Source organism: Rhinichthys klamathensis, unplaced genomic scaffold (assembly GCF_029890125.1).
Source record: "Rhinichthys klamathensis goyatoka isolate OS25496 unplaced genomic scaffold, OSU_Roscu_1.1 h1tg000281l_1, whole genome shotgun sequence".
Classification (NCBI taxonomy): Eukaryota; Metazoa; Chordata; class Actinopteri; order Cypriniformes; family Leuciscidae; genus Rhinichthys; species Rhinichthys klamathensis.
In genome coordinates this window covers 6,483,700-6,555,788 of record NW_026606800.1, presented here as the reverse complement: position 1 = coordinate 6,555,788, position 72,089 = coordinate 6,483,700, and the positions used below count along the sequence as shown (strand labels likewise).

General features: G+C 37.9%; 2 protein-coding genes and 1 long non-coding RNA gene across 5 annotated transcripts; 1 reads left to right on the top strand and 2 right to left on the bottom strand.

Annotated features, from left to right (window-relative positions):
* Positions 1–10,196: 10,196 nt before the first annotated feature.
* Positions 10,197–11,589, bottom strand: LOC130103120 (uncharacterized). The gene is made up of 3 exons (XR_008809325.1): positions 11,376–11,589; positions 11,226–11,294; positions 10,197–10,425 (listed from the first exon to the last, which is right to left on the bottom strand). It is a non-coding gene; the product is annotated as an uncharacterized LOC130103120 (long non-coding RNA).
* An 18,544-nt stretch (positions 11,590–30,133) lies between these two features.
* On the bottom strand, positions 30,134–33,612 carry LOC130103116 (spermatogenesis-associated serine-rich protein 1). 2 transcript variants are annotated; one of them, XM_056269315.1, is made up of 6 exons: positions 33,471–33,612; positions 32,997–33,121; positions 32,647–32,814; positions 32,334–32,436; positions 31,048–31,110; positions 30,135–30,524 (listed from the first exon to the last, which is right to left on the bottom strand). In XM_056269315.1, the coding sequence occupies exons 1-6, from the start codon at positions 33,587–33,589 to the stop codon at positions 30,386–30,388; spliced, it is 717 nt and encodes a 238-aa protein (XP_056125290.1). In that variant the 5' UTR covers positions 33,590–33,612; the 3' UTR covers positions 30,135–30,385. The 2 variants fall into 2 exon arrangements, with proteins under 2 accessions (XP_056125291.1, XP_056125290.1); XM_056269316.1 differs by lacking the exon at positions 31,048–31,110 and having other exon boundaries at positions 30,134–30,524.
* A 1,883-nt stretch (positions 33,613–35,495) lies between these two features.
* On the top strand, positions 35,496–66,423 carry cnih3 (cornichon family AMPA receptor auxiliary protein 3). 2 transcript variants are annotated; one of them, XM_056269318.1, is made up of 6 exons: positions 35,496–35,763; positions 42,214–42,282; positions 47,631–47,678; positions 60,561–60,673; positions 61,896–62,039; positions 65,455–66,423. In XM_056269318.1, exons 1-6 carry the CDS (start codon positions 35,686–35,688, stop codon positions 65,480–65,482), a joined length of 480 nt encoding a protein of 159 aa, XP_056125293.1. In that variant the 5' UTR covers positions 35,496–35,685; the 3' UTR covers positions 65,483–66,423. The 2 variants fall into 2 exon arrangements, with proteins under 2 accessions (XP_056125293.1, XP_056125292.1); XM_056269317.1 differs by having other exon boundaries at positions 61,893–62,039.
* Positions 66,424–72,089: the final 5,666 nt, after the last annotated feature.

The following is a 72,089-nucleotide window of genomic DNA, read 5'->3' as shown; positions in this document are numbered from 1 at the left end:
ATACAGCCCAACTGAAATTCAAAATTATAAACAAAATGAAATAATTAATAAACTAGACAATTTGGAAAGATCAATTAAAGAAAATCAAAACCCTTTAGATTTCCCCATAACAATGAAAGAATTGGAAGAAAAATTAGGAGTCCTTGAGGCCAAGAAAGCCTGTGGTGTCGACAGCATCCTGAACGAGATGCTGAAACACACAGACCGAAGCTTCAGACTGGCCATGCTGAAACTGTTCAATGATGTTCTGTGTGTAGGGTTCTTCCCTGAGATCTGGAACAAGGGCCTCATCAGCCCCATCCACAAGAACGGAGACAAATTAGACCCCAACAACTACCGAGGCATCTGTGTGAACAGTAACCTGGGGAAGGTCCTCTGCAGCGTCTTAAACTCCAGACTTCTAGACTTCCTTATGAAGCACAATGCCTTGAGTAAATGCCAAATTGGCTTTCTTCCAAAATGTCGCACATCCGACCACATTTTTACATTACAAACACTAATTGACAAATATGTACATCAAAACAAAGAACAAATTTTTGCTTGCTTCATTGATTTCAAGAAAGCATTTGATTCAATCTGGCATGAAGGACTATACCTAAAACTCATCGACAGTGGAATAGGGGGGAAATTCTATGATTTGATCAAATCGATGTACACAGCCAGCCAATGCGCTGTTAAAATTGGAAACCAAAGAACCGAGTTTTTCCCCCAGGGGCGTGGAGTGAGACAGGGCTGCAGTTTAAGCCCCACCCTCTTCAATATTTACATCAACCAATTAGCCGATACGCTAGAACATGCTCCCTTTCAAGGTCTCACTCTACACGACACCGAGATCAAGTGTCTTCTCTACGCAGACGACCTGGTCCTCCTGTCGCCCACTAAAGAGGGGCTTCAGGACAGCCTGGATCTGCTGGAGGATTACTGTCAGTCCTGGGCCCTGACCGTCAACCTCCAGAAAACTAGAGTCATGATGTTCCAGAAACGCTCCAGATCTCAGGGACCAACACACACATTCACACTATCACACAGAACCATTGAGAGCACAAAAACATACACTTACCTCGGCCTGAAAATAACTCCAACTGGCAACTTTACTTTGGCTGTGAATGAACTCAAAGAGAAAGCTCAAAGGGCTTTCTATGCCATAAAAAGATCCATCAAAATTGACATCCCAATCCAAATTTGGCTCAAACTTTTCAAATCAATAATTGAACCAATTGTTTTATATGGCAGTGAAGTTTGGGGTCCTTCTATCAAATTTGATTTTTTAAATTGGGAAAAACATCCAATTGAAACTCTACATTTAGATTTCTGTAAACGAATCCTCAAAGTCCAAAGGAAAACACCAAACAACGGATGCAGGGCAGAATTAGGCCAATACCCTCTCCTTCTAAACATCCAAAAAAGAGCCATCAAATTCTGGAAACACCTAAAAACAAGCGACCCCAACACATACCATTACAAAGCCCTACAACACCAAGAGCTGAGCGTAGCGAGGAGTCCCCTGTGCCAGCGGGTGCTGAGACTGACTGGGCTCTCTCCTGCAGAGATCAGCTCGCCTCAGCACACACACACACTCACACACATTCGGCCCGCACAAATTATCACCACAGAACAAGACAAGTACATCACCCATTGGACAAACACCATTAAAAACCAACACAAACTGGAATGTTATTCGGCACTAAATCGAGAGTACACTGTTGCGAACTACCTGAGCACAGTGAGTGATGTGAGACTCAGGAGAACCCTGACGATGTACAGACTCAGCGAGCACAGCCTGGCCATAGAGACGGGCCGGCGCAGACAGACCTGGCTCTCCCGTGAGGACAGACTCTGCCCGCACTGCACCCTGGGAGTGACGGAGACCGAGCTGCACTTCCTCACAGAATGCAAAAAATATGAACATATCAGAGACCACTATTACCCCAAAATTAATCAAATATTTCCTCAATTTAACACCTGTAACCCAACCCAAAAACTCCGTTTCATTCTTGGCGAAGAAGCCAAATGCTCAAATATAGCTGCAAAATTTGTAGCATCCTGCCATATCCTGAGGGACGACCAGAGACCAGCAAACATCCAATAAACACACACTCACAGCCTAAGACCTACACAGTACACACACACACTCACAGCCTAAGACCTACACACATGTATATGTTCAATTCCAAGTTCAGTGTTCGTTTGTTTTTTGCTTGTTTTTGTTTTGTACAGAGATGTTTTCTAAATCCTTTATATTTTATTTATTAATCTTTGTTTATTTTATTATTATGGTTTTATGTTATCAGTATTATTATTTTGTGTACTAAATGTTCTAAATCATTTTCTATGTTGTTTTGATGCTTTGGCAATACAAAATGTATTTTTTTGTCATGCCAATAAAGCTTTCTGAATTGAATTGAATTGAATTGAGAGAGAGAGAGAGAGAGAGAGAGAGAGAGAGAGAGAGAGAGAGAGAGAGAGAGAGAGAGAGAGAGAGAGAGAGAGAGAGAGAGAGAGAGAGAGAGAGAGAGAGAGAGAGAGAGAGAGAGAGAGAGAGAGAGAGAGAGAGAGAGAGAGAGAGAGAGAGAGAGAGAGAGAGAGAGAGAGACAACTCCATTCACTGTGATTCACTCCAATGGAAGGTTGTTGTTTTTTTACAGCAACGGCGGCTTGTGGAGCCTCTCAATAGTTCCCGGAAGTAGCAGCAGCGCATTAGAGATACAGAAGTTTGTGATGCACTTTTAAAAGGTAAGACGTTTAAACAATAAGATTGTATATTATCAGTACATCTGAATCAAATTAAATTGTGTATTAAAGCATGCGAGTTGATTATTGCTCTCTTAAATGAGTAGTTTTATGGGATGTTATCAGATAGATTAGACTAAGATAGGTTAGGCTATTGGGTAAAGTTAGTCACACATAACAAACCACGAACAGCCTATTAATTGTAAAACCCGTTCTATAAATGCAGTTCTAGCCATCGTTGTGTAATTAGAGGGAAAAGCTTCAAACGGGGGTTAAATATAACTTTGGGGCGTGTGATAGAAGTGGTAAAATGAGAATATTCGTTTTTCATTCCTAAGGCTTAGTATTATGTGCAATAACGAAAAAAAATAATGCATATTTTAGTAAGCTAAACCATATGGGTGGAGTTTTTTTTAGCCATTGTGGTTCTGTTGACTATTAGCTTACAGTCTATATTATGTTTCAGCTCAGCTGATTTATGGATTGATGGGAGAGGGAAGTTTATAAGTGAGATAAAAATAAAAAAAAAAGCTTAAAAGCAGCAAGCCATTTAAAATAAAAAATCATACTAGGCTAAATGGGGAATCGTACTAAATACCAAAACTGTATTATATGCTATAATATAATATTTTTTCCCGTTTTTGTCTCCTTTCTCTCTCTTTCAACACAAGAAGCACAAAGGGGATTCAGTGGATCCTGAAGACTCCCTGCACTGATGCTGTGCACTCCCCTTCAGTCTCAGCTCCTTGAATTTTGCAAGCCTTTCCTTGCTCCTTATTTTGAATAACCCTTTAATAAACATTAAACTTCCCAGTGTTGGTCTTTGTGAAAAAGTGCAGATACACCAAAGTATGATTAGCGCACAATTTAGCATAAAATCTTTAGTTCTATTTAGATTGCTCCTGCTGACATGAGCATATTTCCTCATCTCCGTCAGTGGGTAAACTTAACTATACACTCATACAGCATTCATACATTCCTCATGCAGCACTGCAAACCATAGTGGACACTACAACAACAACAGAAGAAAGGACAGACAAATGCTTGACATGCAGTTTAGACATTTATAAATCTGTTGTGCTAAATCAGTGCAAAATTCTAGGTCATTGACAAAGCTTCAAAAAAGTTTTTTTTTTAATCTTTTCAAAACTGATGTAATGCATATTTTTGAGTCTTGAACAATGTATTAAAATACGTTTCAGTTGTTAACATTTCAAAGTGTTTACATTAATTTTTTGACTGTTTTTATGTGAGGTGATACAACCAAATAGTTGAATACTGTAGTTGTACCTACCACCTGACATGGAAAGTGTACCAACCTACCCATACTTAAGGGGGCAAATAATTCTGACCAGCACAGTATAAGCCCTTGACAACTGAAATTGAAAACTGAATAAATGTTTTAGTGGATAAAGCTGTGTGTGTTTGCTAAATTGGTTAATGTCACTTAACAGAAATTTACGAAACAGTTCTTACTCATCTAATTTAAAATGTTATAATTCTGTGATGAGTGTTTTATCAATTATATTTGTCTATATCAGGCAAAACATTGTTTTTAGGTTAACACTTTAAAATAAGGTTTCATTTGATGAGGTTTGATAAACAAGGTTCGGGAGGAGCAGGTGCAGTTAATTAACCCAATCAGCACCAGTGGGGAGCAATCAGTAATCAATCTAGGACAGGATAATATCAGCAGAACCCACACTGGTTCCTTGACAGTTTATCAGCATCCCACCTCCACCCCATCTCCTCTCTTTCAGTATCATCTCTAGTTCCATCTACTCTTACCATGGGGGAGTACTCTGGGTTCGGGCAGAATTCCGAGCTCGGAGCCCTCCACCCGGACAGCACGCCAAGTACGCACAATCTTTATCATAATAATTATATGTAGATGCGAACTCGTGAATTAACATTAGTTAATGTATTACCTAACATGACCTAGCTATGAGCAATACATTTGTTACAGTATTTATTTAACTTTGTTAGTATTAGTTAATAAAATACAGCTGTTCATTGTTTGTTCATGTTAGCTCACAGTACATTGATTTTGATTTTAATAATGCATTAGTAAATGTTGAAATTAACGTTAACAAAGATTAATGAATGCTGTCGAAGTAGGCTACAGTTCATTATTAGTTCATGTTAACTAATGGAACCTTATTGTTAAGTGTTACTGTTTTGTTTGCATACACTTTTAGGGAAGGTACAACATTTTTTAAATAATTGTTCAAAATAGTAGAAATTGCTGATAAAGTATTTTGTCATGTGTAAACGATACAATGGGTGATAGACACTAAAAACAAGTCATTCCCCAACTTATGACTAGTGCGACTAACAGTTAAGAGACATCTGTATTTTGTATCCTTAAAATAATAATTGTAATTTGTTTTTGATCATTTATTTTGATGATTGATAAACTATAAGACCTAGGCCAGGGGTAGGCAAGTTTGGTCCAAGAGAGCCGCTGTCCTGCAGAATTTACATTTACATTTATTCATTTAGCTGACGCTTTTATCCAAAGCGACTTACAATTGCTATATATGTCAGAGGTCGCACGCCTCTGGAGCAACTAGGGGTTAAGTGTCTTGCTCAGGGACACATTGGTGTCTCACAGTGGATTCAAACCCAGGTCTCTCACACCAAAGGCATGTGTCTTATCCACTGCGCCATCACCACCCCCCAAGCTAATCAATGTCTTCAGGATTACCAAGACTATAGGCAGGAGAGGTTTTTTTCAGTGTTGGAGTCAAACTCTTCAGGACAGCGGCTCTCTAGGACCGAACTTGCCTACCCCTGACCTAGGCTCAATCCGAAATCGCCCCCTATACACTTAAATAGGGCATTATTCGAGGGGACAGCCATTTGTAGTGGTGTCCGAAACCATAGTGGATGTTATTGAGTGCTCTCATTCTATTTAATATATCATGGTTATCGTCAATACCGGTGCTATATCGACACACCCCTAAAAGACAAGGTTGTAGCTTGAGACTAAAAATTGGTTATTGGGACATTTATTACATTTATGCAATCTGAAAATGATTTAATCTAAAGCGATCATGAATTGAAGATATACATTTGATCATTTCATGCATTCCCTAGGAATCGAACCCATGATCTTGGCATTGCTAACACCATGCTCTACTCTTTCTGCTTGAGGAACACAACAGGACACATCACTAGGAACATCCAGATCTAATCTGATTTTAGACGTAGAAGGACCTCCTCTTAAAGTGTATTACATTTAAAAGTGCTGCAGAAAGGGCTTTCACAGTCTAGAAGAGATAAACTGATGTTTGGGAAGCAAAGTAGGTCCTCAGGGCATTTTCATTAGGCCTCCTCTCAGCTCAAGCTAGCCCAGGCATGGGTGGGTACCTCTTCCATGTCCTCACACATCCAGTTGGGCTTATGGACACAGTTAATGTGACGCCTTCAGGGAGTTCTGGAAGTGCGGTGAGTAAAAGATGAAGGTGGAAGCAGGAACGGCCTGATGCAACCAGTCACTGTATACGATGACGACAGTGTTGCTCTCGGGGTAGTGCCAGCATTGCAGAGTGGTGATTCAAAATGTGCTAATAGCTTGACGGAGGCCCGGAGAGAAGTTGAATCTTGTTACACCCACACTCACACTGTGCTCATTATCACCCATAACACTGGAGGAGCAGCGACAAAATGAGGGAGGTTACACATGCACTGTAATGATTTGTAAACGTTCATTTTATAAACATGGGTAAGATGTCATGCAATCTGTGAGTGTTATTTGTTCTTTATGCACTCAAATGTAATACACATTGAATGCAATGTACTGTAAAAGCTTTGGAATAAAACCATATAAATATGCTCTGCTGCATGTTTCATTTTACTATTCCACCACTAATCCATGCAAAAAGCACTTACATATTACATGAGAGGTTGAGTTAGCTAAAATATTTCCATAATTGACCAAACTCACAAGATAATTCAAAATGCTTTATTTAAATTTCTTGCATTTCCTATTTTTTTAAACAAACCTGTAAAGGATGTTGAAGTCATGATAAAACAGAAGTAACGACAGATCTTTCTTCCATATTGACTAAATGTCTGTATAAATCAGGCATACGTAAGTCCATTGTTTCTCCAGAATATCGAATTATTTTAATTACAGATTATGAGGTACATTAAAAAAAAAAAAATTAAGATATATTCACTTACTATAAAAATTTGTTTGGAATATAATCCATAACATACATTTAGAAAATAGATTACATTTAATTTCATATTGACTTTAACGGGTATTAGTCGAAAAGGTAAAGAAAAGGTTAAGGTTTTTGTGTGAGAAAAAAGAAGAAAAAGCAGAAACAAGATTCTAAGTGAAATAATACAATGAAATAGTTTGATAAATAATTGCATATTCATTAAATTAAGGCTGAAATACTGTCACATGGACTATTTTAACGATGTCTTTAGTTCCTTTCAGGGCCTTGATGGAGTCTATATGGAGGGAAAAATAGATGAAGAGTTCAGATGCAAAAGCCTCTAAATGCCATCTGAAATTTTCTTCTAAAATTATCATTTTTATCAAGCTCGTATATTTAAGTTCAATAATTTCACTTAAATGGCAAGAAAAATGACCCATTAATTGTCATTTAAGTGAAATTACTGAATTTAAATATACGAGCTTGATAAAAATGATCATTTTAGAAGAAAATTTCAGATGGCATTTAGAGGCTTTTGCATCTGAACTCTTCAGATCTTTATTTGTGTTCCGAAAATGAACGAAGGTCTTACGCCCAGCAAACATTGGTCCGACGGCAACGTCGTGTCCCTGGCCAAAAATAGTTGCGGCCAGGACGTCATAAATCGGTAAAAAATGTAACACAGAACATTTCCTAAAAATGCATTCAGATACATTTGTACATGTCTACAGTTGCATGTATAATTGTTATTTTAACTTTTAGCTCGTGTAGTTATGTTTAGTGTATCGGGTGAGAGGACGTCACCTGGCGACGTCTTTTACACGTGCATTTATAGTCCATCATGACCCTCTATGAAATCCTTGTTAAATATGCAAAAGCTGCGCTTAATCCTCGCATCGTTAATACTGCAATAATTAATGTAGTTGCCCATGAAGTTTTTAAGAGGTTGTGAAGAAGACGTCCACTGGCGTCCTTTACACGTCTAGTCAGGCTGTGAATACTATACGTCCACTGGCGTCTTTTGCACGTCTAGTCTAGCAAGACAGAAAAAAAAATTATCAGGATTTATAATTCTTTATAAAATACACGATTTATATACAAATTAATATATATTTACTTTATCTTGTTTTTATAAATTATAATCACAGAAAATGCACAGTAGCCTATAGTCAAGTGATTGCAAAGCCACTGCCTTTTAATCATTATTTTAACCTGTTGTAGGCCTACCTGATGTATTCGTTGTTATAGGGCGGCAGTGGCTCAGTGGTTCATGTGGGTTGTCTACAAACCGGAAGGTTGGTGGTTCAATCCTCGGTTCCACCTGACCAAGTGTCGAGGTGTCCATGAGCAAGACACCTAACCCCAGCTGCTCCCGACGAGCTGGATGGCGCCTTGCATGGCTGCCGTCGCCCGTCGGTGTATGAATGAGTGTGTGAATGGGTGAATGTGAGGCAAATGTAAAGCGCTTTGGTGGCCATTGGGTCTGTGAAAGCGCTATATAAAATGCAGTCCATTTACCATTTGCAGTCCATTTATTTTTTTATGGAATGTATATACATGTAAAACAGAAATATACCCGGTCACCATTTATGTCTGAGTTGGATGTAATTACCCAAACCCTTATGGAATTATTTTTGTGCCGATAATAATGAACGTAACTTTTCAAGAAACTAATGAAAATATAAATTGAAATTGAATAAAATATCTTTGAAACTGAAAAAGAATGAATCGCAAGCAATTTTTTTTACTTTGTTTTTAATACACTGCATGTTTTGCTAACTATTCCTCATATTTCTTTTACTGATCTAAACTTACAAATGCGCTTCAAGAGTTTTCATTTACGCTTCTTAAGTTTTCATTTACGCTTCTGAAGTTTTCGTTTACGCTCCCTGAGTTTTCGTTCGCTGTTCTGACACAATTCTCTCGAGGGGGCGGGGCTAGAGCAGTGTGTTCTCATTGGCTACTGAGTTTTTGATTGACAGCTTCTTGACCTGGAAGTGAAGACGTCAGTGTTGTGTTTACTTGTGTGGATGTGAGAGTCTGTAAGCGCAGCTTTCTATTTAATTTTAGTGATATTAAGTTATGCTTGTTTTTGAATTTTATCTGTATTTACCTGCTGCTGCTACTACTTTGTCAACAGAAACTTTTAGGAGCGCAAGAGATCTCTTCAGTCTATTCAGGTGTAATTGTACATCAAAGTTACTTAAAATATTGTGTTCAATGTTTTAGGAGAATATTTGTTTATTCCTGATGTTTCTTTTGCATGTTAGGCTCTGATTAGGTTGTGCTATTACAATTTAAAGAGAATAGCCTACTAGTATACGTGTGTGATATATTCAGCCTTCAAGAAAGTTTCACTTCAACCAGGTAATCAAGGTTGGCAACCATGGCCATCAAATTTCTCATTGTTACCATATGCATTTACACCATCAAAATGTATGATCACTTAAATAAGAGGAATTTAAACTATGACAATTACAATCGTGGCTTGCTGTCAGATGATACAGACCTCTAAGGGCATTTCATTACATATTTCACACAAAGAATATTTTTGTTGCCATTTTTTTAATCATGCTGATAATTTTATTTATTTCATTTAGTTAATATTATCTTCTATCATTTAAAATTGTAAATATATTTGAACAATCATCAACAGGTTCAATTATGACTTATAAAATCAGTTAAATTAATTTAAATAAAAAATCAAATAAATTTACATTCGTTATTGTCACTACAGCATATACACAAGTATCAAAGTGAAAGTCTTGGATGCGATTATGTTGTGACAGGAAAGACCAGAAGCCACAAAACATTAACTGCATACTATACATGTAATGCACAGTATTCTCATAATATACATACAAAATGCATCATTACAAAGATTTTTATCTGTGAGTCCATATAAGACAAGTGGATTGTAACCCATGTATGACAGTTGGTCAGAAGTGATTTTTAATAGTTAAAACAGTTTACATTATTAGTATTTTTCTTATCCTATTGTTTCACTCCAGAAGGCATTGATTCATCCACTGAGGTCGCATGGACATCACGGTCACTGTGTGTGGTTTTTAAAGCATCTTTAGGACTCGCAGAGATGGATTACTTTCCTTAAAATCTTAATTCGTATTTATCTGTAGAAAGAAAGTAAAATGCATCTGGGACAGCATGAGGGTGAGTAAAATAAATGAGAATTTTATTTTTGGGTGAACTATCCCATTCATATGCTGTTGGTATGCTAATCCATGATCAGCATAGACTAATAAGAATAAACTGCAACCTCTTGTGTACTTGTAAACTGTGTTTGTTTTAATCTAGAGCTCCAAAGAAATTAAAATATTTGCTATTTTATAATATTAAAATAAAATACATCAGGTGTCTGAAGATCAGGATCCCAGTCATTCAAAGCTGATATGTCTGAACAAAGTAACATTATTGTCTGATGGAGACAGTTGATCTCTGGTATTATCACTCCATCCTCTGTGTCAGCATCAGAATTTTGTTTATGGAAAAGTTGCTCAACTCCCTGGAAAGTGAGAAAGGAAATGTATTATAATCTAACAATACAAACTGCTTTGAACATCCACATGCAGTAACAAGTTGCAGAATTAAAATAATTATTTCAAACAAATTATATAAATGTTTTAAGGGATTTTACAGTACTAAATATTTACCCCCTGAGTCATGTACCATTTATCATCTGTAATACTGTTGTGTAACCAGTAGATGGCTGTATAGCCCTATAAACATTTATCCATGGCTGTGTATTCCCTAGTTGCTGGATGTTTTCAGTCATAATTACTTGCATGTATTAGGTTTTGCATTTGGACATATATTTATTATTAAAGACTATAATAAAATTAAAATTAAAAATTAAAAATTTTACATTTTTCTCCGAACTGTTTTTTTTTTTTTTTTTTTGCATTATTATTGCTCAAATATGGACACAGAAAAAGCATTTTGTTGCATTTTGCAGAATAAATATTGCGCCCAGGGTAATACTTCAAAATAATTGAGTGTTTACATATTATGAATAGAGACGTGGAATGTGGTCAAGTCCTGTCTCTACTCTTTTAAAAACTCTGCATCGCAAATTAATCAGCAATTGGCTTTACATTGCTAAAGTTGAATCGGGCAGTGATTGACAGCGCTCTGGTCCAATGGCATCGGTCATTGTCTGATACAGTACTTTTTGTACTGTAGGCTACAGTACAGATACTGTACAGTACTCTAGCCCAATGTTGTTTGGGGTGGCAGGGGGGAAATATGAATGTAACCTTATGTAACGTTAGATAAACAAGTCATGTAATGATTGGGTTAACTTACCAATTAAATCAAGACGACACTGCTGTATAATGTTATGGGCTCTCACTGAGCTCTAATATGCCTCTCCACCTGAAAAAGCAAGTACTGTATTATAAATAGTATTAGTTTAGTATTAATTAATAAAAAAAATTTTTTTTAAATCTGACTTACCACGAGTAGGCTATCCAGTATTCTGATATCGACGATGACAAATTATATCATTTGTCTGTACTATTCCTTCTATAAGAAATCATCTCAACAATATAGTGTAGCAGTAAATAAATACAGATATAAACTTAATATCACCTAAATGAAATAGAAAGCTGCGCTTACAGACGCTCACATCCACACATGTAAACACAACACTGACGTCTTCACTTCCAGGTCAAGAAAGCTGTCAATCAAAAACTCAATAACCAATGAGAACACACTGCTACTAGCCCCGCCCCCACGAGAGAATTGTGTCAGAACAGCGAACGAAAACTCAGGGAGCGTAAACGAAAACTTCAGAAGCGTAAACGAAAACTTCAGAAGCAAACGAAAACTTAAGAAGCGTAAATGAAAACTCTTGAAGCGCATTTGTAAGTTTAGATCAGTAAAAGAAATATGAGGAATAGTTAGCAAAACATGCAGTGTATTAAAAACAAAGTAAAAAAAAATTGCCTGCGATTCATTCTTTTTCAGTTTCAAAGATATTTTATTCAGTTTCAATTTATATTTTCATTGATTTCTTGAAAAGTTACGTTCATTTTTATTGGCACAAAAATAATTCCATAAACCCTCTGCCCAAACCATAAACTGTGCTGCCAAGATGTAGTAACAAAAGATCTCGCGATATTACAAAATCATGCGATGGGATTATCTCGCGAGATGTTAACGCGTTCTCCCCATAGATTCTGGAACTTTGAACAAACACGAGGAGAGGAGGGAGTTGTGTCGATATTATTAAAAATCTACTGTTGGGTAAGTACATTTTGTATTAGATTAACGTGCTTGAGTTTTACTTGTGTGACATGAATGAACCGAAAGAAATTATGCCCACATTGTCAACTGAAATTTACTGAGTTTGGCTAAAATTAGCCAGTAGGCTAAAAGTAACTTTGAACGTATACAACAACGGTAACGTTATACCAAGTATATTGTTTAATGATACAGTCATTACTGTAACTTATTAATGTAGCCTTTTGAGAGTTTCTTTCAGAAAGTAAATTATCTGAAATGGAATGAAATGTTTAGCTGGATTTTAACATGTATGTTTTCAGTAACTGCTTTAAAAATAAAAGCAGAACATATTTTATACAATAAAATAAAATGTAATGCATGTTGATTACCTTTTTCTAATGTGTCATTCATGATTCATTCATCTTGTTCCATGTTTTTTTTTAATTTAGCTGTACACCATAAAAATATTTTGAAAATAAGTGCATATCATTTACCTCAAATTTTAATTTAATAATAATTTTATTTATTTAAATATATATATATTCTCTTCCCTTAGATGCTGTGAAGAGGTGGAGCCCAAATGCTACAGACTCTGAAATTGATGCAGCAATGGCAGAACACCTGAAACACGCTCCAGGAACAGCTGGTGGATACAAAAACTGAGCCAAACAATGTGTTTTTAAACGGATAGTTTCCCCAAAAATAAAAAAATTGTCATCATTTACTCAACCTCATGTTTCAAACCTGTATACCTTTCTTCATTGAATTTTCATTTTTGGGTGAACTATCCCTTTATATAATAATTCAGTATTTTGTAATTGGTATTTTAGTTTGGTTAACAAATGTTAAACATTGAAAAAATATTAAGATACATTTTGGCTGTTCAAGATCAATAAAATGTGCTAAATCAGAACATGATTCTTTTTTTTCTTATGTCCACAAATAATGTGTTCTTGTTTGTGATGTACATGTAAGCTGCGCATCCCAAATAAGGGGAGTGGCAACGCTATTAGCGTCCACAGTGTTTTACTCATGATGTGCCGGGGAAGAGAAACACCTGTGGTGCATTAGCAATCAGGAATCAAAGTTATAAAGGTATGATGTATTTGTTGTTGTGCAGGGGGGTTTTTCTGTGGCTGCTGCTGAGTTCCTCGCCGAGGCTACCGTGCCGGGACGTGGGTTGGAGATAGACGCGTGCGAATAGCGACTGGGAGGGATATTGTGCTGGGGTTTTCCCCTCTTAAGTTTGGCGGCCGCCGTTGATTTCCTTGAATGCGGGAACCCACGTCCGGTAGCGGGTAAGGAAGCCAGCAGTACACTCTCATTTGATTGTGGTTGATGTCTGTGTTGGTATTGTGTTTTTTCGCCGGGGAGGCCCTAATTTATGTGTGCAACTATTGGTCCCCCGGCGCCATTTGTGTGTAAAGTGAGCGTGTGTGTGAGTAAGGGGGTAGGAGAGCAGGTTGTTATCTTCCACATGCCTTTTATACTGTATATTGACGACGGCTATGTATTTAGCGTGAGTGGTATTGATGGGATGTCCTGATACTTGGTGTGTATTTATTGGTGTGGTATTTACGTGATTTATATGACTTTGAGGGTTGCAGTGCAATGAAATTATGCATGCTTGGTTATCACATGAATTGATTTAATGCATGTATTTAACAACCTTTGAGACCCGTGCTGAATATATTGTCCTGTTTGTTGATGCTTTATTCTTCGCTAAGTTTATTGATTAAATGTTAGCATTCATTACAAATACATGATTAGAATTGCTCCTGTCTTTGCATTAACCTGTTATCCCCCCCTTGGGTTTTAACCCCACGATTGTCTAAAAATAAAATTGTTATATTTATATCTAATGCATTGTGCACGTGAGTTTTCCTTGGTTATTGAGCCACAGAAAATTATTGGTCCAGTAGAGAACCTGTAAATCACCCTTATTACGAGTTGGGGTGGTTACAACTTGGCGTAGTTTTGGCAGTCTGGACTGTGGGCAATAACCAGGAAAATGTCAACTGCACAACCATCAGTGCAGTTACCTTCTACATCAAGTGAGGGGCAGCAGAGAGTAGATGGTTCACCGGATATGGCTCAGAATCAAGCAACAAATGCAAATATGTTTATGTTTCCAATGATGATGGGGACACCTTGGTGTCAAAAATTTAATGGAGATCAAATTGCACAGGGGAATAATTTTCAGGATTGGTATAATATGCAGACATCAACGTTCAATATATACCCTTTTTCTGAGGTGCAAAAGGTCTCTGCTGTAATAAGTAATCTTGATGGGGAAGCAAAGAGGGAAGTGTTGGCCTTGCCAACAGCACAGCGTACGACAGCTGATCAGATATTGTCATTTTTGAAAAGCATTTATGGAGATATTGTCCCCCTTGCAACCCTTCGTGCCCAATTTTTTACTCGCAAACAGAGGACAGATGAGAATGTTAGGCAGTTTGCCTTGGCACTTCAAGAATTGAGTAATCGGTTGGAGAATAGGGGCGATGGCACCATTATGGGTAATGTTTTACGTGACCAATTTATTTTGGGACTCTGTGATGCAGGATTGCGTAGGGAACTACGGGGTATGGTCAGGGCAGCTCCTGATAGTTCTTTTGTAGAAGTTAAACAAGAAGCAATCCTGCGAGCAGAGGAATTTGGGGAGGTAAGGCAAGCAGTAGCTGCAACAGTGCAGTTAAAACCAGCCCCTGATACAACAAAATTGGTGGAGGAGATTAAACAGGAGGTCTTTTTGCAGTTAAAAGGAGAAATAAAGGAAATGGTTGCTGGAATGATTAAGGAAGTCCGTGAAGGAGTACAGCACTTATTGCCAAGTAGTGATGATGCAAGATCTAGGTATGAGTTAAGGAGGGGTCGGAGAAGCTCAGATCAATTTGACCATCAGGGAAGACCTATCTGCCGACGTTGTAAACAAGTTGGGCATATCGAAAGACGTTGTAGGGTTGTAGAGGGAGCACAGGGGCCTTTAAACTTTTAGAACCCACTGTACAGGCCCAATCAGTGGGTACATTTGGTAGTGGCCAATCAGAAAAGGATCATTTAATAGGACAATGTCCATCTGTGGAAGTGGTGATACAGGGGGTTAAAACGCCTTGCTTGATTGATACGGGTTCACAAGTGACTACATTGACCGAAAGTTATTTCAAAAAATATTTTGAGACCAGAGGACCAACAATGTATCCACCAATTCAAAAGTTCAATTTGGTAGCTGCTAATGGGTTAACGATTCCGTACATTGGATATATTGAGGTAGATTTGAATATATGTGGGAAAGTTATACCAAAAAGAGGAGTGTTGATTGTTAAAGACTCAAATGGATCATTGTACCCAGGACTAATTGGCATGAATGTGATTAAGGAGTGTAGAGATTTCCTGATGACACAGACTGGGGTTAGTTGTGTAGGGGCAGAAGGCGAAATGCAGGTTAAGGTGTGGCATCAGATGTTTTCGGTGTGTGAAGATCTGTTCAAGTTTGCTGATGAGTCAGGACAGATAAGTTCAATTTACTGGCCGCAGGGAAGACGGAAGACAATACCAGCTCAGTCAGAGGTAGTGATAGAGGCATGTGCACGTTTACGACCTGATAGGAAGGATTATGTGGGTTTAGTAGAACCTTGTCAAGATGTATTGCCGGGGCAGTTATTGGTAGCTAGATCACTGAGCACGGTTTCAAAGGGTAGAGTTATGGTCAGAATTCTAAATCTTTCTACAGCCCCAGTGACTCTTTTTCAGCGCTGTCGAATAGGGCAGATTTTTGACGTTGAGTTGTGTCCAAGTCGGCAAGGAGATGTAGAGTTAAGACAGTTGGATGATGAGACAGTGGAGGTGGGGGTGAGGCAGAATAGAGTGCAGGATGTAGAACAAGAACAGGTGTTTCGGCCGGTGACTGTCCCATTAGACCCATTACAATTTAGCACTGAACAACAAGAGATGATTGCCAAATTGTTATCCAAGCATCAGAAGGTCTTCTCAGAACATGAGGAGGATTATGGGTACACTGATAGGGTGTTGCATGTGATACCAACAGGCGATTCAGCTCCAATTAGAGAACGGTATAATAGGATTCCACCAAAATTATATCAAGAAGTGAGGGGACTTTTGAGTAATATGCTTGAAAATGGTATTATTAGGGAGAGCTATAGCCCCTGGGCAGCGCCTGTAGTGCTTGTCAGAAAGAAGGACGGCACCCTTCGTTTCTGTGTAGACTACAGGAGGTTGAATGGTGTTACCCATAAAGATTCGTACCCCCTCCCCAGAATTGAAGAATCATTGGCTTCATTGAAGCAATCTAGAGTTTTTTCAACATTGGATCTAGCACATGGGTACTGGCAGGTGGGGGTGCATCCAGCTGATAAGGAGAAGACTGCCTTTGTGACCCCTATGGGGTTATATGAATTTAATCGGATGCCGATGGGGCTATGCAATGCTCCGGGAACATTTCAGAGACTGGTTGAAAGTTGCCTGGGTGACCAAAATTTCGAAACATTGTTGCTCTACTTGGATGATATAATTGTTTTCTCCCCTTCTTTTGAGGCCCACATTGCCCATCTGGACTTGGTTTTCAGCCGCCTGGGGAACTTTGGCCTGAAAGTTAAACCTACAAAGTGCTTTCTCTTCCAGCATGAAGTGCATTATTTAGGCCATGTGATTGCAGAAGGAGGGGTGTCACCAGACCCAGAGAAGTTGCGAGCAGTGGAGGCCTGGGCAACTCCTCAGAATATCACCCAGCTGCGCGCTTTCCTGGGCTTGGCAGGGTATTATAGACGTTTTATAAAGAACTTTGCCCACATCGCAGCACCCCTGAATTCTATGATGTGGGGGACATCAAAACGACGCATCCGACAGGCTAAAGGTAAACAAGACTGCTGGGCATGGGGAGAGGAACAGGACATGGCATTTAAGAAATTAAAGGAGTCTCTCCTACAAGCACCCATACTGGCTTATGCAGACTTTCAAGTGCCATTTTTGTTGTATACTGATGCCAGTCAGACAGGCTTGGGGGCAGTACTGGCACAGATACAAGATGGAAGGGAGAGAGTGATTTCCTATGCAAGCAGAAGCCTCCGTCCAACAGAAAGAAATGATAAAAACTACAGTTCATTCAAATTAGAACTGTTGGCGTTGAAATGGGCTATAGTAGAAAAGTTTCGGGAATATCTTGCTGTGTCTCCCTTTACTGTGTTCACAGATAACAATCCACTGGCTCATTTGAATACGGCAAATCTGGGTGCAGTGGAGCAACGATGGGCGGCCCAGCTCGCAGGATTCCAGTTTGAGGTGCGGTATAGACCGGGGCGGACAAATGGTAACGCTGATGCCCTCTCCAGGTGGCCTGTGAATGAGACTTCTGTCAGGACTACAGAAGATGGGATAGCCCCAGGTGGTGAGGGTGGATATGTAGCATCTGAAGTGGTCCGTGCCTGTGTCCAGGCTTTTGTTCCAGTGGTTGATGTCGTACTGGAGGAGGGTCAGAAGATGGAGGCAGGGGCACAAACAAATCAAGACAGAGTTGGCCCCAGTTTGCTGGCTGAGTGGGTAAGGGCACAGCGGAATTGTCCCGTGGTGTCACGACTGTGGGTCTATATGGACAGAGGAAGAGGGCCAGTTCCAAGAGAGCGAGCAGCTGAAGACCGGCCCACTCAAGTGCTGCTGCGACAGTGGGCCCGCCTCTGTGTGGATCAGGGGCTGCTGTGCAGGGAGGTATGTGATCCAAAGACATTCGATAAATGCAAACAAGTGGTTGTACCTCAGTGTCTGCAGAATCAAGTCCTGGGATGGGTGCATGACCACGCAGGACACCTGGGAATGGAAAAGACCCTGGGCTTGGCCCGTCGACGTTTCTTCTGGCCAGGGCTGGCGCGAGGAGTGGAGAAGTGGTGTCTCCAATGTGCTCGTTGCAATCTGCATAAGACCCCAGCCAATAAAGTGAGTGCCCCCCTGGTATCTATACAATCAGAATACCCTCTGCAGATTGTTTCTGTCGACTTTCTGTCACTGGAGACTTCACGCAGTGGAATGTGCAATATTTTAGTAATGATGGATCACTTCACTCGTTATGCAGTTGCAGTGCCAACTTTGGACCAAACAGCAGTGACTACCGCAAGGGTGTTGTGGGGACACTTTATACAGCCTTTTGGGGGGTTTGATCAGCTGCACTCTGACCAGGGGCCCAATTTTGAATCAAAAGTCATCAAAGAATTGTGTTCATTGTACAACATCAGTAAGTCTCACACTACGCCCTATCACCCAGCAGGAAATGGACAATGTGAGCGCTTTAATCGGACATTGCTGAGCATGCTGGGTACATTAAGGGACGATCAGAAGGAGAACTGGGATCAGTATGTGGCAGAGTTGGTACAGGCCTACAATAATTCACCCCATTCCTCTACAGGGTATACCCCCTATTTTCTAATGTTTGGCCGTCATGCGAAATTACCCATTGATGTGATGCTGGGTCGGGGAGATGAGTTCTCAGGCACAGCTGGTAGCTGGGTGCACCACCACCATGAAAGACTAGTGACTGCCTATAATCAAGCCAGAAAACAGGTTCAGAAGGCTCAAGTTCATCAAAAGAAGGGGTTTGACCGTAGGGTCAAGGGGGAACCCTTGTTGGTGGGTCAGAGAGTCATGGTACTGAATAAGAGGGCCAGGGGACAGGGTAAATTGGATGATAAATGGGAACGGGATACATATATAGTTACGTCACAACCTAATCACGATATACCCGTCTATGTGGTTAAGAAGGAAAGGGGTGATGGTGGCGAGAGAGTGTTGCATCGCAATATGTTAAGCCCATGTAAGTTTGAAATTTCCTTGCCCTCAGAGGAGGAAGTAGAGGTCATGCATCCTAATTCTAATGTCAATCCTATGAACAGTAATTGGTGTATGTATCCTTGGGTGGGGGGCTGTCTTACAGGTCTGCCAGTACCCAAACAGAAGGATGGAGAGACTGCCCTTAATATGGACATTGATGAAGCGACATTACAGACTGCACAGGGGGAAAATCCCCCTTGTTCACCTGCTTCACAGGTCGAATGTTCAAGACGGTCAACCCGGGCCACGAAGGGCCTGTTGCCTCAACGTTATAGAATGTGAAGTATTCGAGTGGGAATGTGCGGACACATTTAGAGTAGGGGGGGTGGATGTAAGCTGCGCATCCCAAATAAGGGGAGTGGCAACGCTATTAGCGTCCACAGTGTTTTACTCATGATGTGCCGGGGAAGAGAAACACCTGTGGTGCATTAGCAATCAGGAATCAAAGTTATAAAGGTATGATGTATTTGTTGTTGTGCAGGGGGGTTTTTCTGTGGCTGCTGCTGAGTTCCTCGCCGAGGCTACCGTGCCGGGACGTGGGTTGGAGATAGACGCGTGCGAATAGCGACTGGGAGGGATATTGTGCTGGGGTTTTCCCCTCTTAAGTTTGGCGGCCGCCGTTGATTTCCTTGAATGCGGGAACCCACGTCCGGTAGCGGGTAAGGAAGCCAGCAGTACACTCTCATTTGATTGTGGTTGATGTCTGTGTTGGTATTGTGTTTTTTCGCCGGGGAGGCCCTAATTTATGTGTGCAACTATTGGTCCCCCGGCGCCATTTGTGTGTAAAGTGAGCGTGTGTGTGAGTAAGGGGGTAGGAGAGCAGGTTGTTATCTTCCACATGCCTTTTATACTGTATATTGACGACGGCTATGTATTTAGCGTGAGTGGTATTGATGGGATGTCCTGATACTTGGTGTGTATTTATTGGTGTGGTATTTACGTGATTTATATGACTTTGAGGGTTGCAGTGCAATGAAATTATGCATGCTTGGTTATCACATGAATTGATTTAATGCATGTATTTAACAACCTTTGAGACCCGTGCTGAATATATTGTCCTGTTTGTTGATGCTTTATTCTTCGCTAAGTTTATTGATTAAATGTTAGCATTCATTACAAATACATGATTAGAATTGCTCCTGTCTTTGCATTAACCTGTTATCCCCCCCTTGGGTTTTAACCCCACGATTGTCTAAAAATAAAATTGTTATATTTATATCTAATGCATTGTGCACGTGAGTTTTCCTTGGTTATTGAGCCACAGAAAATTATTGGTCCAGTAGAGAACCTGTAAATCACCCTTATTACGAGTTGGGGTGGTTACATACACGTGATTAAAACGTTTTATTGACGGTCAGGTCTGACTAGACCAATTTTGGACCTTTTTAGAACCTTTGTCAAGATGTGTAAACTTCAAGACTTGATTGCCTTTCACTATGTTACACAATATGTGTGTGATTATTTTAAATGCAGGCGTATATACACTTAAATTATGCAGCAACACATTTAAACACACAAATGACGACGCATTTGGACGCGCAGAAGAGACGTGGAATTCACGGCCAGAAGAGACGTGGAATTCACGGCCAGATGACGTCAAAGACGTCGGTTCAACTTTCATTTTGGAACTATTTTTCAACCATGACGGGACGTGTCGGACGGACGTCTTTTCAACGGTCATTACACGTCCAATTGTTTGCTGGGTACGGTTTTGGAATGACATGAGGATAATTAATGACAAAAAATTCTTTTTTGGGTGAACTAACCCTTTAACCTTCATTAAATGTGGTAGGAATCCATACCAGACCACCTCCAAATATGTTTTCAGTGATCCAAACATTATCACAATGCACCTTTAGCGAATGTACATGTGAATTTTACTGTGGCCAAGTCCAATCCGACTGTGATCTGCTCTGCTCACCAAAAAAACTCTTTCCAGCTACCTGCTTCTCAGCAATTACTGTGCATACTGCTTCTGTATAGTATTGATTATCAGTGCATTTCCATCAAGACGAACTTGCAGCCTGTATAAGGACACTATTAATAGTCTAGAGCAGCTGTATTCAAAAGGCTGACTCCTGACTTCACTAACCACTAAAGGTAAATTAAACAGCACAGGTCATGAGTGAATGCAGGGGGAAACGGAGCAAACTAACAAAAGACACGAACAGTGGAGCATAAGGAGGAATAAGCTCTGCGAGCATTGTGGGCTGAAGATAAAGTGCTGATCCAGCAGACAGTGTCCTACACAGATTGGCTCATGCGATGGACAAATTAGAGCAGTGCCCAGACACATGGGGAGCTCCAGCGGGGTTTGACTTTGCAAGGCCTGTGGCGCATTTAAATTAAACACTCACTTAAAGAAATTGGAATAGAGATTCTGATCTTCTGAAAGGCCTCTTCTCATATATGTGGTAGCCTATACTTTCTTACGTGGAACACAAAAGTATGTTTAGCAGAATGTCCGAAATGCTGTGTGATCATACTATGAATGGGGAACAGGAACAGCTGTGGTCACTATTCACTTTTATTGTAGAGCAGCTCAGACAATCTGCAAGTTAACCTCCAAGAAAGAAAGTAAAAAGGGTTTAGAACAATGTGAAGTAAAGTAAATGATTTAAGAAGTCTTTTGGGGAAAATATTTCTTTGGAATTGTATTTATTATTTATTTATTTTAGCTCATTATCAAAATAAAATTCAAGAAGTGGCTGCCTAATGCTTTATACTTTAGGGCCCATATTTATATTTATCAGATTTATGTTTTATTAAAAGTTTTACTTGAATGCATCAAATCAAAAATGCATAAAACAATTAAAGGATCATGCATAAAACAATATGTTCTAATCATAAAGAGAAAAAAATGACTGATTTTAAAGACGTTTCAATATTTTTTGTGGAAAATAAGGCAATTAAGGCAATGATTTTGTATCCCGCATTCAGAAAACTGCATTTTGCCAGTGAGATAATATTCTGAGAGTCAAATGCAAACAGAAAATGAACAGTGTCATCTAGTGGTTGCTTCAATAAGGACAGCTTTCACTGTGCACTGTAAAAACTAAAGGTGCCTCAAATATCCTGTCGGAAACTCAAGGAACTTAAAAATGTAATTTAAGTGCCTCAAAGCTCTTTCTCCTATAGTAAGGTTCCTGGAGGATCACTGACAATCTTTGCGGTTCTTGCTGGAACTTATGGGATCCTTTAAGCACTTTGTATTCAGTTCAGAGGTTCTGGAGTCACCTTTTCACTATGAGACCTCGAAGTGCTTTGGGGGAAACTAGAGGAACTTGAATGCTATAAAAGGGTTATTGTAAGATCTTTTAACATTTAAGTGGTTCCTGGAAGATCTCTTATGTTAAAGCCAGCATCTGGAGGAACCCAATGGTTCTGTGAGGCCAGAATAAGATTATTATCCTATTATTGTTATAGGCTACTTAAGTTTAAAATAATAATAATAATATATTTCATAATTTATACTTCTGATTCAGTATACTTACATTTATTTAGTATAGACCTATTTTATTGATTAATTTAAAACTTAACTACCATAAATAGTAAGTAGCCTAATAATAATAATAATGATATGAAGAAGAAGAAGCAGGAGGAGACGAAGAATAAGAAGAAGCAGGAGGAGACGAAGAATAAGAAGAAGCAGGAGGAGAAGAAGAATAAGAAGAAGAGGAGAAGCAGCAGGAGGAGAACAGTTTTATTCTGTCTCGAAACTGCCTCTGCTGTCATCAGTGACCCTCGCGCTGCTCGCGCGCAACACAGCTCAGCTGATCGTCATCGGATTTGAAAGTAACGGCTCCTTTCACCAAAGCTTCAGCTGTTTGTTCGGCTCTCCGTTACAAGGTTTGTAAACTCGCCAAAGATATATAAATACAGAGTCTACTCACTATATATTCAAACACATACAAACTAATTTTTTTTTTTTATTATTTATCGTTTTTACAGTGTTTACCACTCGTTTATTGCACAGTATGTGGTATGAAGGTTTTTAGTCGCGAATCTCGCGATGCTAACTAATCTAATGAACTAGCTAACGTTAAAGATCAAATGGAAATCATTGACTTATTGTCTTAGATTGTTTTAGTCATTCCATTCAATGTATTATGTACAAATGTGTCTTCAAATTGCTGATATAACTAGCTAACGTTAATTGATAGCTGATTCCTGCTGTCATTGGCTTTTGTTATGAAGTGGATAGGCCTATAGTTAACGTTAGTTTGGTCTGTTTTTGTTTATTCACTACAGGTAATTTACCCTGATTCTTTCAAATACCATTTTAAAGCCCTTTACTGACCAATAAATATTATGTTGTGAATGGATATAATAAGCTTTGTTCTTTTGTTTCCCCAGAACAACCACTGCATTTCTAAAAAATCATCTGAACATTTCAGAGGCAACATTGAATTACAGTAAGGTACCTGCACCACATGGAACTACTTTATTACTATGAACTCTTCTGTGTGAATTTGTTTTGTTTGACAGTGTACTTGTGTATTTTAATCAGTTATTCTCTGAAAATATTCCTTGATGCTCTCAAATCTCCTTCATGTTACTCAGAAAACTTTTCTGGGACATTTTTGGAGCTTAACAGAACATTTAACCATTTTTACATAAATTGTTGCATTGAATTGAACTAGACAAGTGTACATAAGAATGTTTTCATTAATGATTTACACAATTTTGTTCTGCTTCACTCATGCAGTGAAATTGAATGATGACTGGGATCATTATGCCCGAGATCTGCGTTTGGGTTCCACAGACAGAAAGTCAAACAGGTTAGTAATGTCACGAGGCTAAGGAAATTATTTTAAGTTCACAACTATCACTTTAATAACTTTGCTAATAGTAATTTTGGTTCTTTGCAGGGACCTCTGTAAGCTGAAAAACAAGTTTGAACAAGAATAAAAAATCCTCCTGTAGACCTGAAAATCATTGAAGTGCCTGGACCATCCACCAGAAGAGAGGAAAAACAAATGGAAAATTAAGCTGCTGCACCTTTTGACTTTTTTTTAGTCGTGAAGTACCTCACATGTCCAGTGGCGGTTCTAGAGGGGGGGCCAGTGCCCCTGTGACAAAAAGCTTGGCCCCCCTTGTGGCCCCCCTAAATGTGGAGTTTGAAATAATTTTTACAAAACTGTTTTTTGCTATCGTTGTATGCGTATTTTTTTTTTTTTTTCTATCTTTGTGGATTTGCATTTTCACGTGACAATTCGCATCACATTCGCGGGAATCGCGGCAGAATAACGCCTGTCTCCTGCACGCGAGAGAGGAGAGAAGAAAGTTGGTAAATGTCAGTTCAGTTGTAAGTTCATTCTTTATGTGCGTATGGGGTGTGCGATGTGTATTGTCTATTATGATATTGTAATCATTGTTTTAACTATGTACGAGGCACTGTGAGCTGACATAGCATTTGTCTATCGTCCTTCCACTGCTGTGTGCAGTTCATAGGTAGGCTCTGTCCCCAAATTAGTTTTTGTCTTATATTTATATCATATTATGTTCTTATATTAGAATATCACATCAGCAAGAGTGCCGTTTTCCCGTGCACAATTGCAACTGTGATATTTATGTTATACAACAGTTAAATTAACAATAAGTTAACATTGGGACTTTTTAGACACAATATTGTCAATATTGTTTGTTTTCCCTTTATTTCGCCGACTAGAATTTCATAATGAAACCGTAGCAGAGTCTCAATGCAACACAGCGATGATTTCTTGACTGAAATCCGCGTTTTGAACGAATCACTTGCTTCTTTCCCGAATAAATCAGCCGTTTGAACAAATCGGTTGAATGAATGAATCCCTCTTACAGGGACTTGCCGCCGCCTACTGGCGGTTTTAGTTTCATATTTAAAGTATCCTTTAATTAAAACGTTAAAATTAGAAATAATTTCATATTTAAATATTGATTTGAAAAAAATCTCATAGCTTTATTTATGCAATTGTTAATGGAGTGTAAATATATTAATGCCACTTCTGTGTCACCTCTGCACTGCAAAGATGGATTTTGATTGAATTAATTAATTTGACTGGTAACAGTGGTACTGTATAATTATTGTATAATTAAGTATTATTGTATAAATAAGTATAATTACTGTATAATTTGAATGTTAGTATTTGACATAAAAGGTGATGCATAACTCTAAATAAGTTTAGAAAAAATGTCCATATATAGGTGAAAATGCCCCTGAAAAAATCAATTTAAGGTGGCAAATATTGCCCCTTAATTAAAAAATGTATTTCTGTCACTGCTGTGAACTGACCACTGCATAGAATATGAAAAATATGAATATCTTCGTGAGTCAGCTGTCAACAACAGGCCTAAACCAGCCATGGCACCAGCACAAAAACACAATCAGTAAAATATTATCTAATTATTAACAAAATGTTGAAAATATTGAAATATATTTTTGTCAATATTGCACACCCCTAATGTACGGTATTCATTTTGATTTCTTTAGGTCTTAAAAAGCCTTAAATTGGACTTTAAAAAGTGTGCAGGAACCCTGTAAACGGTTAGACATATCAAGTCAGTTATTTTCAGTAAATGAATTAATAAGCTTCTTGGTCCCCATTGCTTTTGCTCTATAGTTCTCAAAATGAAGAGAAAGAAGGACATCATGTCTATTACAGTTACTGTGACTAATACTGAATATGTAATGCAAATGTAAAAATATAATGGAAATGCAAATACATTGTTGAATGATTATAAACACGGTATTTTGCCTGTTAATGCCTGCAGCAGTGCAGAAAATGATATGACAACAATACGGTCTAAATGTAACTGGCCCCTCTAACAGTACAACTGGCCCCAGCTTGGCCCCCCCAGTTGAAATGGGCTAGAACCGCCACTGCACATGTCCCTTGTGAAGATTTTATTATTGATTGCATTTTATGTTGCAGCGAGTAAAGGTGCGGTCACATTTGTGAAATTACACGGGCAAAAAAGTCCATTGACCATTGTCAGCAGTGTAGCGACGTAATGTATGAAGCACAGCTCACACAGGAGTCACTTTCCAGCAGCTTTCTGTTGGTCAAATCCAGCCAATTCCAGTGACCAACTTGGTCCCAGAGTGACATTTTTGACCACACATAAAATTGCTGATTGTGTGGATTCTTATTGAAATGACTGGAATTCACCAGTGAAAATTCAATGAACAACAGATAATTATACTGCACCTTAACTATCTATCTTGTTTCTAGTGAGAATACTCAACAACCATTTATGAGTCCTGTTAGTTAGGATTATCATTTTCAGGAATTTTACAGCACAATGAGTGTATATTAGCACCGTTTGATGTTTGTTTTTGGCATCTGATAGAGCTTTTGGATTTGGAAACAGTGACATCAGACTTAACAAGCTTAACACAACTTAACTTTAGTGAAGATGCACTTTTTTAAGATTTTTTTTTTACATGCAACATATGTGTTTCCATGCATTTTGTTGAGATGTCTTTTCTTGTATAGCCTATTGTATATACACGGTTGATTATTCATGTTGCTTATGTATTATACTATTTGTTTGTGTATTCTATTCATTGATATTCATCTATACTAGCTTCTTTTCCAAAGTGTATGGAAGTGTATGTATTAAAATGGATCTAAAATATGTAATAAACAATTCTTATTTTGTATTTGGTTCAGTTTGTATATTATAATAATAGAATGGTATAAAAATGAATGGTAACCATAGTAACAACATTAAATAATAATGAATAAATACAAATTGGTTCCTGGAGGCACCCAAAACGGTTCTACACAGTGCCTAATATAGGAGTTCCTCAGGAAACCTGGGTGGTTCCTCAGAGAACCGCCCCTTTTAAAAGGGTCCCTAGAGGATCTACAGACGGTTCCGCCGGTGTGGCAAAGTGAAGAACCCCAAAAGGTTCCTCCAGGCACCTTTTCTTTTTACAGTGTGATCTCATAAAAATGAACCAATCTCCAATGACTCAATGTAAGAAAATAACAACAGCTGTCAGGTTGACATTTTCCTTTGTAGTCTGTTTAAAAATGCCTGAACAGATGGTAAAATCCATTCAAGTTTGCACTGACCTCACTGTGCATAAATTAAGTTTATGACCCCTGCAAATGACAAATGCCCAACTTATTTAGATTTCAAATTTGTGAAAGCTTTCATTAATATTTCACAGCAGACTACCGTGATCCTCCCTTAGCATTGCTTTTCCTTGCACACATTTAACCAGAAAGCCTATCAGTAGGCTACAGCGCTGGTAGTTAATCAGTAGGCACTCTACTTAATACTGTCAGTGTACAGAAGTACCACTGTCAGAAACAAATCCTTACAGAGTGCTGTGTCGGGGGTTTCTCTGATGGCCAAGGATCAATGAGCGATCATGGCTAAATCAATATGCTCTGGGGCCCTTCGACGGTTCAAAGAAAAAGTGAACTCTATGCCTGTGGTTTGGAACAGAAATCACCTAATTTCAATAACCAGCCAATCAGAAAATCTCTAAATTAGTCTTTAAAGATGCATAAAAAGATGATAGCCTATAAATGCATTGGTGGCAATTACTCAAAATGCAACGTTGCCATTAAATGACTCATCGCTTTTTTTTCTTCTTTTTTTTTAAAAGAATCTTCAGCTAAAGATAGATTTAATTGCTCACTTCTTATTCTGAATGCATTTATTCCAAAATAATACATCAACATTGGTATGCTATAAGTGATGCAAGATTTCTGGTGCGCTCTGAGCACTTTTGTGCCAGGGATTCGTCTTCCCCTTTTGACATAAATGCGCTTAAAGGTGATCTGTGGAGCTTATAAATTCTCAAGGGAGCTTGTCACCGGCTTTAAAGATTGTCACAATGTTAAAAGTGTTAGGAAAGCCATTCTTGAAATGTCAGAAGGCTATACATGTCAGAAAAAAACAAAAGCATTTCTTCACATAATATCAAAATCTCATTTTGAACATGAATGAGCAAAATATGAGTGTAATTGGCTTCATCAATGGCATTCTTGATTTACACTATCAAACCTTTTTTTTATTTATTTTTTTTAAGAGACAAAACGGTAAACAAATATCTGACTGGAGAAATGAACATGTTATTGACTTCAAATGGCTTAAAATGGCCTACAAATGGACTTGTTGCTTTTAACCTCTGTGTTCTGATATTGTGTCGCACAAGACATTGGCTTGTTCATGTTCTTGCATGCTAAATTGGATTACCAAAGGACATCTGATCATGCTCAACAATAAGGACTGTGAGGATCATATATTCAATTGTGATTTCTCTGAACAAAACCTTCTTTCTGGGATTTTCTGTTACACAACAAAACTAAACAGACACCACAATCTCATCCTCCACATTAGCTGCAGTATTTACAAACCTTAACAGAACCGTTTTCCACTTTCTTAGTTCTGGAATAGAATCTGGAACTCAGAAACTGCGCCCTCTGGTGACTGGGATGTGAATATGTTTTTTTTTTTTTTTTGCCTATGATTTAGCAGTTTATACTAGCCCTGTCCCTTACTATATTCAATTCTGTATTTATATTATTATTTTTCAGGAACGATTTAGTTAACCCTCTAAAAAAACTAGGTTATAACTTTTCAATGAACAATTCGGTTCACAAATCACTTCGAATGATTCATTTAAATTCAGCTGATCCAGTTGCACTGATTTTAATGATTCGGATGGAATGAGTCAAGTCAAAGGACAGATTTGTATAGTTACAGTTCCGGTGCAAATGAACAATGTCCTTGTGAGTCTGCTAAATAGCACAACACACTTTTGACATCTCCAGGGCTTTTGTTAAAACTACAGATCATACTTCCGCACTTTTGTGTCCCCATCACCAGACAGTTGGATCGAGCAATATGTCTATGTTTCCTGTCAATATAGAGTGGAGTATGTGCCAAATTCCACAATGTGCTACTGCATGTTTCTAGTGGCTGCCACTCTAGTTCAAACAACTACTCAGAGTGGGTCTGTCAGTGCACTTGGACTCAACATAATCCTTTTCTCTTGAGAAGACAGAAACACCCGACAAACAAAAGGTCCTTACATTAATTCTCCCAAGAGTGATGCAGCAGGTCTGAAATTGTCTCGCAGGCAAGTGCAGAAAACAGCGAGCCCTGTTTGCACCAGATAAGGTAATACCTGTAAAGTGTTGTGCAAGGTTCAGGATGCCAGATTGCTCCAAGTGGTCCTAGACCCCCAAAAAGGGATCTGCACATGGCTGTAGTAAATCAACACACATTTCATGGGTAAATCAATATGCTCTGGGGCCCTGCAATGCATGGTCCGATGAAAAAATGAGCTCTGTTGTTTGGAACAGAAATCACTTCATTTCAATAACCAGCCAATCAGGAAATCTCTAAATTAGTCTTTAAAGATGCATAAAAAGATGAATATAAAGACATGTATTGGTGCAATTAAGCAAACTGCAAATTGACGTCACCATTGAATGCATCTCGTCACTTAAAAAAGAAACTTCAGATAACAGATAAGGTAATAAATGTAAAAATTCCAGGATGGCAAATTGCTCCAGGTGCGGTCCCAGACCCCCAAAGAGGGATCTGCACACAGCTGTAGTAAATGGACACACACTATTCAACCGGTCTCACTCTCTCATTTATCATTTTTATTGTCCTAAATGATAATAGGAAAATGCAACAAAATGGCATGCACTAAAAGGCTTCTAACACATTTAGTTGAGAGCTAAATAGCTAAACAACTTCTAATGGCCGAAAATCTGTGGTCTATATAAATATGAATGACACTGTGGGCTGGTATTACCCTCTGGGTAGATTTTATGGAAATTTTATAGCATTATCAGACTGAAATAATATTATCTATCTCTACTGCATAACTGTGATGCAAGTCAAGGATAATATTATCAAAATGTGCCGTGTGAGGTCAGAGACAGTATTGCTGCACAACAATGACAACATACAGGCTGTGCAGTGTTGATAAGCTCGTGGGTCTTATAAATATCAAACACTACCCTATACAGATAAAAGCATTATTACAAAAGAAATTACACCCTCACTGTAAAATATGGTTCAGTGCAAAAAAATGGACTGCAATAAAATGTTCGCTTATAATATCATTCTGATTATGAAAGATACATATACTCAATTCTGATTCTCCTAAAACCAGAAATTGAAAGACATTCTATTTACTTAACTACTTGCCAACACAACTACTGCTCCCTATTTTATCCTGCGATTAAATGCTGGGCCAAGATCTTAATTCATTTGACAGGGAATTAAGGACAATCTATTTGATGGAGCCCTAACTAATAGGGCAAATAATGCTTCAGTCCTTTCCAATGTGAAGCTGGTGCTGAACAATGTCTCGATGGAAAGCCATGAGGTGGTGTTAAAGGAAAGAAAATGCATTTTGTTTGTTCTAAAAATACGTAAGCATGATTTCAACACCTTACAAATGAGGTGTCCTGTAAAACTGTCCTGTCATAGATGTCTGGTGCTGGCCTCCAACTGCTCAAACTCTGGACTTCAAGAATGTCCTCCTCTCGCAGACGACTTTTATGTTTCTCTGCATACGGTGGACTGTAAATATATACAGCATCTTAAAGGGTTAGTTCACCCAAACATTTTTATTCTGTCATCATTTACTCACCTTCAAAACCCGTAACTTTTGTTCATCTTCGGAAGACAAATAAGGATTTTTTGTTGAAATCTGAGAGCTTTCTGTCCCTCCATAGACAGTTACGCAACTACCAAACACAAACTACAAAAACCACTGATCAATGTTTATATGTGAATAAAAGCCTAAATTCAATCTGCTCATAAATTGTGAATTCAAAAAAGTGAAGCTAATTCATATGGATTTGTTTTAAGATCTCTTTATGAACTTTTTGAAGTGTCAAAGTGGTAGTTGCGTAGCTGTCAGTGGAGGGACAGAAAGATTTCATCAAAAAGATATTTTGTGTTCCAAAGATGAATCAAATCTTACGGGTTTGGAATGATTCTTTTATTAAACATTTGAATACATTTTTCTCATAAAAATACAATTATTTAGCTGCTTTTCTATATTAGTGACAAAATAAATAAGATGATTTGTTTTACCTACCTGATGTCTTTTGGTTGGGGCTTTAGGTGTAAAAATGATTTGAATGTGGCAAAAGACCCAGACCTGGAGTAATATATAAATAAACATGTAAGATAGATTCACTCATTTAACTGGAGTTTCCCTTTTTATGAGGTTATGATCTATGCCTGTGCTTTTACTTTGAAGTTTTGTCCCTTTGCTCTTGTCTTCCAGATGTTTCTTGTTAATTATTCTTGTTAAATCATTAGGTCCTTGAATATTTATAGCCCTTGGCTACGTCCGAAATCGCATATTCTCTTAAGTGAGTACTTATTTTGAATAAGTAATTACTTCACGACTTCTAAAAAAGTATGTTCTATATAGTATGAATGTGTGTGATTGTAATCCAGATGTACTATCTTCGCCATGTTGTCATTATCATATATGATCTACCAGTGTCAATTGCATCGCTTCACTGCCATTCACAAATCCTCAGTGGCCTCATGGGATATAAGGTGTCCATCGTATTCACACTTTACAATCCTGCTGGAAGTAGTAGGTCATCAGGGTACTTTTTGGCTGCGTTCACACTGCAGGGGCTTAATGCTCAATTCCGATTTTTTTTTTTTTTTTTTTTTTTTTTTTTTTCAATTAAATGCGACCTTTTGTGATCTCCTGTGTGAACGTGAAATGACCCAGAAGTGACCCGCATGCGCAGAAGAGTACTCAACGGTCAATTCCCTGCCTACTTCAACGCAGAATTATGACGTTGGTCGCATATCAATGACGTGCGGGTCGGATACATGTGACCTGGCCGTTCAGATTGAAGTCGCATTTCAAACGATCGGATACATATCGGATTTGGACCACATACCCAAGTGGCCTGGGTCGCATTTGAAAAGATCGGATCTGTGTCGTTCAGACTGTCATGAAAAGATCAGATACAGGTCGCATTGGGGCAAAAAAATCGGAATTGGGTCGTTTCAGCCTGCAGTGTGAACGTAGCCTTTGACTACTCTTTTATGAGTACTGTGAATTCAGACATACTTATTTTGTCACATACAGTTTTTCGCCTATAGGGAAGTATGCGATTTCTGATGCAGCCCTTGTCTTTGGGTATGTCCTAATTGCCCTATATGTGCACAAGTGAGAGTCCAAATTGTAGGGTGTGTGTCTGTTCAGTTTAGTGTGGAACTTTGAGATGTTGATATATCCCTTCCCAGGAGGTGGAAATTGTTTAATGTTCATTAATTTGCATGAAGACATGGCAACCGTTCCATCTTTTTGGTCTATCTTTCTGCATCTACAGTAAGCATGTTGGTCCTTACCCAAAAGTGGTCCTGCGTAGTGTTGATTCATATTTGTGAAAGTCAGGGCTGTACTCAGGAACTAGAAATGGCCTGACCTTTGTTAATGGGATGCTGCATTTGTCTGTGAAAAAAAAAGAGATGGTTTATTAAAGTTCCAAATGTCTCTCAGGCCACAAATGTTTCAAACTAGAAAAATAAATACAAATGACCCAAGATCTAAATCAACATGGGGCGCACTGTTGTACACATTACTAAATACAATTTCTCTATATAAATGGTTGGGAACAGCAGCAGTGAGTGACATTATTAGCATTGATAATGTTGCTCTTACCCTGCTTTTTCCTCCCCATGGATGATTCCAGGGAATTTTCTGAAATGCATCTCATGCTTCTCGTATGATTAATGCCATCCATATAACATTTCTTTCCAGTGTGATAGGTCTTGGGCTGTCCAAAGTTTGGATAAAAGCTCCACTCGGACTCTGACATCATATTAGCCTCTAAATAGACATGCCGATAAATAAGATAATCTAACAACAAATTCCAAAGAAAGAGGTAAAAGTGTCTTAGATGTTCCAGATTTCTCTAATGAAAACATAGGAAAGTTTCCATGTACAACTGCCACCATTTCAGATCCTTTTATTAACTTGAACAGATTTCTGCTGATCAAAGCCTAACTCACGTGGGAAGGATCTCATCAGTTTCCTTTCATCTGGAAACTTTATATCTTTGATGTGTGGAAATGGGGCATCACTGTATCGAGGTTCAGGTATCCAGCGCAAATGGGATTTCCAGTCAAGATCACATCTAAAACCATTGGCATCACATTAATGTAGTGTAGAAGAAAAACACCGAAGTATATGAATAGGATACATATAGACATTCTGTTTGACTTGAACATTTGAAATACTGAAAATAGCCACAGGCAGATCACAAGTGTATCCCAATTAGCTGTAACCAAGAGACTCTTGTGTGTCCCAGTCAAAAATTCAGTTCAATTTACAATTCAGATTATACAATAAAACATTGACACTTTGCATCCACTGCTTCAAATAGCTATGGGGAAAACCGAAAAAAGGTGTCATTCAGAAGTAACTTCAGCTCTAGTTAAATCCACTTTAATACTTTATGAGAAAGAAATTGATGAATGAAATACTCAGTAAGAACAGGCTCAACGTGTCTAATGTGAGGCTTGAAGTCCTGCTCTTTTCCAAAACTCCAGAATGAGTCACTGACGTCGGTGTGTTTCTTCATATCCGTGTATGACTGTGACATTTCACTGTAAGTGACAAGAGAGAGAAATCACAAAGGGAATGACCAGTTATGCTGTACTTTTTGAACTTATGTTTGTGTTGTAATTAAAAAGTGTTTATTTAAAAATACACTAGATTTTCAGAAATTGTGCCAGTTACAGCAGCCTAATTAATTATTTACACAGATTTACATAAACAAATGATATTGCTCAGAGTCATGTGATTTTAAATCAGCTATAAGACTGGATATGTCTTCATACATCTTCTTGAGGGGTAAAACTTTTTAATGAGGAAAAATAGTTCAATGAAGTTAAGCGTTAATTCCTGTTATTGTGAGCAAAATGTTGCAATGAGAGTCATTTTAAAAAGACTTTATCTCACTTGCGCCCACTTCAAAGCCTACTATAGGTAGCCTACAAAGACAAAGAAAGGCCTATAAATATTTTGTAGTAGGCTAAGCTAAATAAATTGACCAATATTAGCATATTTCTTCTGGATACCTTACCTCCTGTCCATTATATGCAAATGTTCCGTTCATATGGAGAGAGGATCTTTGTATCGAGGATTAAAGGCTGTAGATAAAAAAAAAACTGTAATAATCCGTTGCCCGGAGAACATAAACAAAACTGCCAATACCAGTTTACCGGGTTTGTATACAAATGCACTGTAAATCGATCGTGTATTTATCTGTTCATTTATTCACTTACTTAATACTGATATTTAGCCTAATATGGTAATTCTGTCAATCGATTTGTTTTGTTACATCACAAAATTTAAAGTCAGAATTTACAATTTTCTGTCTTTTTTATCATGTCGAAACGCAAGATGGCGCAAGAAAATAATTTATATTTTACTTTGTGGTAGTTACTAAATAGCCTACAATATAAAGCATAAATCCTCTGAATTTTATTTTATTTTTAATAGGCTATGTATAAAAAAAATGCTAAATGTATAAGCCTATTAGTTTTTTAAGGAAATTAGAGGCCTACTGATGAAAATGACTAATGAGTCACTTATGCACTGATTCTTGAGTAGCCTAGGTTATGGAACAAAACAGGCAAATCGGTGGGGAAAGTTTATGTATTAAATATAATTATCCTAAGTGAGTGGTGTTTCTAAACTCAATGGCGATGAAATCGGGAACATGGACAGTCAGGATGTGGACTGACTTTGATATTAACTCGTTTTATAAATATCTGACGGTGTTATTTATTGCAGAGAAACCTTATAAAAGAGGAATATTTTTAAAATGAACCTCTTCCTTCTGTCAGGACATAACTTTGCGATTCTTTAAAAGATACACTATAGGCTTATATATTTCTGTTTATATTTTGAAGAAGCCTACATGAGTTATGGCGTGACAGTTGGTTTTAGGCGTAGTGATTGATAATGCCATAATTGTGATGGAATGGAATGGGAGGCTACATTGTAATTTAATCTAATTAATTTCAACGTGTAAATATGGCTGTTTAAAGTAGGAAAGTAACGTGGGACATGCTTTTGACCCAGTGTATGATTATGAGAGAGAGAGAGAGAGAGAGAGAGAGAGAGAGAGAGAGAGAGAGAGAGAGAGAGAGAGAGAGAGAGAGAGAGAGAGAGAGAGAGAGAGAGAGAGAGAGAGAGAGCTCTTTAAATCCACCTGTTAGCCAGCATATTCTTGCGCCTTCAGTTTAGGAAGGTGAACTGATCGCCAGGACCGTGTGTCAGTGCATTAACTCAAATTTCTGCATTTCCCAAATCCTCACCGCACAAAATCTCCATCTTTAATGGACTATCCATGCCGACGACACCATATGGGAAAATATTAACGCACAATTTGCTTAACCGTCCACAAATGCCTTGATCTCGCAGGGACTTCGCTACACTGCTGCAACTCGCGCAATATCGACGCACCACTGGACTTTTTGTTATTATTATTATTCATTCATTCGTGAATATGGCAAAGCGATCGCAGTGAACTGTAGCCGAGGTTTGCAACACATTGTTGCAAATATTTTGATGAAGAACATGATGCTCTCCCTCTCGCGTGCCCCGTAACTGCTTCCATTCATTCAGTCCAGTTTGGCGCTGAGCACCGTCTTCTCTCCTGGAGATTTTCCTTTCAGTTTCCTCTCAATAATGTTCACTTTCGCTGCCTTTTGCTATATGCTTTCTCTTGTCCTCTGTGCTTCTCTCATCTTCTTCGCGATCTGGCATGTAAGTGTTTGCATCTTTGACGTGCTTTGTGAAAATATATTGCTGCAGGATGGCATGCATGTATTAGAGCAGGGGTTGCTGATGCATCAGACAAAACTGTCCATCACCTGATCAAAGCATCCTTGGCATTATGAATGTCTCCGACATGTCTTACATCACCAAACTAAGTGATCATTTGGGTGTCCATTGATTGTGAATTTCAGACTCGGGTGACAACATTGGCGCACATCCTGGCTTGGTGGCAGCAGCTTGTGTCAGGGAAGTCTTTTGCACACCTTTCGTGGGTATTCCCACCACTCCAATGACCAAAGCACCTTTGTGGGTTGTTTCAGATCCTTTTTATCCGTACAGATTACATTTCAGGAGCTCCGTACCTGTGTTAAACCCCCGTAGTTCAACTGTGGAAGGCAGCAGTTTGTGCCTGACCTGTTTTGATGTTGCACTGTCCTTTATGTCTGTGCACTTTATGCAAGGTGTAACACTTTTTTTTCCTTGAGGAAAACTGCATCAAAGCACTTGCTCACATTCATAGCACCGCAAGACTGCTCTAGATTTGGGTCAGCACAGTCGTTTGCCCTAGGCTTGCTTTTGCATAGCAACAGACATTATAGCCCCAAGGGTTAAATAAGGGGTAATTATGAGCACATCACATTTGACCCAGACCTTTTAGTCAGACATCAACAAACTCAATCTATTTCCAATATTCCTAAAAGTGTCCTTCATGTTTTCTAAAAGAAGTTCCTTTTATTTGTCAGTTATTGCATGAGGAAGGCAGGAATGCCGTCCTCAGCAGTTTCAGCTTTTGAATCTTTAATAGACTTAATTCGATCGGCTCACAATGGAAAAATCCTGACACGTCGATCCCCTTTCACATCTGCAAATTGAATGCGTTTTACACTTTAGGTTATGATTGTTGGTGTTCAGTGTACAGTTTGTTTTGATGCAGTTTTTGTGTTGAATGCACTGAATCATGCATATTCTTTTAAGCCATGTTGGAATGGAGGATGTCACCCAGACATCAAAGAGAGCAGCTCCTGATTTAAAAAGAACTTGTTATCATAAAGTCATGGTTGTTGACTTCCTGGACATTAAGACATTATGACTATGGTAGCAGCAAACACAATAAGTTAAGAAAACCTTATCATACGGGTTTTCTATAGTTTAAGGGGTTTGTTGCAACCGGACCCATGAACATTAGTTGGTCCTTCAGCCAACATCCTGAAGGTGTTGTAAGTGATGTTTTTTTTTGTTTTGTTTTTAATAATACACATACATTCTTATTTATACATGCATTTATAAATTCTTAATGGCTGATGGCACCACACAAACACACACAATCCCAAGAGACTATCTTGAGCTGTAGTGTGAAAAGCAGCAGACAGGCACAATAGCCTTGAAAGTACATTTCATGCTTTTAAGAGTCCTCTACAAAGTCACTGGCAATACATCTACTATTATTTGTGATTTATTTATTGCGTGCAAAAAGTTTTATTTGGTTAGATTTCCCTATTGTTCAAAAGTTTTGGGTAAAAAATTTTTTTTTATAGAAATGAATGCATTAATACATTGTGACATTAAAGACATTTCATGCATTTTCTGTAAAGCTGCTTTGAAACAATGTGTTAAAAGCGCTATACAAATAAATGTGAATTTAATTTAATTATAATGTTTCAATACATTTCTATTTCAAATAAATACTGTTCTTTTGAACTTTCTATTAATCAAAGGATTTTAAAAAGGGAATCATGTTTCCCACAAAAATATTAGGCAGCAATATTAATAATAAGAATTGTTTCTTATGTCCACCAAATCAGCATAATATAATGATTTCTGAAGGTTCATGTGACACTGAAGACTGGATTAATGACTGCTGAAATTTAGCTGTTTTGTTTTTACTGTATTTCTATTCAAATGAATGCAGCCTTGGTGACCATAAGAAATGTCTCTTAAAAACTTTTGAATGTCCCCAAACTTTTGAACAGTAGTACATGGCTACTTTTGTATGGCCATCAAAGGAGAGGCTCTTTGTCCCCAAAATGGTGTAGTTACAAGCAGGGGTTAATGGGGCCAACCTAGCTATTAGAGAAACTACTATATCCAAATAGAAAATGCTTTCTGCCTTTTATGTTTTTGCGTTTGGTGACTTCAGGTTGTCTGACAAGAGAAAAAAGGGCTGAATCCGAAATCGCCCCCTTAGCCCTGGCCTCAATCACTATTCCCTATGTTAGTCCACTAATACAGTTCACTTAAAGGAGTGAATGAAACATCGGCTGTACACTTGTTATTGCGGTGCAATGTATAGAATGAGTGCACTCAATAACGTCCACTATGGTTTCGGACAGCACTACAAATGGCTGTCCCCTCGAATAATGCCCTATTCGAGGGTATAGGGAGCGATTTCGGATTCAGCCAAGGTCTGTGGTTAAAAGACCAAAAAAGAATTCAGGGATGGATGGGCAACATCAGTTATTATATACCGCTAAATAAATATACCGCTGTCCTGTAGAGTTTAGCTCCAACCCTGATAAAAAAAACCTCACCTGCCTGTAGCCTGTAGACATTAGCCCCTTTCACACAGCAATACCGTCAAATTACTGTAAAATTATCAGAATGACTTTACCGGTAAATACACAAATATGCTGTTCACACAAGCTACGGCATTCTGGATTTTTACCGGTAGAGACTATTCACACATCAGCACCAAAATACCAGTAAATTCTGTGAAGTCAGTCATTGGAAATGATCTTTAAACGCTGCGCCGTTGTCTTTATTTGCCCACCTGAGGAGAACGTTTTAGTTTCACTGTCCAATTTGACAAAACATTTTGACTTCTAATTGACAGGCATAAGGGATGATCAAACAGAACATGTTTTGCTCTTAAAAACACGAAACACGCATAATAGTAGTTATCCAACTGCAGAGCCGCAATACTTGATGAATGGAAAAGAAGGCTGCGTCTCGAGTGCGACACGTTGAAAAAGCTGGCCCAAAGAAAACTTCTTACGCCAGCGTGTTCTGGCTCGTACGTGCTCATACCGATAATCTTCATTCTGCATTCACACAGCGCATCATACCTGTAATTTACTGGTAATGTTAATGTTACTTCTCTTACTGGTAAATTGCCAGAACTGATATAGGCCTACCGGTATTTTTGAAAAGGTCGTGTTCACACATGATCTATTAACGGTGTTGTGCCTAATTTCGACCCCCTGCCAAATCATTACCCCCCTCGTTGAAGTCAGTACCTGATTGCCTAATCCCAACCCCGGCCCTAATCCTAACCCCTCCCCCACAACTAATCCTAAAGCTACCAATGCTAAGGGGGTAATAATTTGGCGGGGGTCGAAATTCGGCACAACACCGGTAATTTACCGTTAATTTACCAGTAAAGACTGAATGTGTGAAAGGGGTTATTGATTAGTTTGTTCAGGTGTGTTTGATTGGAGCTATACTCTCCAGGACCGACATTGTCCATCCCTATCTACTTTTCTAGTAAAACTAAACACTTTTTTAGCACCACTCACTGCACATTTCATTTTTTAATAATGTCGCAAAAATCACTAGTGGCACCAATCAGAATTGCCTAATAAATGCATTTTTTTCAAACACAGCTAAGTCTATCTTTCGTTATCTCAACTAAGATTAGGAGCACAGCAGAATCTGTCTGTTGTCCTTTTCAAAGAAATCCTGTTTAACCGTCTAAAGGGAATCCTAATCTGCATATTTCCCCTTGTGTGTTATTCTACATCTGAGGGGAAATGATCCCCACATTAGCTTAACTAACTCAGAGAGTCAGAAGCTCCCTCAGCAGATGTTTCGAGTACACTTTCACAGCCAGTGGAAACCAACACATTAGTGCCCACAAAACGCCTGCCAAAGATGCACAGTTTAGAACAGTATTTAACAGATTATCTGTGAGTGCAGTGGTGCGTTCATCTGTGAAGGGTTGAATGTATTATTGAGATGTATAGTGGTCGTCCTAATTGTGGCAAGTTTAATTCAGTAATCCTGCAAACTACTACGACAAGCTCTTGTTCAACATCGAAGGACACCTTATTTATGCTACACGTTGAACTGCACCCGAATGTTCTAATATCCTATTGTTAAAACAAGTAAAAGTAAGATAAAACAGCCCGTTCTCATCCCAAGGCGTCATCTAACTGACGCTTTTGACCATGCGTCAACATGCCGACGCACATGGTACCCCTTAAGCGTCAATATGAGACGCGCCTCCTAGTGGTCTAACACTAACCCTACCCCAGACCTAAACCTACCCATAACGGAAGCGTCATCTAACTGACTCTAAAGGGTGCCATGTGCGTCGGATTTAGACGCATGGTCAAAAGCGTCAGTTAGATGACGCCCGAGGATGAGCGTCTCATATTGACGCTTAAGGGGTACCATGTGCGTCGGCATGTTGATGCATGGTCAAAAGTGTCAGTTAGATGACGCCTTGGGATGAGAATGTGTTGGATAAAAACACATTTTCTGAGGCAACCATGCAATTTTAGCTTGCTTCTACAAGTCTGTGAGCTCTTTTACTGTGACTTGTGATTCATGGTATGAATCGCTTGTACCTCTCTCTATCGCGGTACCAGGGAAGCTACCAAGCAAATTTACTACATCAGAAATGCCATACATATGGAACTGGTTATGTGATACAAACATCAAATTGGTTTACAAATCTGTGGTAAAAGATGCACTATGGTAAAAGTGTTTTTGCAAAAATATGTGAGTCACGTTTCCAGTGAGCCTATGTTGGTTTACTGTAGCTTATGCAAGTTAGTATTACGGAAGGTCTCTAACCCCAAACCATGGGTAATACCACTAAGAGGATTTGTAAAGTTAATACTAACACAATTCTGGAAATAATAGGTATGGGGTCAGTGTTAGAGAATGAGGTGATGGATGAGGTCAAGCATGATAACATTTGTAGAGATTACAGCAGGCAATCCAGCAACAATCTATCATTTCTCACAGCCTGATTCCATTTTACTGACCGCAGCACAATGTGTTATAATCATGGATAAATATGAGAGTGTTTATGAGGAAATAATTTCGAATTATTTTAAAAAATCTGCACTGAACCATTTACTGAGCAAAAATTACCATTCTTTCACATAAGTATGTTTATATACAGTACAGTTCTGCAGTCAGCTTAGCTCTTTTCAGTAGCGTAATCCCCAAATGGGTATACTGATGTCACATAGGGAACAAAACAGCAATGTTTCCACATGGATGCATTATGCACATGTTACATTCTTTGTTGGTTGTCTTTTTTAGTAACATGGCTTTGTGAATGCATCTTGCTCACACAGTAGAAGACATGCAACTTATGCAGGGACATTTTGAATTTATTACAACTATGATTAAAATTCACATGCTGCTATCAGGTTTAAACCCGGCCTTATTTTAAATTAACCTGTTTTAAGTGGTTTTTAATGCTTCATCAACATTAAGAGAAGTGTTCAGTTATTTATTCCACTTGTGTTGTTTCTATGGTTCAATGATCCCCCTTTCGTGGTGCAATGTGATTATTATAGGATGGCCAGATTTAAAACTGTTTATGTAATGCATTTTTTATGTAGCAATTCTCGGTAACGCTTCCTTTTACAGTACAGTACTTATGTGTACTTACAGTGTACTTACCTAGAAAGTACTGGCTAATATAAGGTAAGTACATAGGTTAGGGGTAGGTTTAGGGGTAGGTTCAGGGTTAGTATCTAGTTATTACCCAGTAATTATAATTACTATAATAAGTACATAGTAAGTACATGGGTAACAGGACTGTAAAAGGAAGCGTTACCCAATTCTCATGATAACTCAGATAACTCATTATCTGACAGCAGAGCAGAAAAGCTGTCAAAATCAACCCCTTTTACTGCTCATGTCGCCTACAGAACTGAAAGAGCATTTGGTATACTATGAGAGAGGCAGTGTGGGAAGGGAGGGCAGTTTGGTCTGTAACAGGGGAAATAAGCTTGTCTAATTTGATCTAACTTTAATAGGCTTCTCCTGCCTTGTGCATGTGCTATCGCCATAAGGCACCACAAGACCCTTTTTGCTCTAATGCATTAACTAAAGGGGATAATTTTATATGCATTGGCAATCTATACAATTTTTGAGACATCAAGCACTTCCACCTGATGTAATGAATATTCATGATATATTCAAGATTTCGCTGAACTCAAGATTAAAACAGTCACATTATGACTCGTGTATAAATATATAAACTTTGTCAATATGAATATGTATATATATATTATAATTAATAATACACAATATATTTTAGTCAGCTCTACTTATACTTTATAACAATGAAATGCTGAAATAACGGAGGATACATCTGAACAAAAGAGCATGTATCCTCGAAGATCGCGCAAACGCTGCAAATCCATGCGTCTAGGCTAATGATAATGGTCGTGTTTCTTTTTTTCTTTGGGTTTTCAGATAACAGCCTTTGATGAGCTTCAGGCAGACTTCAAGGTGCCGATCGATCAGGGCAATCCACTTCACGCGGTAAGTCATGCAAATAATAGACTTGATCATTTGATTCATTGCCCTTTCCTGCACTTTCACAGACATAAATGTGTGTGTGTGTGTGTGTGTGTTTATTTGTTTATGGTGGGAATATATTTTAGCAAGCCCTCTGATCTTTTGCAGGCACCAGGTGTGTTGCCTACCCCAAACTCGGAAACATTTCCTGTCATCCGCAGCATTGCATGAATAATCCATAGAGCAGCTGTCTATGTGTTGTCTTTCCTCTGCTGGAGGCCCTGGCAGCTTTTATCTCACTAATTAATTCAAAATGAGGCAACTTTTCCAGCTTTTTGGTTACACCAACTGTTATCCAAAAGTTTAGAACAACATTGTCATTCTAGATGCCAGCATTGCAGAATAATTTACATGTGTGCACTTCATAACTCGCCAGGCTGTTGTGACAGAAAACAAATCAAGAGGCAATGGCGGAGGCGAATGCAGATATTTTTGGACTTTGTGTCAGAAAGTCTAATTCAGAATAGGGCACCGTGATGTGTAGACAAAGTATCTGAGTCACGTATCTGTTCCGCTCAAAACTTCTGTTGTCGTAGTTTATTGCTGTCTTCCCAACAAAGTGTCAAAGTAAGAGATACACGCTCTATATGTCACCCACCCCTCTGTCAGACTGGAGGGAATGGAGGATCTGGAAGGTGGGGGGTGCTAAAAGATTGATGGCCTCCTAGCTGATCTCACCACCCAGTCAAGTCAATCTCACACCCTGCCTGGCTAATTGGTGGCTTCTGTCAGTCTTCAGCTGGGAGGAAGTCAGGACTTCATCCTGTGATTCTCATTGGAGCTCCCCTTATGACTCTAGTCTACACAGTAGTGCTGCAGTCACTGTTTTCAGTCTCTCAGGCTCCTTTTACACCTGCCATTAATGTGCAGAAATTTGTTTCTTAATCAGTATTTCTTAAGTCTGAGAATTAATTCACGCAATTAATACAGCATTTTTATTTTGAGGCTACGCTAATGTTTTTTTCTCCCTAATTTCCTTTGGCTAGTGTTAAATGCTATTTGTGTTGAAAAAAAGGATGGTACGCATTTATATCAGCCATGCTTGAATGGCTATAAATACTTCTTTCTCCATTTTATCCTCTGAAATTGCACACACAAAAAAACAGTTAATAGCAGGATCGATATCACTACTGGTATTGGTATCGATATTGAATTAATATTCAGTAATATAATCGATTTAACTGCACTGACACTGTAAGAACACAATTTAAACTGGATTGAGCTGGATAATGACACTAACTTTACAACATTGCCACTGTTTTTGAACAGAATTTGAATTAACATTGAACTGACTTAAGCTGAAAAATGACACTATTGTCTTCTTTAGAGCTGCTTATAGCTGAATTGGACATGTTTCAAAATCGATTAACTTTACAACTTTGACCGTTATTGAAGGGAATTTAAACAGCATTGAACTAAACTGACTTGAATAATCACATTTATGATTATTGGCGAGCTGCTTTATGGCTGAAATGAATCTAGTTCTAATGAATTTTAAAACATTATTTTCCTGTTTATTAATGTGAAGATAATGTGATAATTTGTTATATAAATAAAGTGTTATGTAAATAAAGGTTTTATTTAAATTTGAGGATTCAATGTGCAATTATGATTACAGATTTAAACGTTGGAATGCGACTGAGATTAATTAATTAATCACAGAAAACTGTCATTACTTTTTGTTTACTCGAATCACAACCCTAGAACCTTTGTCTTGTTTTCCAGTAAATAATATCTAAACCCTTGAAACAAGATATATTAACTTGTGAATCAAAACTGCTAAGGATATTAGCGTAAGACAGAATACATCTTGAATTGTAATTTTTTTCTTACCCCATTTGGCAATTTTGGAAGCATAAAACAAACATAATTTAGTGAGGTTTAAAAGTTTTAAAATTTAATGTCTCTGATAAATCAAAGAGCGAGAGCTAGCAGAACCGTCACATTTAACTGTCCTTGACTGCCCGGCTAATTCTATGAAGGCATTCCAGACGTAATTCTCCAGCAATTAAACACTTCTGATGCTATTCATTTATAAGATGCTCTAATAATCCTTGATGAGTTTTCTTTATGTGTTGAAACGAGGCATCCTTCATGTTAACATTATGTGCTCATTAGACAGAATTTGTATCTGCTGTGCTATGATGTGCTCAAGCTTTTAACATTTTATCATGCTATGTAGACATCACCACACATGTGGCTGATTTCAATGTAAAACAACACTAAACTAGAGCTATCATTATGTTGCTTGCATGACGGCAAGAGTTTTATGATCCAGATGTTTGTCAGCATGCACAATATGACCAATCCAACACATCAGCTCTGTTTATATATATATATATATATATATATATATATATATATATACCTCCATACACGTAATCCAAAACAACATTCAGTACATTAAAGCTATACATTTTCCCAAGTATATGTGATCCCTGTGAATCAAACCCATAACTTTGACGGCGCTAAGTTTTACCAGTTGAGCTACAGGAGCATTGCTAAAACATTATCTAACTGTCTAATTCAGAGCTTATGGTAACAATATTACCTAAAATGTCCGCCTTAGTAGAGGTCACACAACCCTCCTCAGGGCCCACTTTGAATTGGATACGGATGGTCCCTTTGGGGTCAAATATCATCTGTTACTCTCCATACCACTCAATTAGCTGCATGATCTGAGCAGCAAGTCTGACCATTTTACTCTGGCATTGAAACATGAGAGAGAGAGAGAGAGAGAGAGAGAGAAGAGAGAGAGAGAGAGAGAGAGAGAGAGAGAGAGAGAGAGAGAGAGAGAGAGAGAGAGAGAGAGAGAGAGAGAGAGAGAGAGAGAGAGAGAAATGAGGGGTGCTTCAACAAACATAGCAAAGCTCTTATATTTTTGCTTTGGGTCAGGGCCCATATTTTACATTAGACAAGCCATCTTTTATTTATATAAAACAATTGACAATTTTGGATTGTAGCAAAAACTCACTGCATGTGAACCCCTATTTAAGGAGGTCTAGGTCATATTTTAGTAAAAAAAAAAAAAATCTTTATTTTTCCATGTTTTGTTCATGATTTTATGAAGGAATGCAAAGCAGGACCAAAATAGTATGAGTTTGTTCAGATGCTCAGCTTTTGATCACATCTGTTGATGCTCTTTTCTATGCCATTATTATTGGTATGCTGAATATTATTTGCACATCATCAGAGATTCAGACTCAGTTCTGCTTTGTTTGCATTTGTATCTCCGTCAAGGATTACCGTATGTTGCAGATTCTATGGCTCAAGAACATTATGATCTTGCTGCTGTATTGACTCTCTGTCCTGTATTTAATATATTGTTTACTGTATGCAAGCACTTGTCAAGCAGAATTTGTGCTGACGAATATTTCAAAGGGAGCTGAGTCTAATTGCCTGCTAATTAAAAGTGCTGATATGGCTGCAGTTATCTCCAGTCGCTATGGCTGCCAGTGGAATATATTTGCATGCTGTTGTTGAGGAGTGGAATGGTGTGAAAACAAGTCCTAAGCAAATTGTGGATGAACTAAAATGAAGTGCGGTCCAAAAATAGTCAGAGTTCTGTCTAACTTTCATGGATGTTTGGTGTAATCTCTGAAACACAGCTGCTGAAACAAGACAGTGGGGGGGTTGTCAATCCAAAGCCTTAGAAAAAACAGTTGAAACTGCACCGAAGAAACTTTTGGAAAATAGCTGCATATATTACTTTTTCTTTTATTTCTTTTTTTTCACCAAATTCAGCAAACAGAAGCATCATGGCACTTTTGTGCCAGTGGATTTTGAATTATTTGTATCTTTGAAAAATATATTGTTAGATTATAGTAAAAAAAAGTTTAAATAGCCTACATCAATCTAATTTATAATATAATATATAATAATTATATATAGTATTACATATAATTATGTTGTTATATTATTGCAAGATCTTTGTAGTTTGTTTAAATATATTATTATATTATATTATAATACAGATTAATATAGTTAAACAAACAAACTTTTTTACTTCGATATATATTATATTACATATTATTTGAGCCTGGACATGTCTTTTATTAAATAAGCAATTAAGCAATTAAAAAATAAATCTCTAATGTGTTATCTTGCATAGGGCACCACCAAGTGAGACAGGACTTCTATTGCTGCCTCTCAAGAAAAACAGGTTCATGACGCCCCTGTCTGCAAATTATTTGTACATGTAAAAAAAATAAAACATTTACTAGAAAATAAGAATATAGCATCATCTTTAGTTTGTATGTGTGACTAAAGTGACTAACAAGGCCATTCTTGCTGAGAAGGAGTGTTGTAGTGGTCACTATGGGTGGCTCTGTGTATTAGTGAATAACAGTACATTATTTACAAGTGCAGGCTAGTAGTATAAATAATGCATTGTGTTGAATGAAGTTAAGTTGAAATGTTAAAAAATGGCAATAAAATATGTATGTTTAGTCTTCATTACTGCAGAAAACAACATCTTTGCACTTCTTGCCAAAGGGCATGAGAATAGGGCTCTTTTAGGCAGTGCGGCCATTTTTCTTCTGTGTCACTCATGTAAGATTTATTTGTGCCAAACATACATCCACACATGGCTCCCATTGAGTTCTGCTTCTTTTTGTGCCTCAAATATGAAAAATTATTCCATAGTGCATATAGAGGGGAAAAAACTGCATGCAGAGAAAGTAAATTATTGGTGCAAAAAAAAAAAAGAAGGAAACGTTAGCCTGATTTGAATCAGCAGACCATGCATTCAAATCTCTGTTGAATTAGATTGAATCCATTGCACACATGTGATTAAATGATAAAGCACTGACTTTACTATGTCTGGGAGTGTGAATATCAAAATAGATTTTGGAACATTCTCCCTTGAGAGTATTGCCACTTTTCCCGACCCCCAAAACGTACGTTTGGATGGAATCACCATATGCCACTTTCACATGCCATTAAAAAATCTCCCTGCTGTATTTTCCACCTCTTGGCTGTTGTTTTTCTAAATGAAAGTCCCTTGATGTCCTTGCCAGTGTACAGTGCTCTATGATTCTGCAAGGGAACATTGGCCAGGAGCTACAGAAAACACGAGCCTTAGGCAGCAAAACCAACCACTGTCACGTATGAATGCATATACACTCATGGATATTTTAGGAAGTTAAAATCATGGAAGTTAAAATCTAAAAATCCACCCTACTCCTGCTTTTTTGATGCATCACATCAACTTTTTTTTATCAAATTAAGGATGTGGCCTTCATAGTTTTGTCCTTGAGACTGGCGTTTTAGGTGTTATAGGAGATTTAACAGATCTTTATTTCTTTTAACAGCGTGAAAGGCTGCGGAATATTGAGAGGATCTGCTGCCTGCTGCGAAAGGTATGTAACGTTTGTCTTTATCTGTGGGGAATTTAAAAGTTCATTGGAAAACCCATATTGATTGACCACGTTTGCAGTCGAGGTGACATGTACTGCATTTTACGCTTACTTAGATCCAAAAAGAATTTGTTCTGGAGTCTGTGATGAATGAGGTCCAATTTTATCGATGGCACTTTCTATGTATTCTAAGGGCCAGCTCACACAGAATGCGTTTTTGCTGTTAAAAACTTGTTAAAAGTTAAAAGTTATTAACTTGAGCGCCTTTAAACTTTAATTTAGAATGCCTTGTCATGCGGGAGGGGCTGCAAAAGACACGAGCACAACGGTTAAAGACGTCCGTCTACCACTTTTTTGGTAGTAGCACAGTGGAATGGAAAAACGTATTCTACTGTATGTAAATCACCCCTAAAGCCCCGTTCACACTACACGCGACTTTGCCGCTGCAAGTCGCCAGTCGCTGGCGATGAGGTCGCTAGTGGGCGTTCCCACTACTGGTTGACTAGTATGACATCCAAAAGACAGCGAATCAGCTTTCTTGCCGCTAAAAAAACACAATTTCTGGAGGGAAAATACTAAATATAAATATACTCCGTACATAAAAACGTCTGTAGTGAAGCATGAAGATGAACGAGACACAGAAGTCGATTTTTCTCGTTGCGGCCGTTTATCTACGGCATAAGCGCAAACGCCGGTCTATCTGGGTTCACGAGACCATTCGGGCTCGGAGACAGCACGGCGAGTACCACCGGCTGGTGCAGGAACTGCGGCTGGATGAAGTCCGGTTCCAGCAGTACTTCAGGGGCTGAGGAGAAGGATCACGTGCGCTCCACTCCTATTGGTTGTCGCTCGCGAAAATCGCTCTTCATTTGCATGAAGTTAAACATTTCTCAACTTTGTCGCGTCGCCAGACACGCCCCATCTAGTCGCCAACGGTCGCTGTCGCACGTGTCGCCGGAAGTCGCCCGCACACCATTGAAATGAATGGTATCGCGTCGCTTGGTCGCGTGTAGTGTGAACGGGGCTTTAGGCTTTACCTTTCATTATTATATTATATTATATTATATTATATTATATTATATTATATTATATTATATTATATTATATTATATTATATTATATTATATTATATTATATTATATTATATTGCAACGCATTCTCATCCTTTGGCGTCATATAGGTGACGCCATATGACATTTCGTCGAAATCTTACGCACATGGCATCCTTTAGCGTCAATATAACACGCACAGTTATGGGTAGGTTTAGGTCTGGGGTAGGGTACGGTTCTGACGCCTTGGGATCTGCGTCTCATATTGACGCTAAACGATGCCATGTGCGTTGGATTTAGACGAGCGTCACCTGTATGACGCCTTAGGTTCTGCGTCTCATATTGATGCTAAAGGATGCCATGTGCGTAAGATTTCAACGAAATGTACAAAGAGTCACATGTATGACGCCAAAGGATGAGAACGGGCTGTATATTATGTTAGTGGGGTCCAAAAGTCTGAGACAATAGACAATCTGTATTTCAGAATTTTATCCTGTAAAGTTTCAGAATCTTTTTTTAATTATAACAACAACAACAAAAAAAAAACATCTTTCTAAAATGAAGAAGAAATATCTTGAAATTTCATGGTCAATAATCATATGTAACCTCATTAACCTCATTAACATGTGGTCTGATGTTCTTGCTTTCGTTCACAAGATGCTCTTTGGATCATTCTTAATTCATTTTGGAGAGCATCATAATCAGGTTTTACACAAACTTTTGGAGTCAGCTTGAACGTTTTGGCTAACATTATACTGAAAATATAATTTGAGTTTATTATTAGGAGTTTATTTATTTAAGCTTGTTAAAACTGCTAAATAGAAGCTTTTTGACACATCTCAGTTGTACCAATGATGACTTCTTAATAATCTGTGTTATTAAGGTGTTATAAAGTGTTTCCCAAACCCTTTTATTGTGAAACTGAAGGCATTGTAGGTGTTTGAACATTTGAATCTAAGCACTGTTACAGGGGGCCAGAACCAGTTTTGTTCCATATATATATTGTGCCAACATCAGCAGAACGCCTTCCAGCCGCCTTCATGAGTAATATGTCTCGTGGAATGAGGCTCGTCCGTGTGCAAGTGCACCTTGCTGAAAAGGTTTCTGCTGTCACTCGGTTTCACCTGACTGCAAATGTAAAAGAAAACACAGCCTGACAGAACCACTTATCCAAACAGTGTCCACAAGGGCTTCACATGTGCTTGAGCTGAATTGTCTGCAATTTTACAGACACACCATTTAAAAAATGGTTTACAACTCTAAATTGTGATTGAACAAGCCATGTTTAAAGCCATTGCTAGGTTTTAAAGCTTTGGAAAGGTGACGTCTATGCTGTTATTGCTGTTGCTTCTTTTTTCCCTTCCCTCTTTGTCTCTGTGTTGGGATCTTCATGCACATGGGGCATGTGGTTTGTCATTTATTATCATTATTAATTATCTTGGTTGTAAACACTTAGCTTAAGGCTCTTATCACACCCTAATGGGCCACAGTCTTTGCTTTGACTGACATGAGCACAATGATAATTTGTGAGAATCAAGCCAGACAGTAAATAAACAAAAGTTCATTTTTATTCTGAACAGGTAGTCCTAACAGTTGCGGAACTCGGCAAATAAGAGAGAATAAACGTACACATAGCAACGTTTTTGCTAGTGTGACAGTTTTATTGCCGAGTGCATCTGTGTATTGTGCATCTTTTCAGAATGAGACATTCAGTTATGCTCACAGGTATTCAGTGCTAGGGTGACAAATGGTAGCATTAGATCATTTATTTTCCCCCACTAAAGGCGCAGAGTATTTTTCACAGTCGGCAAACTAACATGCATGTTTTTCTCATTTTTGTTAGGCCGGTGTAAATGTCAGTCTTTGACATCTGTGTCATTTTGTGTGTATTCACCAAAACACACAGAGCATGAAATGTCTGGAAAAACAAGAAAGGAATGGTGGTTTGTTTGAATGACTTATGCTGAGTCACACAGAGCTTCTTTGCAAAGTGCCAGCATATTTCTAGACAACTGCTGCTAACGTCCTTTCAGGATCCATAATTCAGATACCGGGCACCAGTAATTTATACATATCCAGAGTGTATTTGCTTGTTTGTTTGCTTTTGAAAGAAGTCTCTTCTGCTTACCAACGCTGTATTTGTGTGATTTAAAATACGGTAAAGACAGCAATATTGTGAAATATTATTAGAATTTAAAATAACTTTTTGAAATATATTTTATAATGTAATTTATTCCTGTGCTTGCAAAGCTGAATTTTCAGAAGTCTTCAGTGATCCTTCAGAAATCATTCTAATGCTGAGTTCACACTGCACGATTTTCAAAGTAGTCAGGTCACTGTTCTTTTCACACTGTGTGATCTGGGGTAACATTCAGTTGCTGCTGTGTTCACACTACACGATTCACACTTCGCCAACAACTTCTGTCTGGTCCGCAAATTTCGTTTCACAACCAAACACGCGAGAAGTGATAAGGAAATAACGCAAGTCCAAGAAGCTTGAGATCCAAATTGCCTGTGCGTTGATTTGCAGCGAAAAAGGAGAAGAAAAAAATTGATTATACAGGAGGAAATGGTTCCAATGTGCTGCTGGTCAAGCAAATGTTTGTACTTTGTTTCTGTTTTAACTTTTATATAATTGTTGTAAAAAATTGTTGTTAAAATACTGATATTCTGGTCTATAACTCCTCCCCGAACATCCCGCTGCCCAGTATCTTGCTCTGTCATTGGCTGTAGGTCATCGCCGATGTAGTTTTCAGTCAGAACACATTCACACAGCAGGATTTTGATCTCAGATCGCGTCTTTGATAATTCACACTCTTTGATTGTCACTTGCGTGAACAAGCACCGATTTGCTTATGATTTTGGGCATTTGTCGGCAATCTCCCAAAACCTGTCGTCGAGCGAAAATCCGGCTTAAAATCGTTCAGTGTGAACTTGGCATAACATGCTGATGATTTCAAGAAACATTTCTTATTATTATCAATGTTGAAAATGGTTGAGTTGCTTAATATCTTTGTGGAAACCGGGATACTTTCTTCACACTTCTTTGATGAATAGAACACTTAAGAACAGCATTTATTTGAAATGGAAATATTTTGTAACATTATAAATGCCTTTACTATAACTTTTGATCAATTAATGTGTCCTTGCTAAATAAAAATATTAATTTCTTTCAAATAATAATCATAAAATCTACCTGACCCCTACTAACCATTTGACTAAATATTTAACAGTAGCCTATAGTGTTGCATTTTAGTGAAGTGAAATTGTTTCATAAAAAATCTACCTTGTATTTCTGCCAGAAAAATAAATAATGCTCTGAATAAATTGTAAATTGTATTTTCACCATTCATCATAGAATAAAACACTTGGCCTGTAGCCCAGTGGTGTTTTCTAGAAAATGTTCAATAATCTTTAACACAAATATATCATTTTGCACCCGTTTGAATAATAAATGGCTGAAAAGTTTTTACTTTCATGTCTGTCAAAGAATCAATAAGATAACTGCTCATAGTTTACTGTTCTATAAAACTGTTTTCAGTACAACACAATTCAGAACCTATAATTGTTTCATTTTACTGTCAAGTTCTGTCCCTGTGGTTTACCATCATTGTTTTGACCCTGTCTTTCTCTTAAGCTAAGCTTTTCCCTCTAACTCTGAAGGTCAAGGTCAATGTTCCAGCAGCCAATCAGAGCCGTCCACTGGGGGAGTGCAGCGTAATCCCCTATGGTTACCAACGCTGTGTGTTTGTTCTTCAAACGAGAAGCTACTTTTTGATGTTGCAGTACAAACGTTTCTGTCCTCTCATCACTCCACTTCACACTTGCATTCATCACCAAAGGCATTTGCTGAATTTTCGATAAATGGAAATGACAATGGTAGAGCTAAAAGGCAGAGAGGATCATTCATAAAAGACCTGTATGATATGCAGCAGCCCCTTTCTCTAGAAACTACCCTAATGATGTTTCCGGTACACAGGGATACACATATATTCGAGATATGACAGAGCATAAAACATTTAATAAGACTCTTTTGAACCCAGGTTCTGAGATCTGTTATGTTGGATCTTCTCAGAGGACCGCATTGAGACCCTTGCAATAGAGTGGAGCAGGGATGACATCAAAGTCTGGAAGACTAATTCGCCACTGGTTCCCTCGAGATTTTCCTATGGGGTTAAGGTCTGTGGTAAACATGCTTGAAGGTTTTGCGACAACATAAATTACACACCCATATAAAAACGCAAAGGAATTACAAAATGACTTTTTGACTGTTTTCAAATAGGTGGCCTGAACATTGGTTGGAAAAAAAAAATTTGTCCAGTTTCTTTTTATGAGGACATACTTGCACAGCTTACCCCGATCTACCCCATTCTCTGTGATTATGAAAGTGTTATAGTGATTATTTGAAAATGTTTCTTTTTAGATTTATACATCTTTATATTATAATAGTCGGCAGAAAAACAGACGTCAGCTTAATACAAAGTAAACATTTTCCATATATTATTTTAATAATTTGTTATAGCTTCAGTACAATGGCATCATCTTCAGTACTATTCTGCATCATTTCTATTATGGTGACAACATTTTCAGGCCAGATTCAGATCTACTTTTTCAAGCATAAGTCAGAAAGAAACCTCATCTCAGATTTGTAGACTGCTGAGTTTTGCCTCACACATACTTCAGTCTCTCCCTCTTATGACTTTTCCAAGCAATCCTTATCTCATCAGAGCAGGGAATGTGATTTTTCTTTTTCACACCCTACACGGATATACTTGGGGGCGCAGTAAGAAATACAGCCTCTGCCTGGAGCAAAAGCTCCATTTGCCTTCAAAGGGCTCAGGGCAGAGAACGAGGAGGGGGCTGTCTTGCAACTGCTCTCAGTCTCTTACCAAGCCAAAAGCAGTCCAGCCCTCATCAGACAGTTTAGTGCTGAGACTAAACTACTGCTGCCGAGGCGTAGCCTGTGAATGAATTTGCTTGAGCCGCCTAGATCAGTCGTGTGCAATGAAAAATGAAAACCTGCTTGGGAATTTATCAGCTCGAGATGTATATGCTAAACTCTTTTCAGAAAGAAAACCACAGTTAAAAATAAGCCTTTGTTATCAAGCCTCTTGTAGCTGCCCCCACGCTGCTGGAGAAAAGAGCATTCTCCTTTGTGGCTTTTAAAAATAGCAACATCTGGCTGGTAATCATACAGTATCTTGTCTCTTTATGCATCTTGTTAGGTCTGAGACTTGGGTGTGTAGGGGACAGCAGGGGCCTATTAGCCTGTCACCAGGCTCTGAGACAATGTGCTCTTATCAGAGGTGTGGCAGTTCATCTGCTGCTGCTGGTATAATTACTCTGCCGCTAAAAATCACAGTGTTCCACTATAACTTTCAATTAGTGTATTCCTTCCAGCTTGACGTCACTGTCTCTTACCCAAGGTTGACGAACATTTGCATGTTTATTGTAGTTTTTTAAGACTTTTTTTAAAGTGTTTAGAAATATTTTGTTTCTGCCTACACTGAATATTTTCCCATTCAAGTTTATAATTGATTATTCAATAAATTCATATTATTATACAGTATGTTTCTATGTACTGAAATTGTATTGCAGCGGTATAGAAACACAGCATAAGGTATTAGCTACTGAATTTTTTTATATTTTCTAAATTATTTTATTACTTGACTAATAAATAAATATATAACTAATAAATGACTAATAAATAAATAAAAATGTTATTTAAGCTTGTTATTTTATTATTCAGTTGTTTTTTATTATTATGTAATTTAAGGATATTGCAGTGTAGAAATACAGCATATTGTATTATTTGTTAATAATAGATATTATTAATGTTAACTTTTGGTTAACGTTACATGTTCAATAACCTTTCTCTTTCACATTCATGACTATTCAGTTTATTATGTATTATTTAATTGATTTATATTATTATGTATTGTTTTATTCTGACAGAAGGATATTGCAGGGTTGTAGAAATCCAGTGTAAAAATATATATTTTTATTTTGTTGCAACTGCTTTATAAAGCCTATACATAATAAATAAATAAATAAATAGGGTGGTGATGGCGCAGTGGATAAGACACATGCCTTTGGTGTGAGAGACCCGGGTTCGAATCCACTGCGAGACACCAATGTGTCCCTGAGCAAGACACTTAACTCCTAGTTGCTCCAGAGGCGTGCGACCTCTGAAATATAGCAATTGTAAGTCGCTTTGGATAAAAGCGTCAGCTAAATGAATAAATGTAAATGTAAATGTAAATATAATCTCTTAGTGCATCAGATATGACAGTGTTTCTGCTGGTAATCTTTCTGTTTTTGACCCTGCTTTATTTTGAATATGCTATTTTTATTTTTATTTTTTATTTTATTTTTTAGTCTGGAAGTGTGTATCTGTGCCATAACCTAATATTCAAAATGGTGATAATCACAGCCCAAATAGTTGAGCCAGTTCATATGCTATCCTGTCTCATGGGGATAGATGTTCTTTAAAGAGAAAATATGTATAATTCTATGCTGCAGTTAATTATTGGCTGCTGCTGGAAGAGCAAGGCAGTAATTGGAGACTATAGCGGCTATTCTGATCTACTAAGGCCGAGAACATTGTGCTGTTGCTAATCTGAGGGCACAGTCAGATTATCATTGTAATAAGTGAATATGAAAGGGAATGGTTCCTGAACATATTTGAATTTATTTATGGTTACAAGTACTGAATGTAGAACTATTCTCTCTATTCTTGTGGTCAGTCATCTAGGTATCAGTGGCTCTTGGCCATTTCTTTAATATATCTCCATTCTTAATATATATATATATATATATATATATAGTCAAGACACACTGCCTCATTAAAGAGATATCTACAGGTTTGGTGCCTGCTCCCTTTTGCACTAATGGTGGGAACAGAGGGTTAGAGAGCGAGTGAGGAAGAGAGAATGTGAAGGACACTCCACAGTAAAAAGCTCTCCGCCAAAGTAGACCTCTCATTAGGTGACATGATTCTGCAGCGGCTTGTGATTCCCATGGGAAGGCAAGTTTAAAAGTTATACTTAAAGCACTCAAAGCTTCTGGACTTCGGTCTGAGTGGTCCTCATAATTAACATAGCAATGGTGGAGAAACTAGCTCCTTCTGAATGGTTAAATGTGTGCATGAGAGGCTTCAATGTACAGAGTCAGCAAAATGCTGATATACAGCCAAAAAAGATTTTAAACCCATAAAAAACATAATATCTGAGATATGACAAAGTAAGTTTATTTAAATTATTGTTAACAATTTACAATAAGGTTTCATTTATTAACATTTGTATTAATTAAGACTGGACAATACTTCTACAGTGTTTATTAATCTTAGTTAATGTTAATTCCAACATTAACAAATACGTATTTAAAAAAATCAAAAGTTAATAGTTAACATTAGTTAATTGTTAACTTTAAAAAACTATATTTATTTTTATGAACTAACATTAACAAAGATTCATAAAGGTTGTAAAAATATATTGCTCACTAATACTGTAGTTCAAGATAGTGAAAGCTTTTACTAATATTAACAAAATGAGACCATATTGTAAAATGTTACCAAATTATCTTATTTTGCCTTTATTTTAACAGGAAATCATGTAAAGGGTGCTGTAGGTTTTTTTTTTTTGTTGTTGTTGTTGACTGTACTAAAGCATAAAAATACCATATGTTTGCAGATATTATGGAAACATGCTGTTCACATTCTTGTTTCTCCGAAAAACAATGCTGCAGCCAGTTATTATACTTCGAAATGTGCGTTCTATGTCGGAAAGTCTGTTTTTGCGTTGGTCTGTGTGATCCCGCACACAGCCAATTTACCCAATAGTATTTCGACACCCCAGGTTGCCAGTTGAACGCAAGCAAAAGAACTGGGTCAGAGATTGCAGATTCTACCCGACCTAAAAAGCCAAATTTTGAATTTGGACTGCAGTACCCATTTCAACCACTAGCTGTCAATATTACATACTGCACCTTTAAACAAGAATTTCTCCAGACAGGAATTTATTTACTTTGTATTACAATTGATGGCAGAATATGGCTTTATTTCTCCAGTTTTATATTTGTGACCCTGGACCACAAAACCATATGATATACATCATATGAAAGCTGAATAAATAAGCTTTTCATTGATGTATGGTTTGTTAGGATAGGAAATCGCCTTTAAAGTTGTCCATTTATGTTAAAGATGGTGCTGCATTCACTCACAAAAATAAATTAAATTATTATATATTTACGGTAGGAAATTTACATTTACAAAATATCTTCATGGAACATGATCTTTACTTAAAGCTGCAGTCCGTAGCTTTTTTGGGTTAAAAATTATCCAAAATAAAATTTTGAGCAAATACATAACCAGCCAGTGTTCAAAACTCTCTGCTTGCCTTAGCTCGATTCAAAACGGTAAGCTTGTAATAATGTTTTTAATTCCAGTGGTACTGGTGGATTTCCGCGGGAAATTTGAGCATGTCTTTGCGTCATTACGTCACATCTGTACACACAAAGAAGGAGTCTCGGCTAGTAGGCTATATTGTGTGTGAGCATGTTGGAGGTGGAGATTTATAGCCTTTTCTCACAGCGCTTGATGTAATTAAACTGATCAATTTGATGGCGGATCCAGAAAGGTTCAAACGACAATCACCAGTGACAACTAAAGATTCACCCGTTGTAAAATGCAAAAGACTTCGGAGTGGCTACAGAAAAAAAGAGACTGCAACTGGGCCCATGCGAAAACAAGGATAAATATCGGAAGGGTATTAAATGTAGTCACGCAATGCTGATGTTGAACATTAACAATTTGAGAACAAAGTATAATTTGCTCGGTTTTACGTGATATGATAAGCGATTGTTAGATTTAATCAGCGCGATTTACTGCAATGATTTTTTTTCCCTTAGTTGGTCAGAACAAAAGTGGATGTTACTTACTTGTTCAGATGACATTTTCGAGTGAAAATTCTTATGTTGGTCATACTTCAAAAAATAATAATCTGTGATTCTGAATGACAGTATCCACATCGGCACGGTGACTGACAGCTGCACACTCTCCTCTCCTTATTGTGTTCATCCGCGCTTTGCCGTGTCGAGGCACAACTCACGTAAAGTTGATAATTCCACGAATAGCTGCAATTTCAGATATCAAAACAGAGATGGTGACAAAGAGGAAAAACTGCGGACTGCAGCTTTAATATCCTAAAGATTTTTGGTATAAAAGAAAAATCTAAAATTTTGACCCATACAATGTATTGTTGGCTATTGCCACAAATATACTCGTGCGACTTGTGACTGGTTTTGTGATCCAGAGTCACATTTAAGACATGCTATTATTTAGTGTCACAGCTGGCCTGCTAGTTAATGTCACATAAATATGACACATAATGATAAAATCACTCCAAAATTGCACATTTTTGTTGTTGTTTATGTGTGCCACGTGCCACTGAAATGAAGGACAAAATATTGTGCCTAAAGTTACTCAGATGTTCAGAAGCCCTGAAGTCTAACAGATTAAGACTGATCTTCCAGATGGGCACTTCCTGGGCCAGCTGCCAGTCCATATTTACTTGATTATCCAGAATTTATCTCTGCCCTGTTCCAAAGTCTATAATTTTAAGGCATCATTGGCGCAGAAAAACTGTTTCAAAAGGTAAGCATCTTACTTATGCTGCTTTATAAGATATGTAAAGCCAAATTGGAAGGCAACTTCACAAATATAACTCATGCAGAATGCAGTCCCAAAATGCATTGCCACAAGCTCAGTGGAAAAACAATAAACCCAAGATGGTGGACAAGGTGAGAGAATACTGATTATAAATAATTTGAATGTAAATTTTTGTTCAAGATTGAAACTGATTAAACTAATTGGAATACTGATCAGAGTACTGCATTAATGTAGCAACGTGCTAACATCAAACTCTCCTGAGTCTCCCATGTGGAGCGATGGCAGGAAGATCATTTATTCTAGTGAGGAGAGTGGAGTTTTAGAAGAGAAACTTTGCTTTGCCAACGGCAGTTCACAATTCAGCTAAAATCCAGATAAGAAATTACCCATGAGCCTCAGCTTGAAGTGAATAGATACACTAAGGGAACGGTTTGAATAATAACTTGAATTTATGCAAAATATGTTGAAGTCTGTTTAATGGCCTTCAGCGAAGACATGAGGACAAGTCTTCTGCACAGACCCTATGGTCAGCTTCAGCTCCCCTCCCACCAAATGATGTATATATCCCGATCTTCAAGTAGAAGGAACTGGATGAAATATTCTGAATGATATCAGTCCACAATCTGACTTGTGATGCAGCCTGGAATTAAACCAGACCATGTTCGTTCATCTGGCTAGAGAACTGGCGCCATGTCTGAGCCTGGCTTCTCCCAAGTTTTTTTTTTTTCATTCTCCATTTCTGTCACATGATGAAGTTTGGGTTCCTTGCCATTGTCACCTTTTGGCTTGCTTAGTTGAGGACACTTAATATTCAGCAATATTATTGATCGGACTACACTAACATTATTGGATGAGAACTACACTGACCTGGATAATGACATCACTGTTTTCTCCAGAGCTGCTTTATAGATGAATTGAACATTCCAAAATGTATTAATTTTACACAGTTATTAAACCGAACGGAATCAACACGGAACAGATTTACCAACTGAATAATGGCTATTGTCTTTTTAGATCTGCTTTACAGAAAAACTGAATTCTGTTTGCATCACTGAATCATTATTGTCCTGTTTATCCCTGTAAAGCTGCTTTAAAACGATCTGTATTGTATAAAGAGCTATATAAATAAAGGTGACGACTTTAATATTTCTCTTGTTGTGAAGTTGAGAATGTGGCATGCAGAAGGGAATTACACAGGACAAGACATTTTCTCTAAAGCATTCATCCTTTTCTTTTTATATCCAGGGTATTTAGTAATGATGGAATATTTTGGGCTTTTTTTGCGCCAATAAGCTTAAATAGCTGGGACAGGTCAAACTTTAATGAGCCCTCTTACAGAAATGTTGGCCTGAACCAAATTTTCTTTAGCCTGCTCTGGACTATAAAAGGTAAGGTTTGTGCCTTAGGATGTTGTGTCTTAAGTGATAAATGATTCACCGAAGCCAGCCCTCAGTCTGTGTCAGGTATAAACTGTTAATGGCTAAGTCCTTTGGGCCTTAAGTCCTAGTCCTAATATATATATATGGAAGTCTATGGAAATCCCACTGGGATTGGGCAACACAGCTGAAGTAGTTTGGGTATTATGCTTGGTAGCAACCTCAAGTACTGTCCAAAGTAACTGCCCTACGAGTCCCCTTTCTTGTCCATTTACAGCAAACTGCCACAGCAGTGTCGCCAAAAATTGTCCTGTTCTTCCTCAGTTGAAGGTGAACTCTAGTGATCACCTTAGATTTTTATTGATTTCATCAAGTACTCTGCCTTAGAATTTCCATGAAAACATTACAATTGTATCCCTCTTTCTTATATAAGAGAAATCCAATTTTCACTGATCTCTGCAAACTCTTCAGAGCAACAAACAGTTTGTGAAAATAAAACAGTCATTTCCTTTCTTAAAGGGATAGTTCATCCAAAATTACAGTTTTGTCATCATTTAATCATGGCCTAATATCCTAGTCACTCTTTTAAAAAAAGTTATATAGTTTGGAATGACATGAGGGTGAGTGTATAATGACAGATTTTTAATTTTTGGGTGACCTACTCCTTTAAGAATGAATCAAAGACTTCAAATCCATAGGTCTACCTGCATGAATCAGACCTGAATCAGAGCACTGTCTTCCACCCTGTTTTACCCAAGAAAAGAACTGAGTTACTTATCTGTGTTCTCTCTAGTTGGTGCTTCCAGAGTACTCTATCCATGGACTCTTCTGTATCATGTTCCTGTGTGCTCAGGAGTGGCTTACCGTAGGCCTGAATATCCCTCTGCTCTTCTACAACACATGGAGGTGAGCACCTGAACCAGCCTTTACTCCGCTTAAACAACCTATGAGGACTATAATGGGCCTGCTACCTGTCCGATATCACTGAAATAGGTGTCCTGAGAAATCCCACCTGTCCCTGAGATAGCAATACTTCTGATATTAATATACCTCTATTAAATGTATTGTTTGTGAATATTTAAGTATAAAAATGCTAATTATAGCCATTTCAAATTAAAAAGACATTAGTAACAGCTCTATATGACTAAATGAGTGATGAGCCACATATGGAGGGGTTCTTATCATAAGACTTTTCTAAGAATTCTAAGACTACTAAGAATTTTCATGCCAAATCATTATGTAAAAATTTTTTTTTTTTTATATATATATTTTTATGTAAGGATTGATCCTCTTGATACAGCATCAGTATTGGAATTATCCATATTTCAGATCAATTCCATTCTTAATTATCCTACATTAAAGCTCCTTGCCACTAAATGTTCAGTGCGTTCCTAATCTTGTCACATGCGCATTAGTCTTATTCATTTTTGGATGAATAATAGCAGACTGAATGTTTCATCACACAGTGGAACAACTGAGGAATTCATAACTTGGATAAAATGAGTTTCAGTCTCTTTGGAGCTCTAAATCTTTCTTCAGGGTTTGTTACTGAATGTGCAGAGCTGTTGTCAATTACTGCCACCGTCCTCAGAATATGAGAAATCATTGTTTTTTTATTATTATCATTTTGCAGAATGATGAATGGTGAAACATCAACCTTAGTCAGTAGAATAGTAATGGTGAATTTTGATTATTGTTATGAAGTTAGCTGGTTGAATTCACTATCAATAATTTTCAATAAAATCAGTCTACCTTTTTCACAGATCCAATGATGCTGCTTTCCAGTGCGCTGTCAGTCTCTTCTTCCCTGTGTTTTGCTCCAATTCTTCCACGTCTTTCTTCCTAATGCACTTAAAACCTCCACTCCTTGTTTTTGATTTTCCTAATATAATTATTACACTGGGGGAGGCGTTTTTCCTCGTCTTACAATTAAAGACTATATTTAAGTCATCCATCTCCAAGAACTGCCTAGATTGACAGAAATACATAGAATTAAGAGGCTTAGACAAGCCAAACTTTGCATTAGATGAAAAATTAATTCAAAATAAAAACCGAAAAACAAAACAAAGGTGCACATAATGTTTCAAGACGCACTACCCGCCTCGTGTTTTTTTCCCATTTTCGGCAGGTACTTCCACAGCCCCACAGACACTAAGGAGCTTCTCTACGATCCAGCGTCTGTCATGAATGGAGACACGCTCAAATTCTGCCAAAAAGAAGCCTGGTGCAAGATGTCCTTCTTTGTCCTCTCGTTCTTCTACTATCTCTATTGGTGAGTATCCAGAAGTTATCTCAACCAAACTTTATCGTCTGCTAATTCTGTGCAACATCTTCACTGATGTTTATATTTTACAGCTAAATATGCTTTTGTTGTGTGCCTTTGCTATAAGCTATCTCAAGCCTATAGCATAGCAGGGATATATACTTACATATACAAGCATTTGCACGCCCAGAAACATGCCTTTGGGTAGAATTCCTGATTCCTTTTTCATCCACACTATATCACGTCACATTAAAAATGTTAAAAATACACATAAAAACGCACATATTCTATAAAGGTTCACCCTTCGGGCAGACAGGCCTTATGACCTTTTGTCAGATCAAAGGCAGTTGTTGTGTATCAGCCATATTCTGCATTATTTAACACTATTTGCTTCTAGAATTGAAATTCTAGGCCAAATACAGCAGTTTTACCCCCTTTTTTCTCCAGCATCTATTAGTACGCACTCACTCTTTTAGAAGTGATGGTAGTGAGTTGTTGCTTCTCTTCACAACAGTCATGCCATCTTGTGAATCTTGACCCTTCCTCTAACTGCTGGCTTTTTATTGCTAAAGGAATGTCTTTATTTTACAGTGTCCTTGTCGTACTGTAGTAGCAACAATAAATGTTAAAACACACAATGTTTTAGCCACAAGTATAGTATAACCACAATACTTAAATAATATATGTGTTATGTGTTAGCATGACACTAATGTGAATCACTTACCAGCTTTGTCTGTAAACAGAAATAATCTTTGTGGCAAATATAACTAAAAGTTTATCTGTCCAGAACATTAGTCTCTCCAAAATGATGATTTACACAATGTTACTCTCAAATTATACAGGTTTTTATGAAAGAATTTGATAGGGCTTGAAAATATGACCATCACATTTTTTACTTTAATGTGGACTAGTTTGAATTATTTCTGTGGTTATCAAATTTATGCTTAACCTGATCCTAACTTGGAACAATCAGTCTGCACATCGACTTAAAAGAAACAAAACTAATCTTATAAATTCTTATATAATGTCTGATTTGATGAATACTGTCTATTTGTCTGCCCTAACCCCTGTGGCTTGAACTTCAAACTTAATTTGTACTCTAACCCTTTGTAATGTTCACAATGTTGTGCTCCCTCTTACGAATCAATCTTACAAATCAATTGCAAATCCATTATCAGCGCACCAGGCCATCACCCAACCAATTACAATAGTTTTTTTCTAAACACCATTCAAACCTAATGACTCAAGAAAGGAGCTTTCCTCTTTGATAGAAGTGAAAGAGAGATTTGGGCAAATGTCACACCAGTTCTCATATGTTTAAGCTCCACAAAGATTGCAAAGGCATGAGGAACATTGTTCGCCTCAGGCTCCATCAGGATCATATCTGCTCATAGCTGAAATACATTTTTCATTGATCTTCCACTTTCAACACTAAAAAGATGTTCTCAGGACGCAAATAAGACACAGCTTTAATAATACAGCAGCTCTCCATTTAAAACATCTTTATGTTTGTGACCAGCCTTGAGCTGTGTGCACTGAATATAATCATGACACTCAACCTTAAAAAAAAAACGTTTTCTGATTAGGTTAAACATATTCTGCATAAGCAGCAGTGATATAATTTCAAAGAGCATAAATCTACTTTCTTTTAAAAAAAAAAGATTAGGAATATAAAAGGAACCCATGCCATACTTTTCCAACCCCCACACATTGAAGATAATAAGACACAGCGAGCCAAGAACTGCTTATGCAGTTTTTATCAGGGCAACCCCTTATTATGTATTAATGCCTGTGGACAGCATTCTGGCATGACATCAATGGCCCCTAGTGTGAAGTCAGCACAGAAATTCAACATACATCAACATATGGCAGTGCATTCTAAATAAATACAATCCATATCATGACCTGCCCGGAGTGATCCTCAAGCTGGTGAAGCTGTCATTTTTCATAGCGTCAACTGCTTTGAAGCCTCTCGCCTTATATTTCCACAAACTGAGAATGAATGCTGTGGTTTCATCTGGATAATTTGGGGACAAATTGTGTCTTTGTGTTTGTTGTTAGCTAGGAAGAAATGAACTAATTAAAGTCGTTCCCTGACAGAGTGATGGAACCCATGGGCACAAGCTCATTTCGCAGAATCGAAAAGTAGTGTGCATAAAGGGAGAAGTCCCAGTTTCTCAGCAAATGCATAGGATGGAAGCTGGGAGTGTCTGATCTATCTGTCTGTCTGTCTATCTATCAACAGTATTAGATTAGAACGTCTAATCTGTTTTATCAAATTCTACCCTGTAGTTTATGATTTTTAGAATACATTTTTGCACTCAATGGCCCTCATTTATCAAAAGTGCGTACACCAAATTTCCAGCGTACACCTGGCGTACACCCAAAACCACGGTGACTTTGAGATTTATCAATATGGACGTTGGCGTACGGCACGCTCAAATCCTACGCCAGCTCAGGAGGTGGTGTACGCACGTTTTGAGTTAGTGCGGAAATGTGCAGAAAAACAATTCCTAACACCACAAAACGCACTGACAAACTAAAAGATATTATATATTATGACCCACAGTAAAAAAAACAACAACAACATAGTAATTAGAAACTTCAGTGTTTATTTTTGTGCAACATGGACTTCAATGTTTAATTTGTGTGACTTTACCAAAGCATTTGATTTGTAGCCATATGTATTCCTTCAGTTGCGAGCCTGTGCGCTTTACCCTGACGTTTCATGGTTTGGCCCGGCAGGTGCGCACGGACTGAGTTCGGTAACGAAAGGCTTTCAATGACCAAAAAATAATTCAGACTGACAAAATAATAAAAAATACATTCTTCTTCTTTTAAATAATAATAATAATACAAATAATAATAATGACATTCTTCTTCTAAATAACAAAAAGCGTCATTCATAATACAAATCATACTAATAATAAGAAGAATATTACAAATTGTCATGCAATTATTAATGTGAATGAATGGTACTCCACATCACATCATCATCATCACTATTGTACACCCCAATACATGTAACGTGATTCGAAATTGAATGCTAATCATAGACTGTAAGATGCTAATTCAAAAGACGTGCTGTAAAATATTGCATTGTGATAGGTCATTTCGGCTCCACGTCAGAGAAGTTTCTCTTCTTTGCCGTCTTCCGTGTGTCCATGGCGTAAAATGAGGGCGTGGGGGAAGCGGAGACTTGAATATATAGGGGCGTGTTATTCTAATGATGATCGTTTTCAGCCGCGGGATTTATCAAGGGCAGGCATTGCGTACACCTGGATTTCAAAGGTACGCACAGCTTCATAAATCAGGCGGTGAGAGGAGTGTAAGCATAATCTTACGCCAACATATACGCCCGTTTCTACGCAAGAATGATAAATGAGGGCCAATGTCAGTAATGCCTTTTTGTTTTGTCTTCCAGTATGATATACTCCTTGGTGACCTCATAACAGAGTTCTCAACACTGAAGTCAAGTCAAGTCCAGTTTTCAGAAAGCTCTAAACTACATTTGAATGAAAGAAGAGCTAGACCGCTAGACACAAGTTCAACACACTGTGGTGTCTGAACCTACAGAGAAGACTTGACCCCATCAGAAGAACCCTGTGTTGTTTACAGATCTGACTTAACGCCCAAGATGTCTCATGGACCTGGTGTGACGCGCTTTTCACAAGCTCACAGTAACATTTGCAAAGATTGTCTCAGGCATAGCACAACATGTCCTTTACCACTTTGAGAAGCAAAACCTGCCAACCTTTACACTCACTATATGTAGCTTCAAATTAATGTCGGATTCAAACAAATGAAAGGAAACGATGGCTAACTTGATCAGCGAATGTTTCATTTTTACCAGTCACACACTAGGCCAGTGAGTTTGATTACATGTGTGAGAAGCTTTTGTGATATATTTTATGTGTATTTGTGCACTCCTAACATAAGCGTTTTTAATATGAAATATGTATCTGTTGCATTACTCATGTACATAGAGAACTTTGTGTAATGCTTTTATGTGCTGCTGTCAGTTGGTTGAGATGTTTTTGGACTTTATATTTACAAAATGCTAATATCGAGGCTTTATTATAGAAAACAAAAGCCACTTTTCCACACTTTTGCACAAAGATGTTATGAGTTTGCACAATTAATAGATACAGTTATTGGTTGTGGTGGAAAAACAAGTCATATTTATATACCCAGTACAAGTCTTCCAATATATTACAGTGTATCAAACTATCATAGATTTTCATTCTAGGGAAGAAATTAAAACCACAGCTCTTGATCTACAAATTTCACTTTCTCATTTTGTATCTATCTATCTATCTATCTATCTATCTATCTATCTATCTATCTATCTATCTATCTATCTATCTATCTATCTATCTATCTATCTATCTATCTATCTATCTATCTATCTATCTATCTATCTATCTATCTATCTATCTATCTATCTATCTATCTATCTATCTATCTATCTAATCTTCTTTCTTTAGAGTTCATTAGTGTTTCTGACTTCTTCTTTCTATAGATTCTACAGATTTTAAACTGACAATGTTGTTGGATCAGTCAGGCTAACTGTCCGGAGTAACCACATGATGCATATGAGCATAAACCCCTCAAGACTACTTGATGCTTTGGTTGAGCACCATATTTAATGCAGAGTACTGAAAATAGCAGTAGAGATACTACATCATTTTCATTGATATGTAGGGGATAATAATACCGGTCCCTAGCAGAACTATTCTCTGCCACTGTCATGTAGCCTGCTTTTGTATGCCTTATGTAGTTACACATATGATGACCAAACATTTTCTATATCCTTACTGTGGACGTGTTCACCCATCCAAATATCATTTAAGAAATTTGTATATGAAATAAAACAGACTATTTTAAAACTGTTATAGGTCCTTTCTTATGCATGCATGCAGCACTCTTATGCTTTAATACCACTAAGAGAGTTGGAGGCATTGTTTTTTTCATCAGTCATGCGGTTCATGATCCATATGTGGTTATTTCACTCAATTACCCACAAAGCATTGGAATCCTCACCCTGGAGTGACTCTCAGAAAAACATCCACCTCGGACTGATGCGTGCCCCCATCTCTCAGATGTCTCCTCTTCAGGGAACGTTGCCTCCCGCTCATGAGTCGACTATTATATGCGTTTTCTGGCGCCAAGCCCTGTGTGGCAGTGACTGGCTGACAGATCGGTGACAGGCTGTCCTCCTGCTCCACCTGCTATCCGTCCAAATCACTGCCACATGCTCCGTAATTACAGTTTGTAAAGGATGCAGCTCCATTTGCCAACGATCTAACACTTTGCCACTTATAGCCGTGAAATGAACGTCATCAGATGTCTGCAGGTCCTGGCACTCGCAGAGCTTTCTGCCACCATTTCGACACCCATATCTGACCCTGGTTAGTATGCTGCGGCACAAGATAAGTGATGAATTTTGGCTCTGGCCTCAAAGGGACTCATGGGACATTAAAATCTGAGATGCATAACTCAATAAACTACAATAAAAGAGTATTTTAGGGTTGAAAAATAATAAGCGTTCTCATGAAATAACAGCTTATCTTTGCTCTTAAGAGTTCCATGTGTTCCACTCTCAGAAAATATCCTTGCCCTCAAGCGAAGAGCTTTGCACATTATGTGTTTTGACAAGTGTGGTTGTCCCCCTCACAGTGCTGGATGGGCAACCTGTCAGCTTGCCGGGTTTCTTAGATGCCCAACCTGTCAGCACGGATTACCCATGAGGCCAGCTGAGCTAGGATTGGATGGCTTTTTCACCTTGCTTCCTGGCCGCACAAACAAACGCACACATATCTGTGTAGTCTAGCTTATGTTCACATTTTTCAAAACTTTGTACAGTCTGCGACTGCTGGCACATCTAGCCAGTGTCCTGGAAACAGATCATTAATAGTTACCCAAGAGAAGAAGGTTTTTTTAATTTGGCAGCTGTTCACAAAGATTTTGTTCTTGACTTACTAATACATCTTCTTAGGTACCAAATAATCATTAAAAAGCCAAATAAAGGAAAAGTAAATCTAATCTCTAGTATCTGTTGTTCTAGATAACAACAGCAATTAACATCTGAAAACCTTCATAATCTGGTTTCTGTTTTTTATCATCTTTCCATGCCTCATTTCTTTGTGGCACCTAGCTTCATCAAGCAAGCTTTTTCGGTTTTCTATTCTAAGATTAGGCCGACCAACTATATATTTTTTATCTATAAAACTCATTTATAGTGTGTAAGAGAAATATTAGGCTTTTATATTGTCACTGTAATGAAGCAAATTGTACTGATTGCATCAAAAAATCCATACTATAAAGAACATACTCTTTTAGGGGTTGCGAAGCAATTACTTGTTAAAAAAAAGAACCTTCTCAAGAGAGTCTGCAATTTTGGATGCAGCCTCAGTCTTTAGTCATTGAAGTGAGTCATTTTATCATTCATTTCACCTGATTCATTCAAAATTAGTCGATTATGAACGAAACAAAAGTTCTTCTACTTTTGAAATTAGAAAAGAAATTAATGCAAGTTATGCAGTATTTACTTTTCGCCAAAACTATACACAGATTTGTTGTTGTTGTTTTTTTCTTTGTTTTTTTAATTTAAAAAGATTCTGCTGTCAACTGCCATTGAAACACTTTTTGGTTTTAAGTGAAACTTTTTCTTTTTCTTTGTTTTAACTGTACTATAAAAATGCTTTTTTTCTTGCCTTATTATTGGCTATCTTGTCATATCAACTAACAGTGCTGACTGTCAAAAACCTTCAACTACGGCCGTCTGTGAATCTTCACTTGGAGTTCTTAAAGGCAGATGAGCACCATTTGAGAGGCAAGAGAATAAAAGCTGATCCTTGCAAAATAGAGCAAACTCTGATCCTTTTTAGTTAGATAACAACACCGATGCCTGTATATGCATAAATTGGTCCACTGGGTAAACTAAAAAATGATGCTGAGAGTTCTGAGCAGACATCAGAGGATGTTGTCCTCTACGATGATTCCCCAGCTCTCTAGTGTCTGAACCTAAAATCCATTTCAAAACACACAGTGGGGATGTAGAACGGCGATAACAACACCATCAGGTAGAAAGCGCAGTGTTGGCCTCTCTATTGTTTGCACAGAACATTTATTTCCTCCCATCAGCTAAAAAATATGCCAAGGTCTCTACAATCTAACCCATTTGGCACAATACAATGGAACTTCCTTCTTTATATCTGAAAATCTGACAGAACCTAAACAACTCTCTCTGACAAACAATCTGCCCTTTGTGTAAATGTCCTTTGACTGGATAGTTTGGTAAAGATATACACATATATACACTTATCAATATGCAATATATGAATATATACGTATATTATCGCAGTAAAATTGTATACATTGTTTGCAGACCGTTTTGACTCTGATTTACTACATGATATACAATAGAAATTATTCAAGGATGAATGAGGTTGATCCAGTCATGGGTAATTCCATTGGGTTGAGAAAGAGTCAGTCATCTGACTTTATTAAATGCATGTTAGTTCATGAGGTGATTCACTGACCGAGAGCAAAAACCTAAGGACTTTTAACTAATGAGGATGTGCATATTATAATAGCAGACAGGTCAGAGAACCTAGATTCAGTCATAAAAACAAATAACTATATCCACAGAAATAAGCCCGTGAGTAATGTGATATTATTACTTTTATGGCAACAGCCCACATGCAGCTCCACAGATTTTGGTGATTTCTAGTACTCTCTGATCCATTTACAAGATTGTTTAAATGTATTCCATAGAATTCCACAGAATTTTTCACCAAAATCAGCTCTGAAAAGAAAACACCCAGATTCCGTCTGGACCTTCTAATGATATGTGTTTCCTGATAAATGAGAGGTTCAGGGAAAAATTAATCTGTCATGAGAAGTACAATGATAAAATGTTCTCATGAGGCCTTCGATTTCAATCTCAACACATTCCTCAGCTTTCTCAGCTATTAATAACAATTAGCAGTGTTAACAGACGCGCTCCCCTATAACGAGAGTGGCTGTTTGCATTAATCTTGGGCTCTTGGCTCTGGCTTGTGAGTGGATATGCCTCAGTGAATCTGGTGGAGGACAGCGCTAATGCTTGAGTCTCCATGAGTCTGTTAATTACGGTCAATTCGTGCTGCCTCTTTACTCTGTCTTAACCTTCAGCCTCGTCCTTTGACTGCCTCGGTCATATCGCTCATACCTGCACAGCATGTGGGAGGGCGATGGAGAGGAAACCACTTAAGCAGACTGAACCAATGTCCTTTACTGTAGGAAACAGCATGCTTCCTTTAATTCATGCTGAACTGGAGATGTGTATTGAATTTACTGTAACAGCTTTGTTCTGATGGACTCAATTTTCACTAAAGGACTGCATAAGACGTGTGTGTGCTGTGTTTTGGTTGTGCCCTTCAATGAATCTGCCAGTCTGATCTCTTGGCTGCCATACTCATGGAATGCTGCCGCTCACACCTGTGCATGGATTATAAAAGATTTTTGTGCCTTCTGTCATGCTATAAACAAGCATGTGAAAGCAAAATATGGCCCAGAATAGTCTATATATATATACAAAATATTTCTATATTAAATATACACTTTCTATTCATCAAAGAATCCTGAAAAAAATGTATCACATGGTTTCTACAAAAAAACTGTTTTCAACATTGATAATAAAAAAAGTAGCTTGAGCCCCAAATCAGCATATTAGAAAGATTTCTGAAGGATTATGTGACACTGAAGACTGGAGTAATGATGCTGAAAATATGTCTTTGCCATCATAAGAATATAAATAAATTAAATATATATAAAAATAGAAAAATTGAAATAATATTCCACAATATTATAAATTTCTGTATTTTGATCAAATAAATGCAGCCTCAGTTTTTTTCACAAAACATAAAAAAATCTTATTGATCTATATCAGGGGTGCAAAAACCACAGGTATATTTGTTGGAGCTCTGGCCCTTCAGGAGCTTAGTTTTGCACCCCTGATACTGACGTATACACCATAAACTATACACTGATGATCCAAAGCATTATGACCACCTGCCCAATATGCTGTTGGTCCTATGTGTGCTGCCAAAACAGCACCGACCCACCAAGACATGGACTCTACAAGACCCCCTGAAGTTGTCCTGTGGTATCTGGTTCCAAGATGTTAGCAGCAGATCATTACTGCAGGTTGCGAGGTGGAGCCGCCAAGAATCAAACTTGCACAGCATATCCCACAGATTCTCAATTGGATTGAGATCTGGGGAATTTGGAGGCCAGGCAACTTCTTGAACTCTTCATCATATTCCTCAAACTATTCCTGAACAATGTATGCAGTGTGGCAGGGTGCATTATCCTGCTGAAAGAGGTCACTTCCACCGGGCAACACCACTGTCATTAAAGGTTCAGTGATTTTATGCAGAATTTTTTTTTGTTATGCTGGTTGAAAGTCTCCTCATATCCTGATAGCAATCACTTTGTTACGGGGTCTAAATGTATTTTTATAAATATATGTTGTCTGTGGAAGGCATAGGACCATAAAATGTTCGTTCAGTCGTTGCGTTCAGTCCGAACGGTCCTATACCATGTGTTCCTTGTCAGTCAATGTGTGTTTGCTCAGGCTGTTCACGCAGACATAATAAGTCATCAGCTCGTTCACGTACGCTGTGCAGACAGATCGGGAATGCCAGGCAAGCAGCAACAACCTAACTTTCCTTAACATTGTTGCAGACCAGGTACACTCCTTAAAGGTGCTGCAGGACATCTGGGAAAATGCTAACCTTAGCCTGATAGCATAAAAGCATACATCCCACCCTCCCTGCAAATCGCCATCCAAAGCCACGCATAGACCAACGCTACTTTTGCATCATCGAAGGGTAACGCCCCTATTTACGGGAAAACAAACGGATTCTCCTGAGAACAGAACTCGCTCTAGATCTGCTAAGTTTCTTGATAGCAAAAATGGCACAAACATACACACTCTCTTTGCCGGCCGAGGACCGTGAGCGGTATTTAAAGAAGCTACTGGATACGGGGTTACAGAGGTGTCCCTTTGAA

Excerpts from the sequence above, each read along its gene's own strand:
- LOC130103116 (XM_056269315.1), bottom strand. The coding sequence starts at position 33,589 with ATGTCACAGTCATACACGGATATGAAGAAACACACCGACGTCAGTGAC. Across the intron at positions 31,111-32,333 it reads CTACGCAGGACCACTTTTGG|GTCTGGGTCTTTTGCCACAT; the intron begins GTAAGGACCAAC and ends ATATTACTCCAG. Across the intron at positions 30,525-31,047 it reads CCCCAACCAAAAGACATCAG|TCCACCGTATGCAGAGAAAC; the intron begins GTAGGTAAAACA and ends ATATATTTACAG.
- cnih3 (XM_056269317.1), top strand. The coding sequence starts at position 35,686 with ATGTTCACTTTCGCTGCCTTTTGCTATATGCTTTCTCTTGTCCTCTGT. Across the intron at positions 42,283-47,630 it reads AGGGCAATCCACTTCACGCG|CGTGAAAGGCTGCGGAATAT; the intron begins GTAAGTCATGCA and ends TTCTTTTAACAG. Across the intron at positions 60,674-61,892 it reads CTCTTCTACAACACATGGAG|CAGGTACTTCCACAGCCCCA; the intron begins GTGAGCACCTGA and ends TCCCATTTTCGG.